Genomic DNA, 70,641 nt, shown 5'->3' on the forward strand with positions numbered 1-70,641 from the left:
GGCCAGAACTTGGTGGCTTTAAACAGTAACAACCACTGTATGCATTGCCTCTTAAGGGTCCTAGGCCTGAGGATTTCAGGAAGGGCTCTGCTGGGTGGTTTGGGATGCAGGAAATGGAGTGGGGCTGGAGCAGCTGGAGCCTAGCCACACCTCTCATCCCGTCTCCCTCTCCCAGGGCTTTTCTATGGGATCTCTCCAGGTAGGCTAATTTGAGCTTTTTCTCATTTGGCAGCTCAGGGTCCCAGAGGTGAATGTCCTAAGAGAACAGGATATCATCACATAGCATCTATGATAGTTCATTTTCTGTGTCAATTGACTGGACCTCGGAATGTCCAGCTATCTGGTTAAACAGTATTTGTGCATGCGTCCATTTGAGGTTTCTGGAAGAGATTAGTGTTCGATTCAGTAGACTGAGTAAAGTGGATCTCCCTTCCCCATTTTGGGGGGGGGCATCATCTAATTCTTTGGGGGCCTGAATATGACAAAAAGACTGAGGAAGGATGGAGTCGCTCTCTGACAGACCACTTGAGTTGAAACGTCTGTCTTCTGTCCTCGGAGCTCCTGACTCTTGGGTCTTTGAACTACAACTACACACCTTGGGCCTTCTCCAGCTCGTGGAGGACAGACGTGGGATTGCTCAGCCTCCCTAACTGGGGGAGCCAATACCTGATCGTAAATCAATGTGTCTCTCTGTCTCTCTGTCTGTCTGTCTCTCTCTCTCTATATATATATCCTACTGATCTGTTTCTCTGGGGAACCCCGACCAATACATAATACTCTGCCAGTCAAAGCAGTTACAAGGGTTTTCCCTGGTTAGAGGGGAGAAAACACAGACCCTTCCATTTCCAGGGAGGGGAGTCAAGGTCTCAGTAGAAGAGCATTGTGGGATGGGAGATATCATTGTGGCCCTCTTCGTAAGAATTGCTGTTTTCTGTGCCAAGCCTTGTAGTATTATTTGACCATTTAACAACGTGTGTGTTATTTTTACAAAAATGCAAATTAAATGTTAAGGATAGTCCTCTCATTTTTTTAGCAAGTGAGGGAAAGGTCTCAGAGAGGAGAAAGTAATGCTCCAGAGGGGGCTGGGGTTTGAACCAGATCCTTCGCTCTTAGTTCGATGCTCTTTCCTGCTGACCAGATGACTGAGGAGAGTCACTGTCATTTATATTAATGACCACAACCCTACCTCAATTATAGTAGTTAACAAGGGGGCTGGCTAGCCAACCTCAGCATTTTCAGGCTTGCTTGTTCGTTAGCCTGAATATTAATGCAAACCCTGAATGCAAATAATCAGATCCCAGCTAAGCAAGATCAAAGCAAAGACACGGATGCTAACACGATGCTCCAGGCGCCTGAGAATCAAATTTGGTTTTTCAGATGTTAAACCCTGGGACCAGAGTTTCTCTTAGCGTCCCTCAGGGTGACAGTGCCTTAGGCTGGGACCCTTTAATGCCCACTTGACACACACATACAACTACCCAACCAAAACACAAAACAAAACAGAAGTCTTGTAAATAAGTCTCCATGTAGATTACTAATGCTACCCTCGTCGGTTCTCTGAATATCTACCTGTACTAATCACCAGATTTCCCAGGAGAGGCCACTGATCTTGGACTTGTGATTGCTCAAGGCATGAGCTATCTGTCCCCAAATCCATGGCCATTGCCAGCATGTTGCATCGCTGGACTCCTGACTCGCTTCTGAGGAGCTAACCCGCGGCTCCCAGACTGCAGCCAAGGACCAGGGTGTCACTCCCACGTGGCTAAGTATAGTGGTCATATTTGACCCTGGTCTATGAAGCAACAACGTCACGTTTAAAAAAAAAAAAGAGCTGTGATCTGAAGCAAAGAGGAAGGGATCCCAAATCATACAGCTGAAAAGTTTAAAGGAAGCTGGTGTTGCTGTCTCATTGAAAATGATCCTTAAGAATTTTTTTTTAAGATTTATTTATTTATTTGAGAAAGAGAGAGAGAAAGAGAGAGAAACAGGGAACGGAGGCAGGGGCAGAGGGAGAGAGAGGATCCTAGCAGGCTCCACACTCAGCACAGAGCCCAATGTGGGGCTCGATCTCATAGCCCTGAAATCATGACCTGAGCCAAAATCAAGAGTCGGACGCTCAACTGAATGAGCCATCCAGGCACTCCAGACTTTATGAATTTCTGATTGGAAAGACCATCTAGGGAATCTGGATTCAAGCTCTGTGGGGGGTGAGTGGGGCTTTAGGGACTGCATACAGCAAAGAGTATAGAGTAATACTGAAAGCTGCTTTTAAAGAAAACAGGGCATAAAGGGGGGGGGCAAAGCCAGGAAGAGTGGAGGATGATACCTCAGCATCTCCAATGCTAACATAAGGGCCAAGGATAGTCTTCAAAAGAGTCTCAGCAAAAAGCATCAGGAAAAAGGGAAGAGAAAATAGGGTTCTTATGGCACGGCTGGGCGAGCTGAGTTGCTGATAAACTGGCTGTGACGTGTGAAAATTATAACCAAAAAACATGGGGCAGGAGTATGAGGCCCTCCCCCACCCTGCAAAAAGTCATGATTCTTCTAGAGACGAAAGTAGGGCCACAGGGTAGACCCCAGCCTTGAAGATCCACAGCACCTGAACAGAAGGACCCTAACAGGGGTTTTGAGCAGCACCTAAGAGGAATTTGTTAGGAGAAAGGGTGTGTGCAAATCAGAGTTTCAGGAGGCAATGCCCTTACTCTTTGTTATGGGCTGAGTCTGTCCAGCCCACTCCCCAAATCCATGTTGAAATCCAAACCCCTAGAGGCGCCTGGCTGGCTCAGTTGCTCGGGTGTCTACCTTCAGATCAGGTCATGATCTTGGGATCCTGGGATCAAGCCCCAGCTTGGGATCCTGGAATTCAGCCCAAGTCGGGCCCCTTGCTCAGCAGGGAGCCCACGCCTCCCTCTCCCCCTCCCCCTGACTGTGCTTCACCCGTCCCCATCAAATAAATAAATAAATATTAAGGGGAAAACAAACAAACAAAAAAAGAAATCCAAACCCCCGGTAACTTGGAATGGAACTATATTGGGTTGCAGGGACTTTAAAGAGGTGATTAAGTTAAAATTAAAACCCATTAAGTTAAAATAAATCCATTAACGTGGACCCCATCCAATCTGACTGGTGTCCTCATAAGAAAAGGAAGTTTGCACACACGGACAGACTCCAGGAAGATGTGTGCGCAGAGAAAGACACATGAGGACACAGCGAGAAGGTGGCCATCTGCACGCCAGGGAGAGAGGTTTCAGAAGAAGCCAATCCTACAGACACCTTAATTTGGAACTTTTAGGCTCCAGAACTGTGAGAAAATAAATTCCTTTTGTTTAGGTCACTCAGTCTGTGCAATTTTGTCACAGCAGCTGGAGGAAACTAATACAATGGTTTTGGTGTTTTTTGTTTTTTGTTTTTAAGATTTATTATTTGACGGAGAGAAACACAGTGAGAGAGGGAACACAAGCAGGGGGAGTGGGAGATGGAGAAGCACACTCCCCATTGAGCAGAGAACCCAATGTGGGACTCGATCCCAGGACCCCGGAATCATGACCCGAGCCCAAGGCAAATGCCCAACGACTGAGCCACCCAGGCACACCATAAACTAATACAATGTTTTACAACTGCTTGCACTTTGTCATCTAAAATTTCCTCTGGGGGTGCCTGGGGTGGCTCAGTGGGTTAAAGCCTTGCCTTCGGCTCGGGTAGTGATCCCAGGGTTCTGGGATCGAGCCCCACATCGGGCTCTCCACTTGGCAGGGAGCCTGCTTCCTCCTCTCTCTCTGCCTGCTTCTCTGCCTACTTGTGATCTCTGTCAAATAAATTTAAAAAAAAAATCTTAAAAAAATAAATAAAATAAAATTTCCTCTGGCTGCAGCAAAACTTAATTGTGCCCTTGATCTGAGTGAGTTGGCTAAACCACAAGGGATATGTAGAACAAAACGCAATGCCAGAGAAACCTTAGGGTCAGGGTCAAGGCAAGGGGCCTTGGGTTGTTAGGGGATGGCTTTCCTTCTCACATATGGACTGTGAGAAAGTACGCTGGACTCCTGCCAGCAGGGCAGGGGGACAACATCACACATTCCTCCAGCACCACCTTTGGACGTTAGGTCCCGCAGGACCTTTCAAATACACAGATTGGTACACATTTTGAATGAGGCTCGTTAATACAAAAGATGCAAATAATGAGTATACTGCTTGGCAAATTTGTTTACTTTTCCCAAGCACGAAAAGAGAGTTCTCTATGCCACCAATGCCCTAATTAAAAAGTAAAACGTGGGGTCCCTGGGTGGCTCAGTGGGTTTCTGCCTTTGGCTCAGGTCATGATCCCAGGGTCCTGGGATCGAGCCCCGCATTGGGCGCTCTGCTCCGCAGGGAGCCTGTTTCCTCCTTTCTCTCTCTGCCTGCCTCTCTGCCTACTTGTGATCTCTGTCTGTCAAATAAATAAATAAAATCTTTAAAAAAAAAAAAAGTAAAACGTGTTGTGGTTGGAGGGCCATATTATAAATGAGACACTTGGAGGTCTTGGTTGGGGTACAAAATTTGTGGGCTGATTGGCAGGTGGGGATGCTTCTTTGGTTCCTAAGAAGCAATTTTTTAAGGCCAAAACAACAAAGAAAATTAAACCACTAAGTATAATAAAGTGAGATGGTGAAGTAACTTTATAAATTTGTTATTCTAAGGAGCGAGAATAGGGAAAATTGCAGTAGGGAAACATATCCTCAGGGATTTGAAGACAGGTCATCTGAAGCACTTTAAATATCCCCCAAAGACCTCAGATGTTATCCTGTGGGCATGACGAGGCATCAAAAGTCCTGAGAGGTCATCACATTGGTCGTTGAGAAAGTTGACTCTGAAAGCCAGAAGGAGGAGGGTGTGGAGCATGTGGGGGCCACAGAAGTAGGAAAAGCAGCTAGGAGGGTTCATCGTCCCAGAGAGAGATCCAGGGGCCCAGAATGAGGGCAGTGGCCATGAAAATTGGGCAGGCGTGTGGATTGGACCAGAGACACTCAAAGGTGAAGCAGAAGGCATTGGTGATTCATTGAAACGCATGGGGCTAGGAGAGAGAGTCATTAAAGGCGAAGTCAGGTTTTCAAGCTTAGGTAGTGTATCAGTTTCCTGTTGCTGCTATAACAGATGATCACACATCTGGTGTCTTAAGCAGCACAAATGTATTATTTTGGAGGGGAGAAGCCTGACACGGGTCTCATTGGAGACTGCATTCCATTCTGGAAGCTCTAAAGAAGAATCTGTTTCCTTGCCTTCTCCGGCTTCCGGAGGAAGCCAGCAGCCCTAGTTTGGCTCACAGCCAGCACCTTCACCAGGTTCACCACTGGTAACGGCAGACGGAGTCTTTCTTCCTTTGCATCTCTGACCCTTGCATTCTTACATCTCTCTCTGACCAAAGCCAGGGAAGTTTCTCTGCTTTTTAAGATCTCACATGAAGGATGCCTGGGTGGCTCAGTCAGTTAAGCATCTGACTCTGGCTCAGGTCATGATCTCGGGGTCCTGGGATCGAGCCCCTTGTCAGGCTCCCTACTCAGCCCCCTCCCCCTACTCTCTCTCTATCTCTGTCTCTCCCTTAAGTAAATAAATACAAATCTTCTAAAAAATCTCATGTGATTAGACTGAGCTCACCTGGACAATCGAGTTGAATTCTCTCCTCTCCAAGTCTGTAATCTTAATCAGATCTGCAAAGTTCCTGTAGCTGCTTAAAGTGGTAAAACATAGGGTCTAGGAATTAGGGCATGAATGTGTCAGAGAGACATTATTCTGCATATCATTGGTACCAAAGAGCAGGCGTTTTCAAATGGAGTCATTAGTGGATTGTGAAATCTATTTCATAGGGAACTATCAGTATTTTTCTTTAAAGGGGAACAGAATTAACAGAAATTAATGGAGTACAGTGCAGGTACACGAGTATTCATGTTTTGCAAAATTTCCATTTAGTTTTTTATGTGTGAATGTACTGGGTTGTGATATAACATGGATTTCTTACTGAAGGTCATGGGCAAGAGTGTTTGAAAGCCATTGACTTAGACAAGAGGCTCGTGAAAGTCCTGAGCAAAACAGAGCATAGAGCTAACAGCTAACATTCACCCCATGTTTGCCATGAGCCGAGCCTGTTCTAAATGCTTAACATTCATTAACTCATGTAATGTTTCCATTTCCCAGCACGGCAGATTCTGCCATTATCTCTATGCTGTGAATGAGAAAGTGGACAGAGATGGAGTATCTTGCCTAAAGTCACACAGGTAGTAAATGGCAAAGCTGGGGCTTAGTGCCCGATATACTAATATAGTGTGAATTATATATCGTATATATGGTATCATTAATATGAGCCCCCATCTTCAAAGCCTGTATACTTAACACCGCTCTGCAGGGTCTGGGGAGGAAGGCAGCCTTGCTTCTCTCATTCATCCTGCTACTTCAAGAACCATTGCCCATGCATACCATCCTATTTAAAATAGAAAAAGGCCAATGACTGTAGAACAGAGGACAAACTTCTCATGTAACTCTGAGTATGGGTGAAGAAAGAGAAGAAAGAGAAGCTTCTTTCAATCCAAAGTCCACAGTAAGCCACAGGCAGATAGCCTGAATTTCAACCCAGGTGTTGGAGTGTAAGAGTAACATACACCATTAAGACTAATATGCATGAAATTCATATTAATACTGGTCCCTGAGCAATAAGGAAAAATAGACCAATATTAATAATAAAGATCAACAGGTAAGTATTCTTAGAATGGACACATGCCATATGCCACACGTCGTATATACACCGATACAAACTATATTTTATTTTTTTTATTTTATTTTTTTTTATTTTTTTATTTTTTAAAGATTTTATTTATTTATTTGACAGACAGAGATCACAAGTAGGCAGAGAGGCAGGCAGAGAGAGAGGAAGGGAAGCAGGCTCCCTGTCGAGCAGAGAGCCCGATGCGGGACTCGATCCCAGGACCCTGAGATCATGACCCGAGCCGAAGGCAGCGGCTCAACCCACTGAGCCACCCAGGCGCCCTACTATATTTTATTTTAATGACAACTATTCTACTTATTATCCTAGTAATCAAATAAAAATTAAGTGATTAACTGCTTAACTGCTCTTTGCTGTGGAAATAGGAGAAAAAGAGAGCTGATCCTTTCCCTTAGAGAAAGGATAAGAAATAAAAGATATTGGGGCGCCTGGGTAGCTCAGTTGGTGCAGCGTCTGCCTTCGGCTCAGGTCGTGATCTCAGGGTCCTGGGATCAAGTCCTACGTCGGGCTCCCTGCTCAGCAGAGAGTCTGTTCTTCTGTCCTGCTTGTATGCACTCTCTCTTTCAAAAAAAATTAAAAAAAGAAATATAAGATATTAAATGCTCATTTTTCTTTTTAATCAGCTTTGACTCAAAATGCTTAGGAAACCTTATTTTCCCATCCATAAAAGGGATGTAATCCTAACTACCTGAGCTTCTTTTGTAAGCCAGAGGGTGCTAAGGTGTGCATTAACTATATTTATGATTTTATTTACTTATCAAACATTGATATAATACTCAATAGCCTGCCATTGTTCTAAGTGCTTTGCAAGTTAGTATTAGTGTATCTCATGCTCATGAAAACTCCCTGAGTAAGTATCTCATTATTGTCATTTTACAGATGAGAAAACTGAGGCACAGAAAGATCAGGGAACTTGCCTCAGTTCACAGAAGGTAGGAAGTAAGGGGGATGGATTCTACGTCTTGCAGCCTGGTTCGAGGCTGTTCTCAGAAGCCCTCTGCTATGTCACGCCTATCAGGAAGATGGTTCTAGAATGGGAAGTCCACCTCCATGTCCATGCATCTGATGCATGGAAGTCCAATGTGATCTCTGCACCTCTTGGCTTCATTCCATGGTGTCTACCTTAGAAAGCCAAGTCCTACAAAAGACCCCTCCCGCTGGTCAGGCTGTTTGACACAGACCTCGCAAACAGAATATTCTTTATCACTCTGATTAGCTTCGTGCTTTGATGTTCCCTTCTCTACGGTGCTGCCTAATATTTTATTACACCATATCATCTTATCTACTTCCGTCCATTATGAAACGACTGAAGTTAATTCAGTGGAAAGTGAAAGAAACCACCGGGCAACTGACAGTCACTTGCTGACAGCAAGTGGGCAAATGGTATGTGGTTGCTTACTGAGGCCCTGTGTGTCTTACTCACCCCTCGCCCCAAAGATTTGGGGGTTTGGGGACAGGCGGGGTTGGGGGGGTATGGGATTCCAGGGTGTGTTGCCCAACCCATCTGCTAAGCCTGTCTTATCCCTACTCATCTTTCTCCTCAGAGAAAGTGTAACTCAGAGACAAGTGTAACTCTTCTCCAGGACTCGGACTTTGCGGAAGGCACAGAAGGTATAAAATAGGGAGATTTGGGATGTGAGGGAGATCTGGCTGCGACATCTGTCACCCCACTGATTGCCAGGGTTGATTCGGCTGATCTGGCTGGCTAGGTGGGTGTCCCCTTCCTCCCTCACTGCTCCGTGTGCGTCCCTCCCGAAGCTGCGTGCTTGGTCGACAGTATGACCTTCTCCGATAGAGGAGAGGACCATTCTTCGGTCAAGGGTATGTGAGTAGCTGCGCTCCCCAGCTAGAACCTCCAAACAAGCTCTCAAGGTCCATTTGTAGGAGAACATAGGGTAGTCAAGCTTCCAAGACTCCAGACACAGCCAAAAGAGGCGCTGCATGTGGCAGTCTGCCTTTCTTTAAAAAAAAAAAAATAGTAAAATTTGCTTAGACATGTGTGAATGAGAGCAAGAGATGAACAGCTAAAAACAGCTGGCCAAACAAGGATAAGGAAATTGAGGAAACCGCCAAGTCAGGCAGGGATGGCTGTTAACGTGAAGGAAAGAGAAAGGAGAAGAAAGAAGGAAAGAGACCCCATATAAGATTTGGTGTGGGGAGCGTTTTGTAATGGGGAAAGACCTCCTTAAACACTGGGCTATTGTCAACGCCCTATTTTTGATTTAGCAAACATGAGTTGAGCACATATTATGTGCTTGAGACTTGGGGTATAAAGATAAATAAGATCTTTTCTGGGACACCTGTGCAGCTCAGTAGGTTAAGCGTCTGCCTTCAGCTCAGATCATGATCCCAGGCTCCTGGGATCAAGTCCCACATTAGGCTCCCTGCTCAGTGAGGCGTCTGCTTCTCCTTCCCCTTCTTCTTCTCCCTCTCCCTCTGCTGCTGCGCTCTCTCTCTGTCAAACCAATAAATAGAATCTTTAAAAAAAAAATAAGACCTGTCTGTCTAGATTAAAGGTGTTTACATAGAAAGGGTGATTGGGTGTGAAATTTGCTTGTATTTTACAGATTATCCCATCAGTCCAAGAGTGTACCTTTCTCTCTTATCCATAGTAGGCCTTTATTATCTATAGTAGGCATAGTAGGCACTCTATGAATATTGATTGAATTAAAATATTAACGCTGAATAGGACTAAGCTAAAAGAGTCAACCGTGCATTCATTCAACACAATTGTTTATCGTGGTAAAATACACATCACATAAAACTTACAACAGAAGCATTTTTATGTGCATTTCAGAGGCATTACGTAATCCATTTCATTGTACACCCATCCCCCATCCATCTCCAGACGTGTTTCATTATCCCAAACAGAAACCCTGTACCCATTAAACAGTAACCCCCACCCCACTTCCTCCATCCAACAAATCTGGGTCTATTCCTTCATTCCACCAATGTTTGTTGGGCACCTATGATTCAAATCGAGCCCGGTCCTCATTGTGGGAGGAACACGACAGACGTGTTGTGCCCTCCTGAGGATACAATGAAGGAAGGAGACAGCAAGGCAACTGACAATGGGTAGAAAGTTAACATTTGGTGGATGTCTTGACGTCACCGGGCACTTCGTCTTGACAACACTCCTTTGAGGCAGGTTTATAGTAGCACCAGGAAGTGTTCGGGGAGGGAGGTGTGGGCTGAGGGGGTGTGTAAGTCGGGAGGACAGAACTTGGTCAGGGCGTCAGAACTACGTTGAGACCTGGGGGTTAGCTGGACGGAGAATATCTCCAGCACCAGAAGGACACCGAGGCAGGTCCTGGGAACAGAACTGTCCCCCGGGGCCGAGGACGCTCTGAGAAGCCAGAGGAAAGGCTGGGGAGGCAGCAGAGCTCCCCCTGACTGCCCCCTCCCCAGGCAGGTGGGGGCAGGGCTTCATGCTCTATCCCCAGGGCAGTGGGAAGCCGCCAAGAGGCTTTAAGCAGGGCCTTAAAAAGATCAGTCACTCTGGCGAATTGTTAATGAGTGATTCCCTTTTCTACGAGCTCTGTATTATTATGCTGATGGCAAGTACAGCTGAATTCGAACCACCGGTGGCAGAAAAATCGCTACTATTTACAATGTAAAAACTTTGTTTGAAGTTCCCGTTCTGGGAATTCACATTTAAGTAAATGGTGTGACCCCACTCGCTGTCTGACGAAGGAAGAAACTGGAAATGTGTCCCAGCTTGCAGCCCACCAGACCTCTCGAACCGGGGGAAGAAATCAGAGCGCCGTTCAGAAAGATTCAAGTATGAGCCTAAATCCGGACTAGCCGTCCTCTCTCAACCTGTTGATTCATGTCTTCCCCGCTCTCCTCTCTGGGGGCCAGGAAAGTAAATTCCCTCAGTTCCCTCTGGACAGACGTAAATTAAGATTCTGTTGACAAAATGCTTCATTAGCATGCCTGGGCAATATTATCAGCCGTAACTCCAGAATGTGCTTCAAGCTCATCTGTTAGAGGACCGCCCAGCGGCTTGAGTATTTTTGTAATAAAGGCCCGTGACCTCTCTGGAGGGGAAAACACGGATACATAAGCACCTGCAAGCGAAACTGCCTTCTTTTCCCTCATTTGTGCTCCTCTCCTGCCTCGGCGTCCAACGGTGGATCACGGAGCCGTCCCAGGTGAGGGTGGATGGCCAATCACATTCATCCCTGTTCCCAAAAAGGTACCTGTCTCACTTGATGGGCCGCCAATATCTTTATCGTCATATTTTAAAGCACCGCACTTTTTTTTTAGGGCCTTATCTGTTTTAATTTTTTGAATTATTCACAGCAATAACAATGCTTCTGTAGGAGTAGTGTGACTAAGGCACCTGCTTCTTCTTTTTTTTCTTTAGCAAGAGTGGTTGTGGACCCTGCGTGCAGATAAGAACTCAAGAGTCAAGAATTTCTCCAGACCACTTGGTCAAATGTGACTTTGCTGTTCTAGAAGGAGGGCCAACCATGTCTGGTGTTGACGCCCAGTCAAAAGAGGCAGAGCTTACCAACCCAGACTGTCTTGGGTCTCTTACTCCCAGGGCTATCGAATTGAACTGTAAAGTCTTTTGATAAACACTATGTTACTACTACTCAATTTCAGATCGAGAAAGGCAAACAAAAATGTTCCCCCCAAGTCTGTTTGCTAAGTAATCATTATACAAATATCATGCGTTTGTATAGCATTTTAGGGTTTGGCATTTTCACGTATGGGATTCTTACCCTTCAGTGGACAATAGGACCCAGTCATTTTACAGGTTAAGAGACCCAAGTTGAGAGAGGGAGGAACTTTGCCTGAGGTTACCTGGCTGGTAAGGGACAGAGCGATTTGCTGAGCTATGTGGATCCACAAAGGCTCCCTTGCTCTGCACATCACCTGTCCTGAATGCTTACCTCTCAGGCTAGAAGAACATTAGATGAAAGGGACCTACAGCAGTGGCGCCTTGAGAAGTTTGGCCAGTGAGAGACAGACACACACACAAATCATTATAAGACTATTAGGCAAGAGATTCTGGAAGCTTGAGAGGAGGCATATGTAGTGCAGTGGGTTGAGGGCAATCAGGGAGGGCTTCTTGGAGGAGGTGACACCCGACTCGAATCTTAAAACTAAGTAGAATAAGCAAGGCTTAGAATCACTGTGAGGGTGACGCAATGACACCCTGATTAGGATGGGGAAGTTGCAGATCATCGTGAGTACATTCTGTCTGTCTGTCTGTCCCTCTCCCCATGCGGTCCTGTAACAGGGCTCACTCCTGACAGCGGAGGTCCACCCTTCCTTCCCTATGTCACCTCCGCTTGGGTTCTAGATCCCTCTTTGTGGCCCTGTCCACCTCCAAAGACTCCTTGGCATTGTTTCCGCCAGCCCAATGGGACAGAAGCAGGGAGGGAAATGGGAGCAAGCCCCAGGCCTTCCACGCGGCTAAGGGCCGCTTCGATTCTCTGATTGGATTCCTGCGTCTTGTAGTCTGTATGCAGCCACTTTGCTGAGGCGGAGGGAAGGACCTGGCTGAGGGTTGAGTGCCTTCATGTACAGGTGTCCAAAATGCCTAAAAAGCTGGGTCCTGCACAGCCGTTCTCCCTTAGTAAAGACTGTGCCCACTCCCGCAAATAGCTCCTCTCCATTCTAATGGCAGGGCTATTTAGAAAATTAACCCAAATGGTCATATTTGCCAAGCCTAGGTGCTGGTGTCAGAGTCCAGAGGAACATCCGCAGGGGTATCTCAAAAAGGAGGCATCTGACGTGGGTCCGGTCACCTTCATGGGTCCAAATGGCCTCCTAACTGGTCTTCCTGCCTGTGACCTCTCCACGACCCTCTAGCCCCGGGCTTACCCACAGTTGGCCAAAGACACGTTTTTGTGTCTGGTTTTTGGCCAGAGTAGTGTTGGCCGCCTCTAAAATTCAGGAGAGGCCACATAAAAGTGAAGGTTTCCCACTCTCCTTAAGAAAGACCTGGCAAGCATGGGTCCCATTCCCACAGGTCATAGGAGGGTATACCTTTATTTTTTTTTCTTATTTTTTATTTTTAAAAGATTTTATTTATTTATTTGATGGAGACAGACAGTGAGAGACGGAACACAAGCAGGGGGAGTGGGAGAGGGAGAAGGAGGCTTCCTGACAAGCAGGGAGCCTGATGCTCCATCCTAGGACCCTGGGATCATGACCTGAGCCAAAGGCAGAAGCTTAACGACTGAGCCACCCAGACACCCCATAGGTACACCTTTAAATAGGGGCCTTTGCTCCATTATACTAAACTGAATACATCCCTCCCTCATAGCAAAAATTACCCCTACAACGTAGTCATTGCTTTGTCTCTTTGTCCCGCACTATACACTGCCAAATCTTGCTGCCACAGAGCATGTCAGCTTTGACTTTGAAACCCTGATGCATCCAGCTGGTATAGGAGAAGGAACTTGGATAGGGGAGTCAGGAAGTCTTGGTTCAATATCTCAGACTTGCTGCTTATTAACTTTGGCCAAGTTCCTCAACCTCTCTGATGCTCAGTTTCCATATCCATAAACTGAAACCAGTAATTCCTACCTTGTGAGATGGCTGCAGGGATTAGAAATATTGGGTGTAAAATGCCTAGTGCAGGGGCCGGTACCTCGCAGGAACTCAGTCGCTGACAGTTCCTATCCCAAATAAACGAATCTGGACAAACACAGCAGACTTTTTTAAAAAATTATTTTTAAAAAGACTTTATGTATTTATTTTTGAGAGAAAGAGAGCAAGCACGAATACAAGCAGGGGGAAGGGTAGAGGAGCCTGCTGTGGCATTCCATCCCAGAACCCCAGGATCATGACCCAAGCTGAAGGCAGATGCTTAACAGACTGAGCCACCCAGGTGCCCTGAAACACAGCAGACTTAAGAAACAACGCATCTAAAGTGTGCCTGGGTAGAACAAAGCGAAAGGAGGGGAGGGAAGCAAAGAGTGTATATATACAGCGTCCGGGTAATTAGGACAGGGCTGGAGGCACTTTGAGTGATTTGACTTTTTTTGAGTTTGATTTTTCCCCTCTCAACCCCTGACAACTTTCGGCGGTGGACTAAGTATCGGCCCGCAAAAGTCTGCAAATGACAGGCAGCTCTGTATATAGGATAATGAATATGATATAAGATAATCGTAGCTAATTACTGTTTCCTGGCAGATGTCATACAACTGGCTTCTTAAGTGTGTCTGTGAGGCTTGGTTTGGTGTTGTTTTTGCATGTGTGAATGTCAGCGGGTGGGTAAGTGTGTATACAGACCCTCACCAGGGGAGCTCTGCGGACAGCGGCTCAGGAGTCGATCAGGGTGGCTGTTCCCCACGTAGCTGTACTAGTTAGGGGTTATCTCCAAAATGCAAGCTCCAGGAGGCCTGGGTCTGTGTCAGTCATGTCTGCTTTCCCTGCACAGGGCATATAGTACTGGTACACAGCAGGTGTTCAGTAAATATTTAAGTAGATCAATGGATATGTTGGGCGTTGACTCTCTCCGCTCTCTGATCTCACTTCCCGTCCTTTCCCTCCGTTTTCTATATTTGCTGTTCTTTCCCTCCACCTCTGCTAGATGCTTGCTGTTACCTTATTTCTTAGGCTTTCCTGACACCCCCCCATCCCCTTTTACAGCTAAATTCTCACCCACACATGAACATCCCCTGCTGTTCTCCTGACTTGCATTTCCCCATAGGACCTGTTACCACCTCGATTTTATTTACTGCCTAACTCTCCCTGAGAGACTGAAGGCAGAGTTACACAGTTCACTGCCGTATTCCTAGTAGACCTGCCTGCTTTAGAGAACGTGCTCAAACATATTTGCTGAGTGAACTGTGTGTCTAACTACAGGGTGTAGGTATGCCTTCGCATCAACCCGAAACTGTCAGCTGTATATTCTGAGCGCCCTAACTGTGCCATCCATCCAAGACCCACACATCATCGGCTAATCCCTCTTTGCAGTTGAGACTTCCTTCGTCCCCTCTTCCACTCTGTAGTCTCTGTATTCTTCGTAGTCTCTAGGATTGCACAAAGGGGGAATTTCAGGACTCTTCTAGGTCCCTCAGTGATTTAGGGGAAGTGGTTCGTACTTTTACTGGCCTCTGGAGAACAGGACAAGCGTGACATTAGAAGTGCAAGTGGCTATTTGGACTTGCAAGTGGTAAAATGTTGAATGGCAAATTTCATCTGTTTGTAAAAAGGACAAACAGTAATATGAGGGCTCTGGTCATTTGCAAAAGCTGTCTTTCTTTCAAATGTCCTCTAAGAAGTCCCAGTGTAGTGAAGGAGTGCTGGGCTGGGAAGGCCCTCAGCCTCCCAGACTGTAAAATGGGCAGCCTGAAAACCATCTCTCAGCTCCATCGAGCTCTAAAAGTCGATGAAGCTCTTGAAGATAAAGCCACGGAACTTTTCATGTCCATCTAGTCTTATTTTTCGTGCTTGTTACCACTGACTTTAACTTGCCAAGAACGATGGTCATAAATGGATATTTAGACATATAAACTTTCATAGTTTACTTATTTCCAATCAAATGGAAATATTTTTAATAACACTAATATTTAAAATTGTGAACCTATCTAAGGACGCTTACAACCTTAAAGGGCCATCATGTTAACTACATGTAACTCTGATTCATGAAGGAGCTGATAATGCGGTTTGCGAACATGTAAGCCCCCCCCTTCCCATTCTTCCCAAAGAATTTATAACTCCAGTTTGTAAGTTGTTTATAAGCTCCAAGGACATTGTAGCCAAAGGCTAAGTGAGTTTTTGGCAGTACTTGGAAGTTCCTATTTCGGGTGCCTTCCACCTCCTCTAACTTAAAGTGAGAATTACCAGTACTGTATATAATCCATTAATTTCAACTCTAATCATTTCACAAATGTTAATATTTCATCTTTTTATTTATTTATTTAAAGATTTTATTTATGTATTTGACAGACAGAGATCACAAGTAGGCAGAGAAGCAGGCAGAGAGAGAGGAGGACGCAGGCTTCCCGCTGAGCAGAAAGCCGGATGCCGGGCTCGATCCCAGGACCCTGGGATCATGACCTGAGCCGAAGGCAGAGGCTTTAACCCACTGAGCCACCCGGGTGCCCCTATTTCATCTTTTTAAAAAAAGATTTTATTTATTTATTTGAGAGAGAGAGAGAGCAAGTATGAGAAGAGGGAGCGTCAGAGGGAGAAGCAGACTCCCTGCTCAGCAGAGAGCCCAATGCCAGACTCCATCCTGGGACTCCAGGATGATGACCAGAGCCGTAGGCAGTCACTTAACCGAGATACCCAGGCGCCCCTAATATTTCATTTTTATAATGACTGCGTGGTAAAATACATTCTTCTTAAAAAGTTATGGAGAAGAAACTTTAAAACCAAAATCTATTAATCTGTTAAATCACACTGGCCTATGAGACAGTGTTCATTCATATTGTTCCAATTTCAAATTAACATTGGGGCAGCATTACTGTACCAGCTATAAAGCAGCAATCGGTGGGTAGAACTGACCTTAGTCGGAGATACTGGACCACGAGCTAGTCACTGTGCAGAATTTCTGGGGTTTAAGATGTTCCCCTCTATCACAAATCTAAATTCTGTCACCCCTGTGCAAAAAACCTCAAGAACACGCCTTTTATTTAGTAAAGAGAAAAATTAAACTTCTGAAATACACCAAGATAACAGATTTCTTTCCGAGAGTGATCGTTGCTTTTTCTTTTTCACAAAATCCCGGCTCTTTGTCATGAGCTTTTACTAGTTTCAGCATTATTTACTCAGGAGTATTTCTACGGGATTAGGAGCAGAAACAGAATGTATGATCTGACTGGGTCTCTGCTGGTGTGGACGTCCATGTCCTAAGTTGGACGGAATTAATCTTGCAGAGGTCTGTCTGTCTGGGTAGGTAGGGAAAACTCAGAAATGCCATTCTGAGGCTTCTTTTAACTTTTTGGCTCTCAGCAGCATGAGAGCAGCGGCCCCGAGGAGGCTCGTCCAGCACGCCTTTGCAGCAGGGAGTAGAGAGGATCACGCTCCCCAACCCAGCCCTGCATCAGGGGTGGGGGAAGAGACAAAAGAGATGCTCTGCCCTCGCCCTTCCTGAACTTAAAAAATCCAGGACGCGAGGCAGGACTTCGGAAAATTAAACCAAATATGAAGCGGAAGAACAACCCCCCCCCGCGTACAGTAACTGCCAATTTGCGCTACACAAATCAACACGGAAGTAAGATTTCAAGGAGTTTTTAAGCAAATAGCTGGAGAGAGAGATAAGAAGGCAAATCTAAGATGGAAGAAAAGGTGGAAGGCTCGCGTGGAACATGCCGAGTCGAGGCCTGCACGCCTCGGGGGTGAACCCGGCCTCCGGGTGGAGAGGCAAAGAGCAAGCCGAGGGCTGCCCAGACTACTAGGGAAGCCAACAGAGGCTGCAGTGCATCGGTTTAACTGAAAGGCGGTTTCCTTCTCCTCCATTTGCTCGGTCCCAATCGGAAGCGCACTGCGCGGCCTGCGCCGCGCTCTCGGCGGGTTCGGCGTGGGGGCGGGGAGGGAAGTACGGTAATGGGCGGGGCGGGGCGCGGGCGCGCTCCGGCTTTCCTCCTGCGCAGCGCTCCCGTCAGCGCAGGGGGCGGGGCGGCTATATTACGTGCGCGGCGCCGCCCCGGCGAGAGGACGTTGCGTGCTCGCTCGCGCCAGGCGAGTCTCCGCGTCTCCCTCGCGAACTCGGTGAAAGGAATTGGCGCCGTTCGACACCAGGCGGGTCCGCTCTGCAGCACGAACCCACCTCCAGCCGCAGCCGCAGCCGCCGCCCGGGCCGAGGAGCAGCCGCAGCAGCCGCCACCGGTGGCCGAGTGAGCGGAGCCGAGTTTGAACCAGCGCCCAGCGGTGAATCGGGGCCCTCACCATGAGTTCCTCGCCTGTTAATGTAAAAAAGCTGAAGGTCTCGGAGCTGAAAGAGGAGCTCAAGAAGCGGCGCCTTTCCGACAAGGGCCTCAAGGCCGAGCTCATGGAGCGACTCCAGGCCGCGCTGGACGACGAGGAGGCCGGGGGCCGCCCCGCCATGGAGCCCGGGAACGGCAGCCTAGACCTGGGCGGGGATTCCGCCGGGCGCTCGGGAGCAGGCCTCGAGCAGGAGGCCGCGGCCGGCGGCGACGAGGAGGAGGAGGAGGAGGAAGAGGAGGAGGAAGGGATCGCCGCCCTGGATGGCGACCAGATGGAGCTAGGGGAGGAGAACGGGGCCGCGGGGGCGGCCGACGCGGGCCCGATGGAGGAGGAGGAGGCCGCCTCGGAGGACGAGAACGGCGACGATCAGGGCTTCCAGGAAGGGGAGGATGAGCTCGGCGACGAGGAGGAAGGCGCGGGCGACGAGAACGGGCACGGGGAGCAGCAGCCTCAACCGCCGGCGACGCCGCAGCAACAGCCCCCACAGCAGCGCGGGGCCGCCAAGGAGGCCGCGGGGAAGAGCAGCGGCCCCACCTCGCTATTCGCGGTGACGGTGGCGCCGCCCGGGGCGAGGCAGGGCCAGCAGCAGGCGGGAGGTAAGAAGAAGGCGGAAGGCGGCGGAGGCGGCGGTCGCCCCGGGGCTCCGGCGGCGGGTGAGTGCTGCGTTGTACGTTGCGCGCGGCGGGAGGCCCGCGCGGGGTGGGGACCGTGCCCCAGGCCTGCCGGAGCCCCGCCGGGGGGAGGGAGCCCCGGGCGGGGGCCGCCGCGGGGGAGACGTGGGGGGGGGGAGGGGGCGCGGGGAATCCCGCCGGGCCTCGAGGCCTGCGCGGCCTCGGGCTCGGCGTGTGCGGCGGCGGCGGCGGCGGCGCCTCCATTATGTGGCTGGAGAGCCGGCGGTGTGGGGGGGGGGGGGGGCGGCAGCTGCCGCGGGGGGGGGAGGAGCCGCGGGCGGCGGGCGGGAGCCCCGTCGGCTCGCGGTGGCGCCGCCGCGCTGCGTGCGCGCGGTGCGGGCACATGTCTCGCGGGGGGAGGGGAGAGGCCCGAGGGCCCGGGGCGGGCGCGCTTTAGCGGTGCTGGGCCGCGGTATTGTGCAAGGAGCGCAGGGGCTCGGCGTGACGTCACTTCCGGCGGGAGGGGCCGGGCGGGGAGAGCGGGGCGGAAGATCAGTACAATGCGGCCGCGGGGAACGCGGGCCCGGGTGGGGGAGGGGCGGGGAGGGCGCGCGGGCCGGGCCGGCCCCTCCCCCCTTCCTGAACTCTCTTCGGGATACACGTGGGCTCGGGGCCTGGGCCGCGCTAGTCTCCAGGAGCTTTCTCGAACCTTCGAGTAGGCTGGCAAAATTAGGATTGTCTTTGGACTGCGTCACTAACTGCAGGCCGGTTCCAAGCTGATTGTTCTTTGAATTCGCGTTGGATTCGTCGATTGTAAACGCTTAAAAAAAGAACGAGAGTCGGGCTTTTTGCGTCCGCAGGCAGGAGGGGCATCCCCCCCCCCCCCCGCCGTGGTGTCGCGGCTTGGCCCCTTACGGTAGGGGTGTTGTGTGTTATAGGAGACGGCAAAACAGAGCAGAAAGGCGGAGATAAAAAAAGAGGGGTGAAAAGACCTCGAGAAGATCATGGCCGTGGATATTTTGAGTACATTGAAGAGAACAAGTATAGCAGGTAGAGAATGCCGATCTAGTTTGACCCGCCCCAGTTCTTTCTTGGGTAGGAAAAGCTGAATCAGGAGACAATTCTGTCTTTCAGAGCCAAATCTCCTCAGCCACCTGTTGAAGAAGAAGATGAGCACTTCGATGACACAGTGGTTTGTCTTGATACTTGTAAGTGAAGCTGTTTCTTCCCTTTCCTCCCCTAGTTACTAAATGTGGCGATTTTGGGTCCAAAATGTCGGAGTACTTCACGCAGGGCGCTGAACTTAAATGCAGAAAACTTAGCGTAAACCTAAAAGCAGGGAGATGATGATGGGTTGTATTCAGATTCTGGTAGTTTAAATACTTAGTACAGCATCAGTTGTGTCGTATTGATAATTTTACAGGCTTCAGCAATTTGGTGGTATATTTTATATGAGTAGAACGTTCTCGTTTGTAGGAATGTAAAATTAATGCCAGTTTTTGGTTTTAGTTAATTAATGGAAACCTGTAAGACTACCTGTAACTTGTCGTTAGAGGCTCCTACAATAAAGTAATTTCATTTTTTTGGTAGAATTAAGTGAGCTATTCGGGCTAGTTAAGTATGTATTAATGACTTTTCCCATTAGCACACAAGTATATTCCCTATTCTAAAAGATTGTAATATTACTTTTTCAATAACTGCTCTTTTGTTCTCAATTCCAGTTCAGTAGCTGCTGCTTTAACATAAGTTGATTTCTTCCAAAGACCTGGGGCAGCAGCAGTGGGCTATCACTGGGCTACTAGCTTTCTTCAGCAGCGAATGGTATCAATGGCAGCGCTGTAAACACTGCTACTTTACCCAATTGGGTTGCAATTGAGTATGAGGAAGTATTGCAAACCTCTAAATGGGCCTTGGCTGTCAGAAATGTGATTTTGAATAAAAACATTTTGTTGGTTTAGTATTTGATCAGAATTCACAGTTTTTCACTCTGATAAATAGAACAAAGTGTAGAAATAATCACTGGAGGAGTAGGTGGTAAGGTGTAAACGTGCCCCATAGATGTAGGGAGTTAAAAGTTTAGATTCCTATGTTTTCAAATACAAATTACTTTTAATCAGATTTGTGAGGCTGTAAATGTTAACTTTTAATATATTAAATATGCTTTACAGGTAGTTGAGCTAAGGGAGTCTTTAAAGGAAGAAAACTGCACATGGAAAAATAGTTGATTTGAGTTTTAAGTAGTTCGGTTGCTTAAATACAAATTAAGTTGGAATTGGCAAGGTAGTGAAGCTGTGATTCCAGAAGTTAACACTACTCTCCAAGTAGATGGGCTTTTAGCTGATTACCTAGGAACATCATCTCATTTATTGCTATCTATATTGGGTTCAAACACAATTGTTTAATTGAAAATTCTACCAGTGATCAGGAATTTGAGAGCAAAGCTGATTTAAGGAGAATTCCAAACTATAGATCTAATTTCCTTTCATCAGTAAAAACTTAAAACAGCTTTTTAATTTGAGGTGAGAACTCCCAAGAAGGTGCATGCTAATGAGCCACTGACCCAAAGGTAGCTAGGTTAAAGACCTTTCTTGGGGATTTGGGTAATCCGGGGAGTGGATAATCCCCCATTGTTGTTGACCAACCAGCAAGCCTGGGGAAAAGGGACGTAGTAACAATGTTAGACAACCAGGTTTGCACTTGGCTAGGTTGAGGCTGCTGCCTTCACAAGTTGGAGGATTTAGGATCTAGAGCCCCTGTAAAATACAAAGTGCAGAATCAACAGCTCATACTCCTGTATTTTAAAGTATGTGGTCATGGACTCCCTTCAGTTTTTTTGTGGCACTGGTAAATTCTACCTGGTTCTGGCATGCTTCACTTTGATTTCCTGCTATCCTCTACTGCTTGCCTCTAAATCAAGGTAAAGAGCAGAGCAGGTATGTATCCCATGTCACATTGTCTTGATTATTTTATATCCTTAAAAAACACGTTAAACCTTGGTGTTTCTGGTTTTGTAGGTAGTTTACAATTTAGTTGATAATTTGGTGAGAGTGAGTTGGTGGGAGTGGGGCTTAAAGTGAAGATGAGAACAGCAGCATGATTTGTAGAAACTGTTCCATGCAGCTTTAGGAAATTATGCAAGAACGCGATAACCAGGTTTTGTCTATATAGCAGATGTGTTTACATTGGATGTCAAAAGAAATAATATGGTATTTGATATAATTGCAGATAATTGTGATCTACATTTTAAAATATCAAGAGACCGCCTCAGTGCTTCTTCCCTCACTATGGAGAGTTTTGCTTTTCTTTGGGCTGGAGGAAGGGCATCTTATGGTGTGTCAAAAGGCAAAGTCTGTTTTGAGATGAAGGTAAATGCAGTTTTGTGGGGGTTTTTTGTTTTTTTTTAAAAGAATCTTTGTGAGTTTCCATTTGCCTGAGAAGTTAGGTGTCAGTGGAACTTCTTTGAAGTTTCTGTGGATTAGAAGAGGGACTTGAAAAAGCCTGTTTTATAACAGTTAATCGTATCTGTTACATCAGAAATTCGTGTTGTAGAGTCAGCCTGTTTTTATTTAGGATGCTCCTTTTTTTATCAGGCACTTGAAAGGCCCACGAAGGGTTTAAAAATACTTTGGTTAGGCTTCAAGTTTTGTTCCAGAGCCAAACATGTTGAATGTATATTTTAATAGGTGTTGAGTCGAGAATCTGTAATTTCTAAACATAAACTGTTCTTTTAAATGTGAAGTCAACCAGGGACTTGACTTGAACCTTTATAGTTTCAAGTTTTAAGTTCTATCAATTTTTAAAGTTCTTGTAAATGTAGGTGAGAGATGGCGGGGTAGAATGGATGTCTTTGTATTAGTAGCCAGAGAAGAATTACCTATTGCCCAGATGAAACAAGCTAGGGTTCAAGGGTTTATCTTCCTTGTAATCATTTATGATTTGATTTTCAGGTTACAGAGAAGATCCCAGTAAGGCATTTATATACAAAAGATATTGACATACATGAAGTTCGGATTGGCTGGTCACTAACCACAAGTGGAATGTTGCTTGGTAAAGTTTCCATTTGAGTAGTATGTGCTCATGCGTGTTTAGGGGTCTGATTTCAGTAGTTAGATTCCCAGGCATTCTAAATCTTCTGCCTGTTTTTAATCTATTTTGTAGTATTTTAAGCGTTAACAATACCACTAGCTTATAGTGTAGGTATCCGCTGACTTTCAGGGTTGTTTTTTTTTTTATGATTACTTGTTTTATGACCAGTGGGTTAAAAATCACTATTGCATGGTATGCAGTTCTTCACATAGTTACATAACCCATCCAGCTTATTAGTTCTCTACATCTAAAGTGTAAGTGGAAGAATGTTGGTTATATACCCATTTTTCTTGATTCCCTCCATCTTGAATGTTAAAATATGTGGGTCACTGTTTTGAACAATCAATTTCATGAAAGTTAATTTATTTTCTTAGGTGAAGAAGAATTTTCTTATGGGTATTCTCTTAAAGGAATAAAAACATGCAACTGTGAGACTGAAGATTATGGAGAGAAATTTGATGAAAATGATGTGATTACATGTTTTGCTGTAAGTCAGCTAAATTTCTGTGTTTAATTGAGAAGTTATTTAGCTAGGAATTCTTTTAAAGGTATATCAACATTAGCCTTCACTACTATTCCGACTCAGAACTTCTTAACGAGAAGGTGACCTGAAAATCTACTCCGTTTGCTAAGGCAGCATTGCTTCTGCTTCTAGATACATGTATTTCATTCTTTATAACTTTTCTTTAAAGATTTTATTTATTTGACACAGATCACAAGTTGGCAGAGAGAGAAGGGGAAGCAGGCTCCCCACTGAGCAGAGAGCCTGATGTGGGGCTTGGGGGTCAATCCCAGGACCCTGAGACCATGACCTGAGCCAAAGGCAGAGGCTTAACCCACTGAGCACCCTGGGGCCCCATCGTTTATAACTGTTAAAAAGCTCCTAACATTTAGCCTAAATATATTTTCCATAGTATAAGCGTCATTCTTCAAATTTTGAAGAATTTTTTAGAAAAAGTTTTTAAAGAAGCAGATTAAAACCATTAATTTTTTCCGATTTAACAGAACTTTGAAAGTGATGAAGTAGAACTCTCCTATGCAAAGAATGGGCAAGATCTTGGCGTTGCCTTCAAAATCAGTAAGGAAATTCTTGCCGGAAGGCCACTTTTTCCACATGTTCTCTGCCACAACTGTGCAGTTGAATTTAATTTTGGTCAGAAGGAAAAGCCATATTTGCCGATACCGGAAGATTATACTTTTATCCAGAATGTCCCCTTGGAGGATCGAGTTAGAGGACCAAAGGGGCCTGAAGAGAAGAAAGATTGTGAGGTAAGTTGGATTTTTTTTTTCCTTAAGCATTTGAAGATTATTTTTGTTCAGCAAAAATGACATTTGGAAGATCTGAATGATTGCTGTTTCATTCTGGCATGCCAGTTGCCATCAGCCAGTGATTTGTCTCTTAGTATAGCTGTGTTCTTTTATGTAGAGCGTTGCGTTTCTAAAAATTGCCTTTGTTTTTAGGGCAATGAAAATTTATATATCTAAACTGGGTTCTTGTGCATTTAAAAAATATGTATAAGGGATTCTTAGATGGCTATAGTGATAAGTGAAATGCCATTTCTTTCTGCTGTAGGTTGTTATGATGATTGGCTTGCCAGGAGCTGGGAAAACCACCTGGGTTACTAAACATGCAGCAGAAAACCCTGGTAAATACAACATTCTTGGAACAAACACCATAATGGATAAAATGATGGTAAGTAAAAATATTTAGGGTGTGATCTCAGCATTTTAAAAAGACCAGAAGGTATTCTAACTTTTTTGTCTGATGTTTTTATGCATTTTGTTAGTGTTCTAGAGGTAGGAATTTGTCAAGAGTTAAGATTGATTGAAGTAGAAGACGTAAGTTACTTTTATGTGTAAGGTAAAATGCCTCCCAGTGGCTAGGTTTTACTGTTTTTTTTTCCTATAAAATTTCTTGAACTGTCAACATTTAGTAGCTAAAAAAGAAGTGAACAGCAGAGGATCTTGTTACATGGTAAAGTGACTCTTTTCATAATGATGAGGAAAGGCAGTATTTAAATTAGCAAATGTCTGGTTTCCACATAGATCTAAGCTGATACTAGAAAAAATAAGCTTCATTCACAAGTTCAAAGGAACTTTTTAACTTTCGAAACAGGTGGCGGGGTTTAAGAAGCAGATGGCGGATACAGGAAAACTGAACACTCTGTTACAGAGAGCTCCCCAGTGTCTTGGAAAGTTTATTGAGATTGCTGCCCGGAAGAAGCGAAATTTCATTCTGGATCAGGTGAGCAGTAGTTTTGAGGTTGAAAAAAGGAATGGATTGTTGGGTTTGGTGTGGAGCTAATCTCCGGCTTTATGAACTTTGCTTTCAAGACCAATGTGTCTGCTGCTGCCCAGAGGAGAAAAATGTGCCTGTTCGCAGGCTTCCAACGAAAAGCTGTTGTAGTTTGCCCGAAAGATGAAGACTATAAGCAGAGAACACAGAAGAAAGCAGAAGTCGAGGGAAAAGACCTACCAGAACACGCAGTCCTCAAAATGAAAGGTACGGAATTTGAATCTATTACCGTGTTAATCTTGCGTGATTTGTGTTTGTAAATTTGAGTGAGGTCTCCTGCCAGCAATACTGTTTTACGAGTCACATGTTCGTTCCATGTAAATGAACGTTTGGTTTATTTCTGTTTCTAGGAAAACAACGTTTATAAACCAGGAATAGACACGTAGTGTCTTGCAGAGAACAAAAGCCACTTGAATTTGGGCTTCAGGGTTGTGGAGGTTTTAAGCTCATCTGACCTTATTCCTTGTAGGAAACTTTACGCTGCCCGAGGTGGCTGAGTGCTTTGATGAAATAACCTATGTTGAACTGCAGAAGGAGGAAGCCCAGAAACTTCTGGAGCAGTATAAGGAAGAAAGCAAAAAGGCTCTTCCACCAGAAAAGAAACAAAACACTGGCTCGAAGAAGAGCAATAAAAATAAGAGCGGCAAGAACCAGTTCAACAGAGGCGGCGGCCACAGAGGCCGCGGCGGCTTCAACATGCGTGGTGGCAACTTCCGAGGAGGAGGCAAGTTCACTGGGAGCGCGGGCCTCGTTCGCTTCGAGGCGGAAACAAGGGATGAGAATCTCGCAGTTTGGGGGGGTGTGGTTTGGTGGAGTTTGACCTCTGACGTCGAACTCGGGTTGATCCGAGGAGCTGGTTTAAAATCTTGTGACTTGATCAACAGGTCGGTTACATGAGTGGTTAAATTAATACCTTCAAAAGTGACTTTTCTCCTACGATAAAGGACTGGTCTGGAGGTTCCTGTAGTTAGTTCTGTGTGCAAAGGAGGCAGAACGTGCTGTTAAACGAAGCATCTCTCGTTTGTAGCTCCTGGGAACCGCGGTGGCTATAACAGGAGGGGCAACATGCCGCAGAGAGGCGGCGGCGGCGGCGGCAGTGGCGGGATTGGCTATCCGTACCCGCGTGGCCCCGTGTTTCCCAGCCGAGGCGGTTATTCCAACAGAGGGAACTACAACAGAGGTGGAATGCCCAACAGAGGGAACTACAACCAGGTAACGGTTCCAAGCTTTCCAGGCACTGATGGGCGGCAGGATCTAGTCTGGAAGGCTGTAGGTTTGCGTCACAAGCCTCAGTCAGAGTCGGGAGCCGCACAGCTTGTGTGTCTGTCTGCAGTGGTGTTAGACTAGTGAAGGAAGATGAGGCCCGCTGAATTTTGATTTTCAGGTGAACTAGATTTGAGTCAGGTTGATGCCTTAGCTGAATAAATTCTACACCCGAGAGCAGCAGCAGAGGGTTCCCGGCGCTTCCTCATTGCTAGCAGCCGATCCTTTCTGTGCTGCTGCCTCCCCCAGGTACAGAACTAACAGGCTGTGCTCGGAGTTCTTAAAGTTGTCTTTTTCTCTCACCCCCCCCCCCCCCCCGCAGAACTTCAGAGGACGAGGAAACAATCGTGGCTACAAAAATCAATCTCAGGGCTACAACCAGTGGCAGCAGGGTGTAAGTAATCTCTTATGTGCTATGGACATTAATTGCACTTTAAGTTCATAAAGAGTCAGTCTTGATAAACTTGTCCAGGGATTGGAGTGTTGCAGGGCAAGGTGTGAATATAGGTGGAGTTTGCTGTAATTTAATGTTATAATAAAATATTCTTTAATACAGATGGTTCTTTTTATTGCTAGCTTTAATGGTATAAACTAACCAAGTCATGATGTGTTTCTTTTTGTAACGTGTTTATTGATAATAATGGGATATTAATACTAACTAAATCTGGTTTGGTAGAAGTCAGAGGTATATGACAGGTGTAAATTTGTTTCCAGCAGTTACTCTGAATTAGATTGTCATTTCCTAAAAGCAGTTTGAGTGGCTTATTGATGTTTTTTTCTTTAAAAAAAAAATTTTCTCTTACAGCAATTCTGGGGTCAGAAGCCATGGAGTCAGCATTATCACCAAGGATATTATTGAATACCCAAATAAAACGAACTGATACATATTTCTCCAAAACCTTCACAAGAAGTCGACTGTTTTCTTTAGTAGGCTAACTTTTTAAACATTCCACAAGAGGAAGTGCCTGCGGGTTCCTTTTTTAGAAGCTTTGTGGGTTGATTTTTTTTCTTTTCTTTTTTGTACATTTTTAATTGCAGTTTTAAAGTGAATCGTAAGAGAACCTCAGCATTGTGCACGATAAGAGAATGTGTCAGTATTTCAGGGTTCTACATTTTATCTGTAAAATGTGACTTTTTTTTTTATCACAACAAAAGTAAAATGTTGCTTTGTACCTGGTGTCTTTTATTAAGAATTTACTCCCCCCATTTCTCACAGAGATAACAGTCGGGAGTCATTGTCACAATATAATAGAAATGTTAGCAACCAGATTCATGTAAGGACTAAGGCGTCCTCATGAATTGCATAAGACTCTGTACTGCTCATAGTACACTCCATCCTCTCTGTAGTTCGCTGAGTAGTGGAGGGGGAAAGCTTCAATAGTAGTTTCTGACAATAACTGGGAAGGCTTTTTTTCTTTTTTTAAATAACAATGGAATTGGCATAATTGGGAATGAAGATAAAAATTGGAACCAAGATAGAGAAGATGGAGTGTATGTAGAAGGGCTGTTAAAAATGTAAAACTTGGTTGCATTATTTGTGGAGGCTCAAACTTGTGAAGGTTCAATACCATACTTTTTCCATTTGTTCTGCATTTTGATTCTGAAAAGAAAGCTGGCTTTGCCCATTTCTTATTAAAAAAACTTGTTGTAAATCCAGTTGTCTAATGGGATCTATATGAAGTTAGCTATGTCTGTATGCCCTTCTCCCACAAAATACTGTATAACTAGTGTGCTTGTAGTAGTTACTCCACCATCTTTGTAAGCTAATGACATTGTGAGTCACCCATTTATATCTTAATTTTTAATCATGTCAGTTCTTGAATGGGTATCTCCTTAGCCTGCTGATTTCTTTTTCTTTCTAAAGAAAGTGGGTGGAGAAATTAATTTAGACGTTTGTTTGCAATAAAAAGAATTCATTTTACTCTCGTTTTGGGATTCTCGCCATCAAGGTTCAAAATCCCTTTATAAAACTCCCAAGAGGAGAAAATTTAAGTGTGTGCTTTCTGGACAGCTTATTCTTTACTCTGTACTTGGAACATTTAGGTTTTAAAAACTTAAATGTATACTGATAATTGACTTTGAATTATGAAGTAAAGTTGAATTCTTCCTTCCCCTCCCCCCCAGATGACTTAACATTTTAATGAGGGGAAATGGTGTACTGGCTGGGAGAAGTTAACACTCCATTTACCATCTTTACCAAATGCTAATGGCTGTCCTCAACCGAATATCTTATACGCACGTATCTAATACATGAAACTCTGGGAACCGATGCTTTTAGAAGCCATCATGTGAGCCAGTCATTGATTTCACTACTACACAACACTGCTAACTTAACCGTAGCTATGTGACGACATTAGATCCCCTAATCGTAATTCTATTGGGTTTGCACAGAACACTTAATCTTCTTAAAGGACCCTCACTGATGTGAAGTGAGGAATCAATCAGGAGTCAAACTGTAGAACTAAAACTTGACTACAGTCTAGTGTTTTGTTGGTGTTTTAGGTTCTGGTAAGTTTAGGTTTGTCTTTTTGTTTGCTTAAGATTTTTGTTTTAGCCATTTTAAATCAGATCTTAAACTTATTCATAACTCCTAGGAATTTTGCTACAAGCCGAGCTGGAGTTGAGTTTTAGATGGTGCTGTAGGTTTAGTTGATAAATTTTGGAACAAAGGCTAATCCTGTAATTACCGCAAGGTACAAGGTAGTGTCTCGAGGGGTTTGTTTTCTTAGCAGTTAGCTTACTGGTAGCAACCACTGGCATGAACTGTTTTGCAGTATACATTATAATTGCTAGGATTGCATAGACCTACCCAGGGGAAAAAGTTCAACCTTTGTTGCTAATCAGTGTTTTAGGTACCTTTGAAGAATCGTGGATCTATCTTCTAGCTTGTAAGCAATTCATATTCTAATCATCTCAGTGGGAGAGTAATGGCCAAGTAACACTTTGGTAGACTGTCATGCCTTGTGTAGCCCAGAAAATTTTGGGAAGAAAGGTGCAATAGATAACAGGTACTGTCCAGGAGAATTAGTTTCCAGAAGCAGCCTCCAGTTCAGTATGTGTGCTGCCGAAGCGAGCGTGCAGCCTCAAGTTTACAATTAATATGTATGGAAAGAAAGAATCTTAGTGTTTAAGAAACTCAGAAGATCAGAGTGTAGCAGGTCGCAAGCAAGAGGGAGAAAATTGAAGACTGCCGTTTGGCCAACTGAACATCTGCCAGTGAGAAACTGGGTTTAGTCTTTGACCCTCCTCTTGCCTACCTCTCTGTGGCAAGCAAAACACCGAGTAAACTAAAGGCATAGTTCTGAACAGGGGTCCCAACTCTCCCGTGAGGTGGCTGTTGCTTTAAGTGGTGCTTTCCCTAGAAAGTTCTGCAGGGAGTTGGACAGATCATCCGGAGTTAGGTGTTGGATCAGATTGGTCACCTACAGTTGTGTCAAAACAGCACGAATAGGTAAGTCAGGAAAGAAGGCAGAAAGCACTGCAAGGTAGAAATGGGAGTAACTGATGCTGTCCCATAGAACGTTTCATTGGTTGCTGGTTGTTTACATCTTGCTCACTCCTGTCTGGCCTCTGACAGAGGGCTCTGGCTTGGACCTAGGAGGCCAGCACTAACCTCTGGCCCTGATACCGGATATCTATCACAGGAAGATGAAATCTTAGAATGAAGCCCGAGTCAAGTCAGTCTGACATTGAAATGACAAAAGGAAGTCCTATAAAATCCACGAAACAAGCAGCTCACATTGGCCTAGGATAGGTCCTGTCTGACAATAAGGACATTGAAACTAGAGGGTCCCGAGCACTAACGAGGTGTTGAAGCTTCTTAAAAGACCCATTTTATTCGAAAAAGTGCTTAAAATTTTTCTAGGAAAAGTATTTTTCACTTTCTGGAGAGAGGTTACATTCATGGACAGATTATGTTCTGTATTTGATGTTTACATCAGTTGTGTGAGTTGAACAACTTGTTTTTCTATAAGGTTGACATAAATTGGCTTTTTATCCTAGGATCATTTTATACGTCCCATTGCACAAATAAAAATGAAGTATTTTCATAGCTTTTTAGGCAGTGGTATAGACTTGTCACATACAAAGACCTGATGATACAGTTCAATGGGAGCATATCTGATACTTGAAAAAGCCGAAACCAGAAGCCGCTTCTGTTGAAGAAGGCATAATCCTATCTTTCATAGCCCAAGTCTTGGTTTCTGATATTTAGACATAAATGTGGATCTTAAAAAGTTTATTTCCGTAATTCCCGCCATACATGTAACTATAAGACATTTAAAAAAAAAAAAGAGGGTGGAACCTGTAGGAGAGAATGATTCTCTGCTCCCACACCCCAGAATAGTCCGTGAAATACTGTAGAAATATTTGTAGAATTGCTACAAAATACTGTAAAAATACTGTAGAACGGTATTTTTTTCTAAAGCCATTTTCTCCTAAGATTTTTTAAATGGTTTGAATCGAAACTTTGTCGTTCCCATTTCTGAGGCTCTGAGAGAAACTCGGTTTCAGTTTTAGCATTTTTAGTAAGGATATGTGGTGTTCCGACCTTGGCAATAGGTTGCAGTCGTTAATACAAGCGTTAAAGGATATTAAGTTAGTACTTTGAGTAAGAATCACCTGCATTAGCTCCCAAAACAGTATGAATTTATTAGTGGAAACCGGTCTCTTCATGCAGTTAGTGGCCTAAACTCACTTAAAACTAGAGTACCCTTCTGGTAACTTGGATAATATTTAGATTTGAATGTCCTCCTTGGCCCTATTATGTTCAGCTTCTCCGCTAAAACATGCAGGTGGTAGATCTCACCAGTTGAGTGGTTGAGTTTTTATTTTGGTTGCTCTAATGCTCATTTTTGTTTTGTTTTGTTTTGTTTTTAATACCTAGTTGCCAGTGCTTACAGGTACCGTGTTAAGACAAATACTAAACATCCTTTGTGTAGCTAACCTTTGTTTTACTAATCTTTACTAACCTTGATATTGAAATAAACCCTTCAGAATTATTTTGGAAGCGACCTAAAAGTGTGCTGATGGATACAGTATGTATCTCTTTTGAGTGTGTGGGGTAGGACAAAGAGAAAACCCAGGATCCGCAAGCATCTTAACATTCCAAAGTTTAAATTTATGTGTACGTGAAATCAAGTAGTTGAAATAACCTACCTTCATAGTTCATTTTTACTGTGTTTTGCTAAAAACATGGTACTTTATTTGATGGTCACACTTTGATTTGGGGGGTGGCTGGAGCCCCCAAAGTGAGAGGGCTTTAGGTTGGTGGGAAATGGCTAACAGTTTGCACTTAGAGTAAGGCTATACTGTCCGACCTACCCAATTGACTAAAAATCTAGGTGATTGGATATATTTAATTAGATTGCCTAAGGACCTAAATTTAGTCTGTAAGGCTGAGTAGATTGTAAGATACTATGTTTGTAACATTAACCTAGACTTATTTTTATTTTTATTTTTTATTTATTTATTTATTTATTTATTTTGCCTTTTGGTAACTATTAGCATCTGTGTTTTTTTTTTTAATTTTATTTTTTATAGACTTATTTTTAAAATGTGACACCTGCGTGAATTGTGAGGTTACATTGGGGATGTGCTGTCAGTATGGAAAGCGGAGTAAGGACAGGTATTTGGTAATGACGTAGGTAACTGGGGAATTTCGTTGTGATTGCAGATGAGTATTTGTAAGGGAACAGACAGACTGCTAAGCCAGCACATCAGGAACCACTGGTTAGGTAGGTTATTGGGACAAGAGCTTAACAATGTGCTTAAATTTGTATTTACTTGATTATTGCCAGGAAGATTACAGTTTTTTCCCTTCTCATGCCAGCATCCAACACATCCTTGCATCTTGACAAGAACAGGGTTTTGCTTTTAAACAAAGCTGGATCTGTGGGTATGAGAAACAATATGCTGTAGTCGAAAGTGTTTAGGTAATAACCGTCCAGGCAGATAGAGAAAGGTCTTCACAGGAAAGTTGACTTCCTCCTCTGCTGCACCGTTAGTGACCGCGGCGCGGCCTGTGGTGCTGTGGGGATTAGGGGCTGGAGAGCTCGCGCGGTCTGCCTCATGGACATGGAGCTTCCTGCCATTGCTCTTGAGTCCGTGATCTCAGAGGAAGTCAGGTCCGCTTGGGACGGTAAAGTATTGTGCACTTGGCAAGCGCTTGAGAAGCATATTCACTAATGAGCATCAGCGAAAAGATTAAGAAACAAAAGCCAAGAACAGTGAGATGGCCAGTATAGTCCGCTAACCTGTGATGTAAAAGCTGTGAAGAATTAGGGCATGCCAAGAGAAGGTGAGGTAAAAGCCATCCTTCCGAAGAATGGTTGGGGTTTACTTGAACAGCAGGTAACAGGTAGCTGTGACCAGAAGGTCTCCTTACGTTGCAGTTGTCTGTAGTGAACGGGAGTGGGAGCATCATGGTCAAGTACAATAAAAGGTTCCAACTTAACATATATTTTTTTAAGGTAATAAAGCAAAAAAAAAAAAAAAAAATGCTGATTTAAATTTCATCTCCTTTTCCTTAGTCTGTCCATGTGAATGTGCTGTGTGGAAGAGTAAAAGGGCCCAACTAAATGTGTTCCAGTGATTCTAATAGGTATTCCAAATTAATTGCTGCTTGTACATTTAACACTTGTTACATTGGGCTTCCAGGATCACCTTCATTAGAACTCCCTTATGTAAAAGGATGGGAAAAGGAAATAACTGTTAACCCAGATTGGGTAGATTGTATAAACGGGGGAAAAAAGGTTTTCTCACTTTACCCTTTGCATACCTGAGATGTGAGCTAGTCAGTGGTGGTAAGCAGTTGGCGGTCCTCTCACCTAGGTTTAAGACTGCAAATGGAGCCAAATCCTTGTAAGGTTCTAACCATTCAGATTCCTTCTGTTTTAATTTTTTGTAAGACATTCATTTTAATACTTCTCACTCGCAGAGCTTAAATACTTAAAATACTTTAATGCAGAAAAATGAGTCTAAGATGTCCTTTGCTTTTTCCCAACCTTCTGCATCTATGCAAAACGCACAAATACTCTTTACTAGCTTATAAACATTTAGAAACTAGAGCCTTTTGGAGAATGAGGACATAGTGCTCCATGTCAAAGTGGAAAAATCAACTATAGGAAGTAAATTTAAATTATAAAGACAGAAGGAATAAAAAAGCTCGGTGTCTCCAGAGCAAATAATTTCTCATTGCCCAAGAAGTCATTTAAGACTTGCTAAGAAGCTTAGAGGAAATCTATTGTTCTTCCACCACATACTCCAGAATAATGTATCTTGGTGAAATGAGAGGACCCGGCTGCTATACTGATTTGAAATGTAGCTGTCAGGAGTTGCTCACTGAAACTCAGTTCTACTGTGTCAACTAAAAATCTAATGGCTGAAAGAGCAGACAGCTCGGTTTCAGAGCCAAAAGGTAAAAATCCTAACATTTTGTTCATTTGAGGGGGGAGAAATTTTTTTTTAACTAGAACATTTGTTTCAGAAGCTTTGAATTCAGATGGCAAAGCATAGAGTTCATTGCGGATGACTTGTCCTCATGGTCTAAAGGGAAGAAACGTTTCTATGGAAACCGATCCATTAAGAAACCAGGGTTACAGATTATTTTGATTTCCTGAGGGGTAGACCATGTAAGGTGGTTGAACAGATTTTTGTTAACTTGATCTAAACTTAAAAAGGGAACAGTAGAAGCCTTTCTAAATTTTGTACCTGCTTATAATGTCACTGGTAGTTTTGTCAAGATAGAAGGACTTGGTGGGCGGGGGCTGGGGGGGATCATCTCTTATAGAAAATGAGTAAGGCAGATGGAGTTGTTGAAAACTACTTGTGACGCCTGTAGTGTTCGCGTTACAACAGCTTCAAAATGTAAAACTTTTAAGATCTTGGTAATAAGTTTTTGCCCCCAAAGCTTCCTATTTTAAGAGAAAAAGATGGAGCTTATTGCATAAAATCAGCTGCGTAAGATGCCAGGACTCGGGTGGTGGAGGATATTGGTATATTGTCCTGATTGAATGACCACTGGACCCTATTTTAAGATGCTTCCAAAAAATATTCCAGAGGACCATTAAAAGTCAGAATACGAGCAATTTTTAATTTTTCTACTTCAGATTTTCTGTTTACCCAAGTAAAGTACATATATTAACATGAATTTTAAAGGGGTGCCTTGACCCCCATCACTACAGATTTTTATCTAGGAATAGAAGGATTCAAACCCTATTTGATCCCTAGCTCTTTGCTGAAAAGTGCATAAACAGGAATCCTGAATTTATTATATAGACCTCCTCGCATTATATAATCGAAGCAAAGGGAAACCAGCGATGGAGTAGAGGTACGTAGACTAAAAAGATGCTTGCGAATCAAATAATGGTGTTAGGAATAGTTAAAATTTTTTGTTGCCGAACTCAGTCATTATAAATCACAAGTCCAGAGAAAAGCTTCTAGTTAATTTTAAATTCCCTGAGGTCCTTTTACTGTGATGGAAAAGCCAAATAGTCAAGGAAAAGAAGGGAGGGGTTGAGGGAAGGGGGAAATGCTTAGAGCACTAGAAAGATTTAACCAAGTATGATAGATAATAGATAAAGCTGGGAGAAGTTTCTAAAACTACTAATGACCACAATTCTATTTTAATCAGCTATTTAGCTGGTATCTACTGCTATATCACCTAGTGTGAAGTTCTGGAGTTAACGGAACAATGAAAGAAGCCGTGCAGCCGGAGGCTTCCGAGTGGGCACGAGAGGTAGGTCGCTTGTCAGTCTGGGGCATGGAAGGCGCGTCTGGATGAGAGCGGAGCCTGGACTCTGTCTCTGGGCGAGTGAACGTTTAGTGATATGATCCCGCAGACGCGTGGATGGTTTCACGCCAGACACAAAGGAGGGTTCTCCATGAGACACTGAAGCTTTGCTTGGAGCCCAAGTGACCAGTGAAAGTGGTAGCTAGTAGTAGGAGAGCCTAAATGTGATTCTCCTTCCCAGAGGTTAGTGAGAAGAAGGGACTGGGAGAAGCTGCTGTAAGAAGGCGTTAAGTGGAATGGAAAAGTTGGAGCAGAGGCTGGGGGGTGCCCAGCAGAGGGGATGGGCACAGAGTTCACATAGTTTGAGCTTGGAGTTGGGTGGCAGAGGGCAGGTAGATAGGGCTTGGAGACCAGAAGTGGGAGTGTGAGGGCTGTCTGGAGGCCTTGTCCGCGGTATCCAGTAGCGACGGCATAGGGACCTGGAGTGCGTTGTGTAGCCCAGTAATCTGTTAGCGTATTTTGTAATCTCTTAATAGTTGGGGAACGAAATAGGTATTAATAACCATGTGTACTTACTAAGTGATATTTTATGAGTTACCCAAGTAAGTGTGTCACCACTTTGTTTTATCCAGGTCTCCAGTTGACGCAGTCCTTCTGCTGTCAAAGTGAACTAACCTTGTTACTGGTGAAGGCCTTGGAAATTTTGCCGGCCGAGAGAGGTTTCTCTTACTCAGGGTAAGCTGTAACCCTCGTATGGGAGAGCTAGGTGGGGATTTAGTTAAGAATCCATCTGGTCGCCCAGTTCTATACTCTGCATGCGTTTGTAAGCGGAAGTGGAGATTGTAAGTGTCCTGCACAAACGTTAAAGATCGGGGCTGAGGAGTACTTGTCAGGGGTCCCTGTACTCCCATACGGCGGCGCTGCCTCCTAAAATGGGAGTGACTGGTCAGTTGGAGTAACGCAGATTGGATTCAACTCTGACTTGTGCCCGTAGAGTGGACAGGTGGTACGATCTTGGAAACTGCCTTTTCCTTTCTAACAACAGCCTTCCCTAATTAGTGTCCAAGTCCTACCTTTGGTGGCTGCTAGAGGATTAGGATCAGTACAAGTATCTGCGGGCTTGTGCTTGACAGTGGCATTTGGTAAACCGCATAGCCTGCGTGCGCTGCCCCTCGGAAGGACCCCAGGAAAAGTGGGCGCAGGAGGGACGATGCCCCTTCCTGTGACCCGGACCGAGCACGCACTCCCCACTTCCCCCTTGAAAAGCGGTGAGAGAACAAGGTAAAATCTCAGGATAGCTTCACCTTCTCTGGCTTACTGGGATAACCAAGTAATAGGATCATTAATGATGCCAGAGTCCTTGTCTGCTGGTCTTTTTCATTATCATTTCTTAACCAGGAACACCTCTAGCTTGTGTTTTGTGTTCTATTTAAAAGATTCTCTTAAAGTAACGTTGACATTAAAACAAATTGCATTGCTTTGGAGAGGGAGTTTTTTTCCTGAATGAATAAATGCTGTGGACCTGGTTGGGTGCCTTGTTTTTTGCCCTTTTTTAATAGCGGATTGAATTCTAAATGACCTATTAGTGTAATGATGTGTGTGTGATCCTGTGGTGGTTTTGCATCAGACTAGTTCTGAAAATACTGTGCGTGCCATGTGTCTATTTAAATTCCAAAACACTGCATACATCCAGAAACATTTAGAGCGTTTAAAAACTACCTTTATCTTTACTTTTGGGGAGATGACCTACCTGTTCTAAGAAATGGAAGAATAGGGTCAAGCAGTGAGTGTTCATTTTTAAAAATAGCAATTTGCAAAGTCAAAAAAAACCCAGAAGTGTTCTTACAGAGGTATTGACTTTAGAAACCGGGAAGTACTGCCTCATTTTTAACAAGGTGCAGTAGTACAGTGATTTGTTTCTAAGAGGAGTTTGGAAATCCAGCAGGAGAGTCTTGTTTATACTCTGGTCTCTGCACCAAGTTCAGCAAGTCCAAAAGATGCTTTCCTGGCAGTAGAGCGAGGGCCAGAGCAAGTGTGTGGGCCTTCCTACAAGCGTTTTTTTTAAAAAAAAAAAAAAAAAAAAAAGAAAACTACAACACACACATCTTTTATTTTATGTGACTGAAAGTCTGGTGGGACACGCACACAAGAGGGTGATTGGCTGCCCTCCATGTGATTTGCACCGACCCCTGCAGCCACCGTTGGGTTTTCAATGCTTGAGACCCTGCTCAGCTGCCGCTCTTGCTTTGTTTTCTTTGAGGATCAAGGTGGGTACTTTCGTAGAGAATCTGATTTTTAATTCCATCTCTGGCAATTCTTTCCTGGATTCTTAGCTTTGCGTAATTATACCTACAATGGAACCTTACAAGAAAACACAACTGAGTCATTTTTAACAGAAAAGTTACTCTAGAAACCATTTTGAGATTTGTAGTAACAAAATCTAAGATTACAGATGGTTACCCCAAGACTGTATTAATACAGTCGTTCTAATTTGGAGGGCTGTTCTGGAGTGGTTCACTGTCATTAACAAATCATTAAGATAAGTTTTACCTAAAGCGAGGCTTCTGACCCCATCCAGCTTAGTTTTTCTGGTAGAATCTCCTCCAGTTGGAACCATATATGTACTACGTACTCTTGGCTCTGGCTTTTTTTGCTCAGAACACAGGAAATTCATGCACGTGTTCATCAGTTGTGAGCACATTCTTAAAGGAGGCTTTACAGATGTAATGTCATGAGCAGGAAATGAGAGCATCGGGGTGACCTGAAAGGTTGAGGCCTTCCCAGATTAGAAATTGTAACTTGGTATTGGTGGAATGTCACGCATTCATCTGCTCATTTGACAAATGGTATGTACAATGTGTCTGCATATACATACTTAAAAGAGGCATCCCAGCAGTACCATTTTGTAAGGCAAGTTTCCATTAAATTAAAAAAAAAAAAAACATTCCTCGCTGAGGGGGTGGGAGTCTTCCAGTGACAGATTGCTTGGAAAGAGCATGTGCTTGAAATAGATCAATCATGATCCTGGATCTTCTTGAATTACTTGGTACACATACCAGCATCCTAAAGTCACCAAGATAAATCCTCCTACTCCAACATCACATGATCTTCTAATCCTACCTGTCAAAAACCATAACCACCATAATTAAATTTGACATTAGTCCATTTAGAAAATGTTCATCATACATTAAGAAAAAGATACTCACTAGTTAATAAAAAATGTCCAAGGCCAGCCACAACAGATCCTAATGAACCATACAATACCGAGTCCCGAGCACAGGGAATGTTCTCAACATCTAAAATTCCTAGGAGCTTAAAGGGCTAGGATAAAACAGAAGAGAACCTGGATTGAACAAGTAAATATTTCACTGGTTTGGCAAAGATCAGAGTATGTGCTAGGTGATAACCATGAATCTTGGTTTACCATCATTGGTCATCAGGCTTTTGGCCTACAATCTGAATTTTAAGTGGGAAACCTTGAGAATCTGACCAGAAAACCCCATAACAGCAGGGCAGCGTAAACCTAAACCAATTAAATTTGGTGTTAATATTACAAAATTTACTAATTGACTGGTCTGGGGGTAACAGCATATGCTATTTTATGAGGTCTTTAAACATCCATGAAACGATCTGGGAATCTGGCCATCCCTGGAAGGAGCACCACAGTTCTTCCAGTTTGGGGGACACAAAATGGGATAAGTAGGAATATTCTAACCAGGTTTGCTGATAATAGTAAAGTTAGTAAAGTTTTAAATTCAAGAACTTCACATTTTATTGGTATTAAAAATGTGTGTGCAGTAGCTCTCCTCTTGTTTCCTTAACTGTGGTAAGAAACCGCACTTGACTGTATTTGAGTCTTTGTTGGTAGACATGGCAACTACAGTTAGGGGACGGTAGGTGTGATAGGAAAAGCTGGAAATCCACAGTTGGGTTTTGGCTCGGCCACTAACTGGATCACCTGTAGGCTACATGTATTTTTTTAATCTCCGTGGCACACCCTTCTGTAATGAAAGGCATTGGGCTACATGATAAATTCCTTCAAGTGCTAAAATGAATGATTCTAACATTGTTTCTCCGCAGTTTTCATGGGATTTATGGACTTGATTTTCCTGATTAAAAAAAGAAGATAACTGCCAGCTTAACCTTCACATGTTTTAATGTGAATGTCAAATGGTACTCTATTTTGAGGGCTCTGGGAGGGAAGGACACACTTTTTAAGTCACATTTGTTTCATTGTGGCATTCCCATTAGTAAGGACTTAGAAGACTTAATGAGACTTCCCTAAAACTTGATTTCGTATGAAGCAGGATTTTATGCTAAAACGGGAGGATTGTGTAGGGTGAGGGGATGCCTAGAAAGTAACGTAAAGGGAAAGGAGCCAGAAAAGGCAAGTCGGTTACAGGCTGAATTATGAAGGATGTTCGACTGTATATTCTCTGTTGGCTGCTTTGACTCAATCCACTGCCAGAAAAGACCAAGTGTGATTGGCTCATAATAAAGCAAAAACTACATATTTTCTTGATTATTCCATTTTTTAAAAAAACTTTTGTCTGTCTCTGTCCCTTCCTCTCCAAACCCCACCCTGACACACAGCCTTAACGTCATTTGGTGGACACAGCAGGTGCTCAGTGTTGCAGGCTTCAACTGTAAAAAGCTCTTCAATGTAAACCTTAGAGGCTGGGGGATTTAATTCTGCTGCTAGGGTATTTTGCTTTATTTAGGAAAAAAAAACTCAGGACAAAAAAAAACCAAGTTCGAAAGCCAAGTGGAATATAGTCCTGGCAGGCGGGAGGGTCGTGAGCTACTCTGCAGACAGTCGGGCCCCACATTCCAGGCCAGGGCTAACGCCCGCACCTTCAGAGGAGCTTGCTTTCCTAGAGGGCCAAGGTGGTGATTAGTGCCTGTTTTAGGTCTTAGAAGCTAGTAGACCACCACCACCTTCCACCACAGGGGTTGGGGGGGTGGTCCTGAGAAGAAGAACTATCGGGCAGGCCGCTGCACACACCACACCAGACTGTTTTGTGTGGCTTCCCTTCCATGGCAGAACCCTAGCGTGACCCCAGGGTACCCCTGAATCTGCAAACAAAACATTTGTGGGGCACTTGGACAACATGCTCTTAACCCCAGTTCTTCACAAAGTATAAGTATGCTTGCCAAATACTGGGAGTGCTGCTCGAGTCAGCTAGGACGGCATCTTTCTCAGTCTCGAGGTTTTCATTATCCCTGCCCCCCCTCAGATGCTGACTCCGGTCTGGGATGGGCCACGGTGATCTGAGTTTGGAAAACGTAAGGATTTTTGTTTTTTCTTTCTCCCCTGTGAACCTATCAGATTGAGGAAACCGCTTTTAGATACTGCTTAGAAAAATAGTTTTGGGTGCCTGGGTGGCTCAGTCGGCTAAGGCTCGCTATTTTCTGGCTTGGGTCATCCTCACAGGGTTGTGCGATGGAGCCCTGCATCACATCACGGTCTGTGCTCAGTGTGGAATCTGCTTGCCCCCCCCCCCCCCAGCTCTCTTAAAATCTTTAAAGTGCTTTTAAAAGGTGTTCAAAAATAATCCTATTCCAGTGTCTGGGTGGCACAATGTGAAAAGCGTCTCTTTTTGAGTTCAGGTCATGATCTCAGGGTTCCCAGCTGGAGCCCCGCGTCTGGCTCTTTGCTCAAGGCCAACTGCTAGAGATTCTCCCTCTGCCCCCTTCCCCCTGTGCGCGCTCTAAAATGAATACATCTTTTTAAAAAAATCTGCTTATTTAAAAAGATGCCTTAACAGAAATTACCCATCTGCTTTTTAAAATGGAACCTTTTAAAGCCCAACACGTGGCTCTAGGCCAAGGGTGCTGCCGCCAGACCCTCTCAGCATTGATCAGCCCCGCGCCCAGCAAAACTGGGGTTGCGTCTGCAAGGCCGAAGCTGGGCAACCAGCGCTGGTCTGATAAATGCCCTGATTTGGAGGGGGCGTGGGGCGGGGGGTGCTCCTGCCAGGCCCGTTACATTCCTTGTTCTCAACCTCATGTGGCCAGATCTCCAAAACCTGTTCTTTAATTGTCACTTAACCATTTGGTCACAAATGAAAAAAGGCTCAGGGAGACGTTTTCCAAAGGTTACATGTCTTGTGGGGGGAGGGGGTGGACAGGACTAAGTACATAACCGTTTCTCTGCAATTTGTATCAAAACTGGGTAGGAACACAGGCTGACTTAAGAGCATAATCTTCTCTTCACTAGTAGAGAATTCTCGGCCTCCTGGTAATGTGGGAGTTTAGACTACAGATTACTTTAAAGCAAATACAGGAAAACGAAGAACCAGTCTTAAGCACATACAATGTTTTTAGAAAGTACACTGAACTAGAAGTCTCAAATTAATAGAGGGGTCAAGCCATAAGTCCCTTTTAAGTGGTTCTATTTATGATGTATACAAGTGTTTCATATTTTTATTCCCTGCGTAGTCTGCAGTCTTAAGGTTTAACTTCTGTTAACAAACTTAAGCCTTCAACTAATGAAAGTTTAAACTCGTAGGCTAAAATTTTTTCTTTTTTTCGGTAAACGACACCCAGCATGGGGCTCAAACTCACGACCCCAAAATCAAGAGTCCAGCCCTCTGCCAACTGAGTCAGCCAGGCATCCCGTGAAGTTATTAAGCTTAGATTTAGAAAGGCAGATCTTCCAGCTCACCTTGATGGAACTAAAAGATGCTTAAAAGATTTCTAAGCTGGAATATCAATTTAATAATTTAAGGAAATATACTAAATTAGAGCCAGCCCATTTCCTACTGCCAAACATCTCTGCATCAGTGTACAGAGTCCTTCCTCTTGCTGCATAGGGTGAACTGGATCTCTCTTTTTTTAAAGATTTTACTTGAAATGGAGGGCGAGTGGGGGTGGGGGGGAGGGATAAGCAGACACACTTCTGAGCAGAGAGCCGGAGGCAGGGTTCCATCCCAGGACCCTGGGATCATGACCTGAGTCGAATGCAGACGCTTAACGACTGAGCCCCCCAGGCGCCCCACTCTTCTATTTAAACCTGGTCCTAACTGCAGTTGATTCCACTGCAGAAGTTGCTTCTAGTCACCCTGTCCTCATCTGCACCATTATTTTTCCTCTCCAGTATAAACAACTCTCTTGACACTCCTTCCCTCCATAAGCCTCCTAAGCTACTATCCCATTTCTCTGCTCCCTTTCACTGCAAAACTTGTTAACCTACGTGTTAGAAACCTCTGTTGAAGTCCCTTCAAAGAGCATTTATCCCTCCACTGCACCGCAGCAGCTTGGTCCAGATCAACACATGGCACAGATAATCATTTGTTTTTGAAACATTTTCTTTACTTGGCTTCAAAGAGGACAAGGCTTCCTGGGTTTCCACCTCACTAGCCATTCCTAGCAGTTTGGCTTCTCTTCCCTCCTCTGACGACCTCTCAGTCTGAAGAGCTGCCCTGGCCCGCTCAGAAATGCAGGTTTTCAGTTAACATGCCATTTACACGACGATGCCTGCCAATTTGGTAAATCACATCTAACCTCTCCCAAGTGTTTTGTCTTCTAATTCATTGGTCTAGCGACACCTTTTGTATGTCAAAGAAGCGCCTTGAACTTAGGATTTCCAATTAGAATTATTTTTCAGGCATCACTACTCACCGAATTTGCATACCAAAACCCTAGGAGTCATCCTTGATTTCTTCCATCAAACCCATGTTCCGTGCTCCAGCAAGTCTGGGATATACCAGAACCGAATACAGCTGGAACTGAACCACTTCTCACCTCTGCTGCCTCTACTCCCAGACTACCATGGTCTCTCACAGTATCTTAAAAGCTCTCGATTCCACTCAGATGGCTGGATCATGGTCCTTTGAAAACCCTCCATGCCTTACAACTGCTGGGAAGGCCCTGCCGGACCTGACACCCACCCTTCTTGACCTAGCACCCATCCTCCTTTCTCCTATCCCTCTCTATCTTGTCTTCTAGTCCTCGTGCACTGGTGCTCCTCTGACCAAACGAGACCTAGCACGTGTTGCCTTTCTCCAGGATCTCAGCATGGTTGGCTCAGTAAATGAAATTGTGATTTCCTGTTTGATTCCTGCAGTAGAATGTGAGTTCCACAGGAACATTTTGCCTGTTTTAATCAAGGCTTGTATCTTTAGCTCCTAGTTTAGTGCCTAATACTCAGTAGATACATAAACCACTTTTTTCAATGGGTTTATTAATAAATTTAAAATTTACCTACAGCACCTTCCTGGTAGGCATGTACCAAGTTTCGTATTTTAAAGTTTCCTGGAGAGTAAAGAATGGGAGCAGAGTTTTTGAGGGTTAGTTCTGTCAGTTTGATAACTGCAGGCTTCCTTCTCTGACATTACCCTGGGCTACTAATTCAGTCCTAGCTTATGATACATAAATTTTATAATCTCCTTAGTGAGCTTTGATACTAGTATTTCATGAGCAATTTATAAGTCTTTGGTTGTTTTTTTCTTTAACCTCACCAGACAAATCTGGTCAGTTTTCAGTTTTAGGGCTTGTACCTATCCATTTCACCAACCACAGTATTTTGTTTTACTAATGATGAACCAATTAGGTCATTATTATTATACTTTCCGTTTTTTTGACTTTTAATGGCTAAACCATACTTCTGATCCTTAAATGATGGCAGTTATCTCCTATCAAAGGCGATAACCAGACACAAGAGGGATAAAAGCCCCGTTTATATAGTTATGGTGCCTCTTGAAATAAACCACTTTTAAATAAGGGCACACTTGGTTACATTAAGCATATTCCAAGTAATATTTGAGGCATGAAGAACAAAAGACACCAATAGCGTCAAAACTGACACACTGTGTTTTGATTTTGAATCTGGAAATTATCCAGTATTTGTTCATATTAACCATTTGATCTTGGCGAAATTTAAATGTTGAAGTCCCCAGAAAAGCAGTAACTTTGAATAAATAGCAAAATTTTCCAAGCTGGAGAGAGCATATCCTGTAATTGTAGATTAGGAGCATTCTGGCACATAGCGGGTCTTGAGTCAATACCTGTGCATCCCTGATCCACTGTTAACATCTTTATAAGCTTACCACTGGAAAACGGCTTTTTTCCTATTTTCTGAACATCTATTATCTGTTCAGCACTGAGGTGGTAAATTGGGTTCCCTTAAGGAGCCCAAGGAGCAGACGACAGAAATCGGGGACTTGCTGGAATGATGCAGCCAAGTAAGGCGCCAGGGAGCTGGGTGGGGGGGTGGAACAGTCCCATTTCAGTCTGCGCTGGGGAGTCAGGAGCGCCCCCCCCCCCGGAGAACGCGCCCTCCCTTCGCGGCCCACCGTCTCCAAAGCCTCTGGAAAGTAGACGAGCCGGACACAGGCTGACAAGGGCTTGGTCAAAGGCTTTACGGTCCAGGCCAAGGAACTCGGGTTTTATCCCGGGAGCCACGGGCTGTGGCGACTGGATCTTACGCAGAGAGGTGGAATGGTGCGGTTTACAAGTCAGCGCACTGAAAGGGAAACCCCTCCGCTTGACATCCGCTCCTCCCGCTCAGGATCTGACCCAGGTTTTCACTGCTCGACAGCACTTCTGGGTCCCTCCGTGTTAAGTACACCGCATCAGCCTGTCCTCCGGGAGCTCGGAAACCACGCTCCCCCGGCACCAGCCCCTTCCAGCGCACAGCTCTCCCGCCCGGCGCTTCATTCCCCCCCCTCCCCCAGGCCCGGCGAGGGAGCGAAAGCGTGCCGGGGTGGGGACGGAAACTGTCTGGAGCCCGCGGCGCAGGAGAAGCCAGGGACGGGGCCCGGCTCGGGGTCTGCAGCCCGCCCCCCGCCCGAGCGCCCCGCGCGCCCCACCGCCCCGCGCGCCCCACCGCCCCGCGCGCCCCACCGCCCCGTTACCTTCCCTTTGGCGGGCTCGCCGGGGTCTGATGTGGCGGCCATGGCTCGGGTGGGTGCCTGCGGCCCCGCCCCGTCCCGCCCGCGCCGCGAGCGGAAGCCCCGCCAGCCCCGCCCCCGCGCGCCGGCCGCCATTTTAGGGAACGTTTCTGCGTCTCTGCAGTGGCCGCGCCGGGCAGGCTCCTGGCCTGTGCGGCCATGTCCTTTGTTCAAACTAACGGGTGACGGCTTCTCCCTAGCGGGCCCTCCGTAGCCCGGGAGGCCGGGGCCGAGAGAGGAGAACAGCGCGTGAAACACCCCTGCACCAGGATCCTCGGCGGGGCGGGGCGGGGGCGGAACAGCGCCCTGGAACCTCGAGCCTGTGCTGCTTCCCGCCCCAGCCCCCTCCTTCCGCCCCAACCGCCATTTCTACCCGTCGGCCGCGGGCTCGGGCCGCGTGCCTGGACGCCGGGCGCGCGCGCGGGGCGGGGCCGGGCCGGGGCCGCGGCAGAGGGGAGCGGGCGCGCCGCCGCCGCTTTGTCCTGTGCGCGGGCCCTGCGGCCGGGTCGGCGGCCTAGTCCGGCCCCAGCCCTGGCCCACCGGCCCGGAAGTTGCCCTGAGCTCGCTCGCGGCCCGCGTCCCCTGCATGTCCTTTGTCCTTCCGGCCCCAGGCCGAGCCGTGGGTGACCCCGGCGGCTCCCCAGCGCCGGCAGTTGTGTAGCCCCGAGCGCCTGTCCCTTGCACTTCAAGGTCCCGCGCCCGCCCCGCCACCTCCCCTTTTCGCTCCATGACTTAGCGGCTTTAAAATAGCGCCGCCCCGCTCGCCCGAAGGAGACTGGGGACAAAATGGAGGGCGCGCTCGGGGGCGGACGTGCGTCAAGGCGTCCGGGCCCCAGCGCGGGGCTAGAAGGCTCTTGCGGACGGGGGCTCCGGGGCGGAAGAGGCCGGGCGGCGGCTCTGTCCGCGCCCTGGTGAGGGCCCGGCGGCGGGCGCACGCCTCCCTTCCTCTGCACCTTGTGTTCGCGCGGCCCGCCTTTGTGCCCTTCCCGGGGCGCGTCCGGGCACGCGTCTACGCGGTAAGCGTGCCAGCCATGTGGCTTTGCGGGTCGCCCCGTTCCGGCTCGCCACCTCGCCTTCGCCTAACACTCTTCTGCGGTCCGGGAGCGCTACGCGGTGGAGGGCTCGTCCGCGCGAGTGGCTGACGGTCCGCGGAGGGCGGGAGGAGCTCCGGGGAGCTCGGACAGTTGTGCAGAGTGTTGCGCACCCCTGCGCTCCTGCTCTGGGGGTTCTCCCCGGGGCTGCCGGGCTAAGGTGCTTTGAGCTCTTGGTCTGGAAGGTTCCACTCCGTAGAGGAGAGAGGAGTTCGTGTGAAGCAATTCCTAATTACCTCGTAAAGGAAGGAGAACTGGAAAAGTACCAGGTGAAACACCTAGAGCATCCTGTTGTATTTCTTACGGTGGCTTCGAAGATTGTAAACCTCTGTTTGTGAGAACTGTAAACTCCTTCTTCAAAAAGTATTTTTATATATATTTTTTATATTAAAAGTTTTATTTTCACAGAAATTGCTTGCATGTTTGTTTTTCACAGTTTACAGAGAGTGGGGAAGTAAGAAACGTCTTCCACTCCCACCCTACCCTCCTCCCCTAAGGTTAACTCACCAGTTTTGATGTGTCTGTTTCCAAAATGTTCCTTTTTCTCCTTTTTTTTTTTTCTTTACTAAAACAACGCTGGGATTTAGGATACAAAGCGGAAGTCTCTCCATGCCGCACGTGCCCCTCTTCATGCGGCTCCCTGTGTATGTATCTTTGCATTCAATACTTTTTACCATTGAACACTCTGTTGGCATTTTTTTTTTCATGCAAGTAGGTATAGATTTTCTCATTCATTGTAAAGGCCGTTCATCAGTTCTTTATCAAGCCTCATCTTCCTTCTGATTGACATATAGAAAACACTAATCCCCCCCCCAAAAAAAATAGAAAAAAGAAAAACTTCAGGAGCCTTTTTATGCTTGTATCTTTGTGCACCTGTTCGAATATTTCTGTAGGATGGATTTCTAGAAGTGGCCTGATCGGAAGAGGGATGCACATTAAAAAATTGAATACGTACTGCTATATGGTCCTCCAAAAATACTACCAATTTACATTCCCAGTGACAATGTATGAGAGTGCCTGTTTCCTCAAACTTTTTAACACCGCATGTCAGGTTTTAAAATTTCTGCAGATCTGATGGGTGAAAAGTCGGGTCTTACTGCCTTAAACTTTCCTGATTACTACTGTGGGTGAGCACTCTTTCAAATGTTGATTGGTAATTATTTTTCCAAGAATTTGTGTAACAGTTTTGTGCGTTAAAATTTTTGGTTGTGTATGTGATTTCCTTATTAGTTGATAGCAGCTCTTTATGGTTTTGGCTTTTAACTCATGAGTTATTTCTAGTTCACTTATTGTTAATTTAGTTTATGGAGACTTAAACTTTTTTTTAATAATGGAGTCTAGGGGTGCCTGGGTGGCTCAGTGGGTTAAAGCCTCTGCCTTTGGCTCAGGTCATGATTGGGATCTAGCCCCGCATAGGAGCCTGCTTCCTCCTCTCTCTGCCTGCCTCTCTGCATACTTGTGATCTCTGTCAAATAAATAAATGAAAAAAAATCTTAAAAAATAATAAAAAATGGAGTCTAATCAATTTTTTATGACTTTAAATCTTGTGTCTTGCTTTGTAAGCCTTGACGCCCATAATTTATTTACTTATTTAAATATTATTATTATTTAAGTGTTTTATTTATTTGACAGACACAGCGAGAGAGTGAACGCAAGCAGGGGAGTGAGAGAGAGAAGCAGGCTTTCTGCTGAGCAGGGAGCCCAATGCAGGGCTTGATCCCAGGACCCTGGGATCATGACCCCAGCCGAAGGCAAATGCCCAGTGATTAAGCCACACAGGCATGCCCTGACTCCCATAATTTAAAAAAGCTCTCATAATTTTGAAAATGATCCTCATATGCTCCCTTTCTCATTAATAATTTTAATCGCTTATGTCTTATTTCTTAAAAGATCAACTTTTGGCATTATTGACCAAGGTTTTTATTTTATCTTTTTTCTAGCTTTTAGAATTGACTCCTTAGTTCATTTATTCTCCATCTCCTTAACCAAGAAAGATGTTATAAAATTTCCCCTGAGAATCATTTTATCCCATGTTAACTCATAGATTTTGACAGGCAATGTTCCTATTAACCTTTTTTTCTTAAATTTTTAATAGTTTCAGCTTTTCTTCCTGAGTAAGTGTGGATATGGTTTTGGAATTAATTTTTAGTTTTTTGGTTTTGTTATACACTGTGGCATTTTTACTTCTACTTTTTGCAATTTACTGATTTGTGTATGTTACCTAGCAGATCATTTTGTACATGTTCCATAGGTAAATTTGAAAACAGTGTGCCCGCATCGGGCTCTCTGCTCAGTGGGGAGCCTGCTTCCCCCTCTCTCTGCCTGCCTCTGTCTACTTATGATCTCTGTCAAATAAATAAATAAAATCTTAAACAAACAAAACAAAACTGTGTGTTCTCGTATTAGCATTAAGTTAAGGTTATTATAATAGCATAATGGATGTAAATATATGTATATAGAAACTATTAATAGTATAAAATTAAGCTTATTATCATTCAACCATCTTTTTATATGGTAAGGGTTTTTGCATTGCCAGCAACAGACTCGGACTCTAATCAGCTTAAACAAGAAACGTACTGGGAAGATGTCAAGAAGTTTACCGAACTGGTAAAAAGTTGAAAAGCCACCTCTAGCAAAGGACAGCATCCGGGACAGCTAGGGGGGTCCCAGAAGCAAGAAGTAAAGAGTGAAGTGATTCTTCAGGGTGAGAGTGACAGCAAGGAATCATCGTGATACAAGGAACCAAGATGCTGGACGTGTTCAGCCGTCCTCCCGCTATGGGGCTTCCTTCATCAACCGTGCTGTTGTGAGACTTCCGGTTTGTTTGGCCATGGCCATGGCCATGGTAGTGTCAGGCGTCAGGTAGGACCCTGAATGAGGTGGTGCTTCAGCATAGTGGGTGGAAAAACTTCTCTTCCTGTTCCTTCCCTCATGGTGGCTATAAACCCTTTGGCTCACTGCCCAGAGTCTGTGCTTTCATTTTCTCAGCTGGGAGAGAACGTCGGCTCTCAGTAACCCCATCCTGGAGAGCTACGGGCGATGGTCTGCAGCACGATGGTGGGAGGGAAAGGGGAATATCATTTCAGGGGTTTGGCAGGGCTGTACAGGCAAAACTCACCTTTCGAGGTTCTCTCTCAGGCTGCTGGGGGGTTATTTTTAAACCGGGTGTGTTGGGTTTAATAATCAATCTGATCGCAGTTCCTCTGTGTCATCAGGAAATTCCTACAGTCCTGGTCTGCTGCTTGTGCATTCTCCTATCTTTCCAGAAAAGGTACCCCGTTATCTTTCTATTCCTTTCATCATTTCAAAAGGTTTCGGAGAAAGGAGTGGTAAAAAGTTGTTCTGTCAGACCTCTATAATGTTCATAGCAGAGCCATGTAGAGTACTAGGATTCTATTTCTTTTCTTGTAAAACTTTTTTTTTAGAGTTAATAATTGCTTTATTTGTTTAATTTTGTTGGAGCTAGGTCTTACTGGCTCTTTTCTGCATAAGAAATCTGAATATCATCATATAATACTTGGTTCTTGGAACAGATGAATATTAGATGCTCATTTCGTTTTCGTAATGACTCTTGAGAGCTGGTGGTGAGCATCTCTTGTCAACTGTTCAATGACTTTATGTTGGTAGCTTAAAATCAGCTATAATGGAAGTATTTATGCCATGGAAATCAACAAACGCTACAAATCAGGGCCTTTTTCTTTCTTTTTTTCTCTTCAGAGAGGTGGTTTACTGATACACCACTGCATACACCCATCACTAACTTTTCTCTCAGGCTTCTGCAGAGTGATAAAATTCCTACAGTGTATCAAACGCAGTGTGTCAGTATTTTGTTTGGTTTGGTTTGGTTTGTTTTTGGAAGACATCTGTCCTGGAGCTTTCCTCTTTGTGACCCAGTTCAGAATGGTTTCATTCTCTGACGGATTCCCAGCCATGATCCTGGAGACTCTTATCACCTCTTCCCTATGATCTCCTGCCTCCTCAGTTCCTCATCTTCCTTTGTTGGCTTACTCATTTTGGAGGGCTGCATCCTCTAGTGGCTTCCTGGAAAAAAGTTGCTTAGAATATAAACATTTGGGGGTCATCTTGCCCCAAATATTTTTTCTCCTGTCAACTTTGATATTTAGATAAAATTGCATTTCTTGAATTAGTCTCCCCCTAGAATCATTATCTTTCCTACAGATAAAGTAATCTACATAATCATAATGCCATTATCCCACCCAAGGAAAGTTAGCAAAAATTCTGTAATTCATCTAGAATATTGCACATATTAAGTGTTCCCCGGTTGCTTAGAGAAGTTTTTCCCAATTCTCAATGCTTTTGTTTTTGTTTTCTTTTCCTTTTCTTTTTTAAAATTTTTTCTCTTAAGATTTTATTTATTTATTTGACAGAGAGATCACAAGTAGGCAGAGAGGCAAGCAGAGAGAGGGGGAAGCAGACTGCCCTCAGAGCAGGGAGCCCGATGCAGGGCTCAATCCCAGGACCCTGAGATCATGACCTGAGCCGAAGGCAGAGGCTTTAACTCACTGAGCCACCCAGGCGCCCCTTGTTTTGGTTTTCAAACAAGCATCCCAAACAAGCATTTGATTGTTATGTCTCTTTAGTCTTTGTCTAGGACAATCTCCCCATCTTATTTTATTTTATGATACTGAATTTTTGGAAACTAAGAATTGTTTTGCAGAATGTCCCACATTCTGGATTAACTCTTAGTATCATTTAAATTGTGTGTTTGCTATCCCCTTTATTTTCTGTAAAGTGGAAGTGAAGTCTAGGGTTGCACTGTCCAGCATGGTGGGCGCCTGCTTCATGTTGTTGTTTTACACTGGAAATATGTGTGGCCAGTGTAACTGAGAAGCTAAATTTTAAATTAATTTCACTTGAAATGATTTGGACTTAAATTTAAAACTCATGCTCAATCTCATTATTAGAAAAATTTTAAGTTTTTTATTTTGAAAAACAGGTATGCAAATCTACCTTTTCAATGGTAAATTTTATGAAATCTAAATACAGATCAAATATTTCCAATGAAAACTTAGCATCTGAATTGAAATGTGCTTTAAGTGTAAAAATAACACAATGGATTTTGAAGATTCACTACAAAAAAAAAGTAAAATACAAAGTTTTTCTATTGATTATATGTTGAAATACTAATATTTTCAATATTGGGGCGAATTTAAGTATATTAAATCAACTTTACCTGTGAGTTTTTTGGTTTCATTTTTACTTTGTGTGGCTTCTAGAAAATTTAATATTACACACGTGGCTCACATTATATTCCTATTGACATGCATCGCCTAGCAGCCTGATTGAATTCAAGTTAAACTTTTTTTAAAAAGATTTTATTTATTTATTTGTCAGAGGGAGAGAGATCACAAACAGAGGGATCAGCAGGCAGAGGGAGAAGCAGGTTCCCCACTGAGCAAGGAGCCTGATGTGGGGACTCAATCCCAGGACCCTGGGATCATGACCTGAGCCAAAAGCAGACATTTAACTGACACTTAACCCAGGCATCCCATGGTGATTTTCTTATTTTGTCAATCCATCTCTGTTTATTAGCTGGCTTTGGTCTGTAAAGAGCTTGCTCCTCCCCTTTAATAGATCTATACTGATATGATTTCATGTATATATGTATCTAATATGTTACAATTAATTATAGTCATTCTTTTCATGCTCCATGTACATTCCCTGCCCCAGACCTGTAATCAACTGTTTCTTCAAAGAACTCTTGTTCTTTTAGTGGGGATTACATTGCTTCTTAAAGCCACTTGAGATGAATATTTTTTAAGCATAGGAAAAACATTGATGGAATTTTATCCAAGATCCTTACCTAATGCTTTGTGCACACATGTTATTCCGTCTGTGTAGCTGATCACAGAATTGAAGTGTTATATTGCAAACCATTATTTTTCCCACTGCATGGCAAAACTGAATCTTGGATAGCCTTAGCTTTCATATTTGCCAAGTGAGGCTAAAACACTGTCTGGTGTCCATTCTCATCAGTGTGTATGGCCTGTCCCAGGATGGAGATGTCAGCCTCTGCTCCTCCCAGCATTATCCTCTCCCCCGGATAACCCCTGCCCTGTTTTTTAAAATTTCAGTCTTCTAACTCCCCAATTTATTTTGAAAACACTCTTTTCTGAAATATATTCACATGAATTTGAGATTAGTTATCTCAAAGGGCATAGAAGTTGTGCATATTTTCCTATAAATTTATGAAATACTGATGAAAGAATATTCTTTTTATTTATTATATATTAATATTATATTAATTATACATTATATTATATATTAATATATAATATATTAATATATATTATAATGTATATTAATTATATATTACTAACATATTAAATTCAAGCATTCAACATAATACAATTCCTTTTTCAACCTTTCCAATGATTTTTCCCACCTAAGCCAACATGCATTTATAGTTGGTGTCCGTGTGTTTATGAAAACAGACCCACTCCTCAAACTGCGCAGAAGCCAGGCCAGCAAGCAGTGGCCTTCTTTCAGGATATATTAAAATTTCAGAGGTACGGTGGTTCAAATGGGAACAAATAAGCCAATTTCCTTAGGAAATAAAATAAGCATACGAAATTTAAGAAGTATTAAAGGTGCTAATGATTAATCCACTAAGTCTTCCTCTTTTTCCTGTCCTTTGATTATTTATTTATTTTCTCTCTCTTTTTTTTTTTTTCCTGTCCTTTTAATAGACAAGTGTGTATTATGGGTGTATGAATTAAAATACTTCTAATCCAGAGTGGGAGCTCCTGTGCTTGGGGCTGTTCATGTATCTAATCTTATTCAGTAAAAGGCCCTACTGTGAAAAGATGAGAAATATCAAGGAGGATAGAAGGCACCGGTTCTTCACCAGATTGTCTGCCTAAACCTCCCCGAGAGGTAGCATACGTCATTTGTGTCAGTGAGCTCCGAGGTTGACCTGAGCCTTGACAAGCTTTTATTTATTCATTATGTTCTACGGTGCTGGTCTACTATTTTATTCAGTCCGCTATTGTAATTGAGGCAAAGTGGGAGGTTCAGCTGGTCTGAGCATACTTAATGTACTCCATAAACTGTCTGCATCAAAAATTTTTATTTATTTTTCTGCCAAACATGACAACTGACTTCCATCTACACCTCTCTTTTATTTTTTAGGAGTATTTTTTTTTTTTTTTAAAGATTTTATTTATTTGACAGAGAGGGACACAGTGAGAGACGGAACACAAGCAGGGGGAGAGGGAGAAGCAGGCTTCCTGCAGAGCAGGGAGCCCAATGCGGGGCTCGAACCCAGGACCGCGGGACCACAGCCTGAGCCGAAGGCAGATGCTTAACGACTGAGCCACCCAGGCGCCCCTACAACTATCTTTTTAGGATAAAAAACAGTGAGTCCATGGGAGAAACACCTGTGGCCTTGAGCTATGGGACATGAGCCTCCCTGTGGGGTCGTCGAAGCAGTGCTGGTGTTCAGCAGTGAACGGACGCAGCAGTGTCGAACTGCCGGGTACACGGTCTCAGAATCCGAGTCGTTCCCACGGTTGGGATCTTCCATAACATGCTGTTTTTGTGGATCAGAGCTCCCAAGTCGTTCAGATTTAGCTTGGCGGTCTTGGATGTGATGCCATTTTCTATCGGTCTTGCAGATCGCTCCCGACATGCGTACTGAGTACACATCGAAGGAGGCAAAGTCTTCACTGGCAACTTCCCTATTTCTTTTTTTTTTTTTTTTAAGATTTTATTTATTTATTAGACAGAGATCACAAGTAGGCAGAGAGGCAGAGAGAGAGGGGGAAGCACGCTCCCCGCTGAGCAGAGAGCCCGATGCGGGGCTCGATCCCACGACCCTGGGATCATGACCTGAGCCGAAGGCAGAGGCTTAACCCACGGAGCCCCCCGGCGCCCCACAACTTCCCTATTTCGTGCGGACTTCGCTGCATCCTCCAGCTGCCCGTTATCGGCCCCAATACTCCGTCTCTTTCTGGTTGCCAGCCCCGGGCTCGCTCTCAGTCCTGCCCAATGGCAAGCTCAACACCCTGTGTGAGCCTTTCCCTTTCTGAGCAGTGGTATCAAATTTTGATACTTTACAAAACATCCATGTGTAACAAGTTGAAAACGTAAAATCCAAAACAGAACTGATTCCTCATAAATAATAGGCCAATTCTTCTTGTATTTGTTTTGTGCCCATAAATTCTCTGGGATTATCGTTAAAATGCAGATTTAATTCAGTAAGGTCTGTTGTGGGGCTCAAGAGTCTGCATTTCTAGCAAGATCCCAACCAGTGCTGGTCTGGCTGGTCCTGGGACCTCACTTTGAGTGGTAAGACCACAGATTTCAGCTTTGACTCACATATAAAAGTGCGAATTCTCACCTGTGAAAGTGAGAATATGCAATAGCAATATGTCTGTTAAAGCGCAAATACCAAAAATATTCTAAATATTCTGGAATGGTTGGATGGGAGAATGGATCAAGTAATCGCAGTGACATCATCCATAACATACATCCGTGAACGAACTAGATTAAGGTCAATGTGGACGATTTATACGAACATATTTTAAACAAAATGTATATCACACAAAAATGTGGAAAGCAGGGGTGCCTGGGTGGCTCAGTGGGTTAAGCCTCTGCCTTCAGCTCAGGTCATGATCCCAGGGTCCTGGGATCGAGCCCCATCGGGCTCTCTGCTCAGCAGGGAGCCTGCTTCCTCCTCTCTCTGCCTGCCTCTCTGCCTACTTGGGATCTCTGACTGTCAAATAAATAAATAAAAATCTTTTTAAAAATATGGAAAGCATTTCCATAAAGCTTAAAATTATGCAGACTAATACCATATATGTAGGGATGTATATACATGTAGTAAAAACATAAAGATACACCTAGAAATGATAATACCAAATTCAAGCAAGTATTTCCTTTTGTATGGGAAGGGGTATGTAAGGGGGTATGTCACTAAGGACAGGCAACCAAGAAGATTCTATTCTATTTTATAGTTACTCCCTGAACTGGGTGATAAAGGTAAATGCTGTATTTTACACCTTTGAATGGCTTTAAATATTTCATAATTACATTTACAAAGCATTCTAAATTCATCCAATGTAAGTTTACCCAATTTACAAACATTCACGAAGGAAATCTCTAGTATATGCTGCACTTCTCCAAGGTCTTGCGAGGAAAGGGCATAGAGGAGAAGTAGAAGAGCCTTAAATTGGGAAAAGAGATCTGAAAGAGGAAAGAGGGTGGTTTTGAGAATTTTGGCTTCCCTCCCCTCTCCCTCAGATTTGTTCACATCCGGTTGCAGTCAAGCTTGGATACAGAGTTCGTAATTAATCGTCACACCCGCTGCTGGTAAAGAATTCCCACACCCCGCCTGTCCTGAGTGTGGTTAATCCAGTGCTGACCTATTGCACAGGTGCTGACCGGCCTCCTTCAAGCACCACCAGCTCCTGCCTAGATTACTGGCAACCTCCTGGTTGGCCTTTCTGATGGTCTTTGCCTCATGAGGGTCAAGGTTGTTCTTTCAAGACAAATCAGAAAAGTCATTTATGTACTCCCAACCATCCCTGGCTGGCTCATCGTAATATCTAGAATGAGGTCCCCAGTCCTTAACATGGCCTCTGTGAGCTGGCCTCTCCCACCGCTCTGACCTCGTGTCCTGCTCTCCCCTCTTGACCCTACACTCAGGGGCCCCGGCCTCCACGTACATATCCAATGCGCAGACTCATTCTTATTTCAAGGCCCGGAGTGCCCGTTCCCTGCCTGGATTTTCTCTTGGGTCTTTCCTCCCCATCATCCAGGTCTCTGCTCAAATACACCTCCCAAAAGAGGCCCTCCCGACCATCTCATCTAAGGGGGCACTCCTCCCAACACTGCTCTCGCTCCCTTGGACCACTCCATTGTCCTTCCTTGCCCCAACTGTCATAGACCATTGCCCCTGGTCTCAGTTTACCGTCTGCCTCTGCTAAGGCTTGACCATAAGCCTTTGGAGAGCAGGGACTTAACTATTTCTTTTTTTCTTTTTTAAGATTTTATTTGTTTGTTTGACAAAGTGAGACAGAGAGCACAAGCAGGGGGGAGCGGGAGGCAGAGGGAGAAGCAGGCTCCCCAGCGAGCAAGGAGCTGATGTGGGGCTCAGTCCCAGGACCCTGGGATCATGACCTGAGGAGAAGGCAGGCGCTTAACCGACTGAGCCACCCAGGCGCACAGGACTTAAGTATTCCATTCTGTGCTTTATCTCCAGGGCTTGGGATGGTGCCTGGCACACAACAGCTAGTCCATAAATCTTTGTGGAACAAACAGATGAATGAATCAATGAATGAGTGGAATGAGTGAGCCAGGGGCCTTTGATTACCTCCGGGGCTGAGCTGGCCACATTTGATCTACTAATGGACAAAACTCAGGGACAATCTTGATAAAACATATTGGTCATTGATTGTTCTTAGACCTTAGGAAGTTATTAAGTAGCCGCCTTTCCCAGCATACAGCTGAACAAGTTTGTATTAATAAGCAGGATTTATACATTCTCAGGGAAGAATTACCATTTTAGTGCTCACCATGGTCTAGGTACTTTGCATATGTTATGATTTCACTTATTATTCCGTGTCATTTTCCCCCTGGGAACTCTATGAGGCAAATGTCATCACTTTGTATGGAAGAAATCTGATGTTCAGAGAGGTGAGCTGTTTGCCTAGAATTGCAAAGTTGGGTCCACAATCCACATAGCCTTACACTTTACAGAAAGTTGCCTATTTTTTTTAAAGATTTATTTATCTATTTAAGAGAGAGAGCAGGGGGAGGGGCAGAGGGAGAGGGGGAGAGAGAATCTCAAGCAGACTCCCCGCTGAGCACGGAGCCCAATGTGGGGCTCGATCGTGCGACCCTGAGATCATGACCTGAGCCTAAATCGAGAGTCAGATGCTTAACCAACAGAGCCACCCAGACGCCCTCACATAAAGCTGTCTACTGCATGATCACGTGAGGGATATTAACTGCATCACTGAGTGTTAGTGCCGGGAGGAAACTGAATCCAGACTTTTCCCTGGGCAGCCAGGAGACTGACGTGGATACCTGTCCACTCACCTCCCTGGCAGGAGAGCCCGTCTCAAGGCTCACAGCCCTCTAACGCGGGGCCTCTCGGGTCCAAGCGCGCACAGCCCTTCCTACAGTTATGTGCAGACTCCGTGTTTGTGATTTCATCTCCTCGCTGACATCGGTGGGGAACCCTCACGTGAGGCCGTGTGTCGGTCACAGCCACAGAGAGTGGTGAAAATTCCGAGTTGCCCAGCGGGCACGCTCCCAACCGAGTGCACCAGCGGCACTCTGCTTTCTTCCCTTAGCTTGGATGCTCTCGGCCACCCCTTCGTAGTCTCTCGAATGCCTTGCTTTTTTGCATGGCTCTGCCTTTCGTGAGTGCCTTTTTGCTGTTGAAAGTGGCCTCCGAGTGCCGTGCGTGGCGCTGTCTGGCCTTCCTGAGCTCAAGAAGGCCGTGAGGTGCCTTTCAGAGGAGAAACATGTTAGATGCACTTTACTCAGGCCTGAGTTACAGTGCTGGGGCCCATGAGTTCAACATTAATGGATCAACGGTGTGTGTTAAATAAGGTGTCTTTAAACAAAAACTACATAAAATACGGTTATGTATTGATTGGTTGATGAAAGTGTCTCCAGAGGTTCACAGGAACCTAACCCTGTATTTCCCCTAGGAATTCGCTAACCCTATTGGCAGTGACTTTCCAGAAAGTATTTTTGTAATACACTGTGGAGTTGCGTCTGGGCACAGAGGCCAGTGAGAGGGAGTGATGTTAAAAACAAAGGAAAGCAAACAAACCCCAACCCCGAAGAGCACCCCTTAGCTGTAATTTAAAAGTATTTATGATACTTTGTTGCTGGGAAACCTTAAAACCTTAGTCAAATCTCTGTGCTTTCGTGATTGATCTGTCTAGAATGGGGACACTGTGAGAACGTAGGAACAGTGCTGCTTTTTTTTTTTTAAAGGGAGTGAATTCTTTCTTCTTTTTTTTAAGAGACAGCTGGGACAAGGGGGATGGCGGGTGGTGAGAGGGACAGAGGGAGAATCCTAAGCAAGCTCTCCCGGGGAGCTAGACTTGGGGCTCGATCTCACCACACTGAGATCATGAGCTGAGCCAGAATCGAGAATCCGATGCTTAACCCACTGAGCCACCCAGGTGCCGCTAAGAACGTCAGTTTCTGATCGCATGCTCTAATTTCAGTGCTCTTATTTTTGACCTTTTCTGAGCGCAGCCGTACATTCTCGTTGTTAAAACAGGAGACGTAGTTCAGTGGAGAGAGCACTCAATCTGGAATCAGAAATTCTGGGGATGAGTCAAAGTACAGATGCCTGCCTGGCCGTGTGATCTTAAGCAAATCTCTGATGTTTTCTGGCTCTCAGTTTTCTAATCTGTAAAAAAAAAAAAAAAAGACTATAAACAGCCCGTATTAGGTAACTCACAATTCTCAGGTGTTCCAAGGGCTTTTCACTGAACCTTCATGACCCCATGAGGGAGGCATTAATACTTCATTTTACAGGGGAGGAAAGTGAAGCCCAGAGAGGTCAAGTGACTGGCTCAGGATCACACAGCTAGAGAGAGCAGAGCTGGGTCTGTGAGCCCAAGACACCGGCCTTCACCACAGCCCCTGCCTCCGTAGCCCTCACCACCTGCCGTCTCAAACAATGCTGGGGGCTGGGTGGCGTACTTTTATGTATATAATACATAATCCAGGTAAGATATTACTGTTTTTTTTCACCAGGATTAGCATTTTGAATGTTAGTATTTCAAAACGCAGTTTCTCCTTAAGATACATGGTTTTCAAAAAGTTTGTTGGAGGGGCACCTGGGTGGCTCAGTGGGTTAAACCTCTGCCTTCGGCTCAGGTCATGATCTCAGGATCCTGGGATCGAGCCCCGCCTAGGGTTCTCTGCTCATCGGGGAGCCTGCTTCTCCCCGACCCCCTCTCTGCCTGCCTCTCTGCCTGTTTGTGATCTCTCTCTCTCTCTGTCAAATAAATAAATAAAATCTTAAAAAAAAAAAAAAGTTTGTTGGAATCCTTCAGGATGATTTTTTTCTTCCAGGGACCAACTTTTGGGAGGGTTGGGGGGATCAATTTCTGATTTTAAATTGAAAGTGAATTGAAAAAGAGGATTTTAAGTGGACATTTTCTTTACAGTGACCCTTGGGTGAAGTTATCTTTTGCCTTTAGAGATTTTACTTATTTTTGATTTTAGAGAGACAGCGAGAGTGCAGTTGGGGAGGGGGGTGGAGGGAGAAGGACGAGCAGACGCCAAGCTGAGCGTGGAGCCTGACGGAAGCAGCCTGCTGGAGAAGCCCAGGGGGCAGAAATGGTAGCCTCTGGCCGGGTCCGCAGCCGACTGAAGTCTGTCCGTCCAGGCCCTCATCCAGAAGATGACTATAACCCTTGAGAGGGACCCGCCATCAGAGCTGCTCCGGGATTCCTCCCCTCACAGGCCACGTGAGATGGTAAATACTTGGGGTTTGAAGCTGCTGAGTTTGGGGGTGATTTGTTCCACAACAGCAGATAAAAACTCCGGTGTCCTTGGCCAACCTCCAATGACTGACGGACCTGAACATCCTTCCTTTGTGAGCTCAGAACTGGGCTGCCAGGTGCTGCTAAGAAACCCCACAGAAGTTTCGAGCTACCCAGTGTCTTTTGGACTGTTGGCAGGACCCTACAGCGTTCTCCTAGGGAGCACTCTCCTCTTCAGACATTCTTCCCTGTTGTGAAGCCTCAGCCCCCTTCCCCTCACTCATCCCCAGTGAGTGCCCTCCCCGTCCAGCCGAGGGGGGGCATGCACCGTCCCCCACCTCTCTTTTCCCTCTGTACCGTGGGGAGAGCTGCTCCCTCTTCATCTAAGACCCGATTCTTTGTCAGGCAACCCTCCTTCCGTCCCCTGGCTTCTCAGGCTCCTTCCTCATTCAGCTTCTCCTTACCCACTGGCTCAGCCCCATCAGGAGAAAAGCAAGCTCCAGTCTACCTCCTCCAAAAAAGAAAAGTCCTCTTCCAGCCCCACACCCTTCTCTGGCCCACTCCCGGTCTCCGCCGCCAGGCAGCGAGATTCCTGCAAGTTGTCCGTTATCCACGCAGAGCAGCCTCATGGCCAAACCTTCAGTTCCTGCTCCCGCCACTCAGCCTGGCTTCCTGCCTCAAGTGGATGCTATTCACGGGCTCCATAAAGACAAATCCAGAGGCTCCTTTTAATTTATTTTAATTTAATGTATGTATTTATTTTGAAGACTTATTTATTTATTTTAATGATTTATTGATTTATTTGAGAGAGAAAGACAGCACGAGCAGGAGGGCAGAGGGAGAGAGAACCTCCAGCAGACTCCGCGCTGAGCCTGGAGCCCAACACGGGGCTTGATCTCACGACCCTGAGATTATGACCTCAGCCGAAACCGAGAGTCGGACGCTTGACTGACTGTGCTGCCCAGGTGTCCCGGAGGCTCCTTCTTATTACGGGAAAGTAAAAACTTTGTGATGGGACGTTTCAAATGCATGCCCGAGTAGAGAGAACAGTGCTGTGAGCCTCCACATGCCCAGGGCCCAGCTCCCACAGTTAGCAGCCCACGCTCGGGTCCCGGCTGCCTCCCACCCCACCCCAGGATGATGGTAAAGGAAATACCAGATAGCGTGTCATTTATCCCCAAATATTCAGTATATGTTTCAAAAACACAAGAATGCTCAAAGACCATGTTCACGTCTTCCCCTTGACCATCCAATGACATCTAATGTGGTTTATTCCTCCTTAAACTCTTTTTATTTTTTTAACTGAGGTACAGTTGACATACAATTATGTTCATTTCAGGTGTACAACATAGTGATTTGGCAGGTCTGTACATTGTGCTGTGCTCACTGTGGGTGTAGCTCCCATATGTCCCCGGACGCTGCTATTACAACACTATTAAGGGTCCTCCCTAAATTCTTCTTTTCTTCAAATTTTTATTTAAATTCTAGGTCATTAACATATAATGTAATACTGGTTTGAGGAGTAGAATTTAGTGACTCATCGCTCTCATCTAACACCCAGTGTCTGTCACAAGTGCCCTCCTTAATCCTCACCCCCATCTAGCCCATCCCCCACCCACACACCTCCATCAACCCTCAGTTTGTTCTCTATAGTTATTGGTCCTATGGTTGGCTTTCCTCTCTTTTTTCTCCTTTCCCTGTGTTCATCTGTTTTGTTTCTTAAGTTTCACATATGAGTGAAATCATATGATGTTGGTCTTTCTCTGATTGACTTATTTCACTTATCATAATACCCTCTTAGTTCCATCCACATTGCTGCAAATGGCAAGATTTCATTTCCCAATGGCTGAGAGACATTCCAATGTCCAGACACACCACCTCTTCTTTATCCATTCATCAGTCAACAGACGCTTGGGCTGCTTACATAGTTTGGCTATTGTGGACATTGCTGCTATCAACAGTGGGGCGCAGGTGTCCCTTCAAATCAGCATGTTTGTATCCTTTGGGGAAATATGTAGTAGTGCAATTACTGGGTGTTTTGTCCTCCCTAAATCTTGATGACACGATTCTTTCTTACTCTTCTTGGTTGCTCTCTGGCCTCCACTTTGAGATTGTCTTTGTTGGCCCTCCCCCCCCAACTCCTCCCTCCCCCGACCATCCTCTCCCTCTCCTTGGGGCTTCTCCCTGGTGATGCTGCCACGTCTCAGACTGCCCAGCAAGTCAGGCCCTCGCCAGGCCACACATAGCATGTGCTCCCCATGGTGGACCCTCCTTTCCTCTGAGCTCCAGGCTGTTTCCAGTTCCCTGACCCAAAACTCCCCAGGATCTCTCCTGCGGACTTCAACTTGATGACTTTGGAACCAAGCTCATCATCTTTCCCTCCTCTCTGTGTTGTTCTCCCTCATTAAAAGACACCACACCCACGCAGGTGCTCAGTCCAGAAACCCAGGAACCTCCTTCCCGCCCCCCCTTATTTCCTCCCACCTTTGCCCCGTAGCTCATCATCCCATAAATCTAATATCTACTTGCTCCTTCCCCCACCTTCCTGATCACCACAGAGTTACTATCATCTTCTGGCTGGATTCCCAGATTCCTGTAGTTTCCTAACTGGTTCTCCGGCTTCCACTTCAGCCCCTGCCCACACACAGCCACGAAATTGAAAATCCTACCTTGTAAGCCACCATCTACAGCCTTTCAGTGACTCTTAATTGTTTTTAGGTTAAAAACCAAAATCCTTGGCGAGGTTCAGGACGGAGCCCCTCACCCCGTGGCTCCTGGCTCTCTAGTTTCAGCATGGACTCCCAGCTCTCTAGTTACTGCCAAGTTTTACAATTATTTTCTGTGGTTTATTGAAAAAAGCTGGATTAGGGGGGCACCTCGGTGGCTCAGTTAGTTAAGCCTCCAACTCTTGGTTTCGGTTCAGGCCATGATCTCAGGGTCAGGAAATCAAGTGCTGAGGTGGGTTCTGCACTGGGTGTGGATCCTGCTGAAGATTCTTTCTCTCTCTCCCCCTCCCTCTGCCTCTCCCCAGCCCCACTGCTCACACGTGCATGCTCTCTTTCTCACAAAGAAAGAAAAGAGCAAGCTGGATTTAATTGCTACATATAAAAGAAAATTTAATTGTTAAGCTTACTCTGTGGACCCATTCTGCCTCCGTCTTAGATGAAATTAATGAATATGTCCCATAGCTTTTTTGGGTTTCTGTATCTGTCACCTGAATAACACATTTCAGAAAATTTAAAGTCCCATTAAGAGTTATACCGAAACCCCAAACTTATTTAAATTCAAAACCTCCCCCCTTCCCAAGCTTGGGTCTACTTCAGACTTGGAAATTAGCAGCGAATTCTCACCCCTCCCCCTGGGGGTAGGGTTGAGCAGCATTTCCCATGGTGCTCAGGGCTGGAATCTGCCATGTGGGCCCTCTGACCCCGCCTGTAGGTGATCCTGCTTCTAAGTGGTGCTCTTAGTTGAAGTCCTTAGATGACAGCAGGCAGCACGCCACCATGGGTCCACATGACTCATTTTCACATGCCATGGGTCCATACGACCCACCATGGGTCCATATGACCCACATGCCACATTTTCAGGCATCCCTGAAAACAACTCCCTCTGCTTGGCCATCAGTGGAAACATAACTCATTCCCAAGTGATTCTGCTCCGCCCACAGATGGGCAGTTCTGCTATGGCCTCTCACCTTTCAAATGCCTGCTGCCATGACCCCAACTCCCAAGTTCTCTTGGGCCTTTTGGAGTCCCTCAGAGTGAGGAGGAAGGAATCTCATCCCTTCCCCTAGGGCGGAGAGGGGACATAGCCCAACTCCAGTCTCCTGACTTCTTACAGGTTAGAACCCAGTGCTGGTAGAAGTGGCCTGGATCTCCCCCTCTACAAGCCCAGGAAAGCTGGTCTAGTCCAGTTGATCCATCAACCGACAAAACAGGCGACTTGGCACCTGTTGTTCACCATTTGGTCTTTGGGGCCCTTCCTGAGCCTCTGGCATTGAGAAGGGTTACTTACCTAATCATCTGGACACCACGACTGATACTTTATTTGGGAACTCTTTAAAGAACCTTTACAGGGCACCTGGGTGTCTCGTCCGTAAGCCTCTGCCTTCAGCCCAGGACATGGTCCCAGGGTCCTGGGATCAAGCCCCGCATGGAGCAAACAGAGTGAATAACAAAATGAACTCTTGAGTGTCCTTCATCAACTTCAACCATCAACCTCTGACCCTTCCGATTTCATATGTATCGCTCTAACCCCCCTTTCTGGCTAGAATGCTTTAAAGCAAGTCCCAGACATTGTGTTATTTTACCATAAAGACTTCAGTAGCTACCTCTGAGCCATAAGGGCATTTAAACATTTTGACGTGTCTTTTGATGGTGTTACTACACCTAACGAAATTACCGGTACTGTCAGCTGGAACCCAGTCGATATTCACATTCCCCTGGATGCCTCAAAAATGTCTTTTTGCCCTTGGCCCTTCAGCTCGGGACCCAAACAAGGTTCCTGAACTGCCTTGGTTCCATCTCTTCGAGTTTCTTTTCACCATCCCTCTCACCTGCCATTTTTTTCTCATGACGTTTATTAGTTGAAGAAGCCAGGTCATTTGGCTGTAGAATGCTTGCCCTACATTGGATTTGGCTGGTTGATTTCCACTGTGTCATTCAGCTCGATCTGCCACCCTCCTGTTTCCTGTAACCTCGTAGGTACACCCAGGGGCTTGCTCAGGGGCAGGTTTGCAGCTGGAAATACTTGATAGTTTGCCCCATGCTCCCCATTTCTCACTCTCCAAGATTTTAGTCGAGCAGTTTGTGTGGTAGCCTGATCCCCCCATTTTAAAGTTCTTTTCAGGGGTGCCTGAACCAGGTGGCTCAGTCGGTTGGGCATCCGAATCTTGATTACCGCTCAAGTTGTGATCTCAGGGTCACGGGATCGAGCCCCGAGTCGGGCTCTGTGCTGGGTGTGGAGCCTGCTCAAGATTCTCTCTCTCCCTCTGCCCCTCCCCCCATCTCTCTCTCTTGAAAAAAAAAATTATAGTTTCCTTCAGCTGATGGTTTTAGTAGCTGTTGATGATTGTGGCCTTGACCCATTATTCAATCAGTGGCTGTCATTGTTTCTGGATTTATTAGCTGGATTTCTTCTCAAAGAAGACCTTCCCTTCATCAGCTATTTGGTTACCTGGAAATACAAGCTGAATGGGAAGACAGGGTAAGTGCTTGACTCTGCCTTCATTTGCCAACTTTCAGGAAAATGTGTTGATACATTAATAACCTCCAAAGACAAGCAATGCGGACTTTTTCTGGTGGTGATGGGAGTTGGGCAGGGGGAGGGTGATCAGTGCTGTGAATGCTTGGATTTTTATAATTTCATTGTTTTTAATCCACTGCAGTCATTAGTCCTTTTGATGTTCAAATTGTCCCATTTTTGGCCTCATCAAGTGGGATCCTGTATCTTTTTTTTTTTTTAATTTTAAAGATTTTATTTATTTATTTTTCAGAGAGAGGGAGAGAGAGCACAAGCAGGGGGAGGGGCAGGGAAAGAGAGAAGCAGACTCCCCACCAAGCAGGGAGCCCGATGTGGGGCTTGATCCCAAGATCCTGGGATCGTGACCGGAGCTGAAGGCAGACACTTAATTGACTGAGCCACCCAGGCGCCCTGATAGAGATATTTTTATTACTACTTTTCAGATGAAGAAACCAATTCTCCGAGAGGTCAAGTAACTGTTCAAAGTCACATTGTGAGTAAGTGAAAAGTCCAGAATTCAGTCACGAGTGTGTCTTGTCTAAAACCTTGTATTTTTTTTTTCTATTCTGCCATGTTACCTGGTCAGTAATAATCCCAAAATGTGGGGCGCCTGGGTGGCTCAGTGGGTTAAGCCTCTGCCTTCGGCTCAGGTCATGATCCCAGGGTCCTGGGATCGAGCCCCACATCAGGCTCTCTGCTCAGCAGGGAGTCTGCTTCCTCCTCTCTCTCTCTGCCTGCCTCTCTGCCTACTTGTGATCTCTGTCAAATAAATAAATAAAATCTTTAAAAAAAAATCCCAAAATGTGTGTGATCCTTCAGTCTGGAATTCGTTCTGTCCCATTTCAGGAAAGGGTTAGCGTGTTTATTTTCTACGGCTTAAGACTACATCCGGCGAGTTCTAGCAGCTTTCTTGGTAACGGCCCAAACTGGAACCAGCCCAAGAGCTCATCGGCAGGAGAATGAGAAGGAAAGAGTACAACATGGTGAATCTCAGAAATAGAAGGTTAAGCGGAAAAAGCCAAACATAAAAGTATGTACGCTGTAGGTGACTGTCTGTGTCAAGTTCAAAAGTAGACAAAAGAGATCTGTGGTCTGCAGGTCAGGGGTCAGGTCAGTGAGTGGGAGCGGGCTGCTCTATTTCTTGATTTGGGTGTTGATTCCAGGAGAGCGTTTGCTTTGCAAAAGGAAATCCATATGACATCGGTATCGTTATCCTTGCCATCCTTGTTTGATGGAAAAGGAAAACCGAGCCTTGGAGAGGTTAGATGATTTGCCCAAGGTCACACAGAAGTGGCTCGGCTGGGACTCCAACTTGGTTCTCTGGGAGGCCGGCGTCTGTTTCTTAACCACAGCAAGTGCATCAGAGGAGGGGCCCCCGAGGAGGCATTCCGGGTGCAGGAGGGGGCATCTGGGGCGTGAGCTGGGAGGGCCGGGAGGGAGCCGAGGGGGTTGGGACACCGTGGGGTACCCAAAGCAGGGGCAAGCCCAGAGCAAATTGTATGCCTGAGGCTCCCGGGAATGTCGTTGAGTGAGAGAGGCTGGATTTTGGCTCTGGGTTGAAGCATGGGGGTCCCTAAATGGCACCAGGGAGTAGGGACAAGCCTCGGTGTCGACCAAGCAGGAATTCTTCAGCAGTGACCCTCCAAACGTGGCCCTGCAGCTGTCAATCCGCGTCCCATCTCTCCACCGCCGAGGGGAGGGAGTGTCCTCACGGCAGGAAGGATGTGTCTCTGATGAACTAAGCTGTCAAATCTCAAAAACTCACCGGAACGAGGGGCGCCCAGGTGGCGCAGTTGGTTAAAGAGTTAAAGAGTTGGTTAAAACCGACTCTTGGTTTTGGCTCAGGTTGTGACCTTAGGGTCGTGAGATCGAGCCCCATGTCGGGCTCCAAAGTCAACATGGAGTCTGCTTGAGAGTCTCTCTCCCTCTCCCTACCCGCCACCCCCCAGCAGGTGCTCTCCCTCTCTCTCTCAAGTGAGTAAATAAATCTTTAAAGTAAAAAACTAATAAGGATGAGTTTTCTAATGCATTCTAACCAGTGTATACACATACACACCCACGTACCCTGTATCATACCTACCGCTGGAGACGTATGGCAAAATGACAGAGTAACAATTAGGTTTCTGAAGACCAAGATTAACTGCTGAATTATCTCCTGCAGCCTTGCAGCAAAACTGGAAAACCCGAAGCATCTTTTTGTCTTGGTCTACGAACATAAGCTTTCTATCTCCTTAGCAATACAAAGCACCTGAGACCCACGATTTATTGTGAGAAAGGGCTTATATCACCCCTCACCCCGTTTGAGAAATGATAAGCGGCCACTACAGGGGAGCCCCTCTTCCTCACCCCAGGTGCAGGCCCGTGGAGCCCAGCCTGAACTGCGAGCAATACAGCTCACCCAGCAGCTGCCCTTCCCACACTGTGCGGCAGGAGGAACAGGTCTTGGATCCGCCGTCCCAACGGCCCCATCTTTGCTCTCTCTAAAGCTGTGGCCCTTCAGAGACCATCGCTCATTCCTCATTGGCCCTCAAAGGCTGCTGTGTTATTCGCTGTCCTCCCAGAGCTGGGCGACAAGTTCGATGGAGCATCTGACTAGCCCTCGGGAATTTCTGATCCAGGGGCGCCTGGGCGGCTCAGCCAGTTAAGCGTCTGCCTTCAGCTCAGGTCATGATCTCAGGGTCCTGGGACTGAGTCATGCGTCGTCGTGCTCCCTGCCCAGCGGGGAGTCTGCTTCTCCCTCTCCCTCTGCCCCGCCCCCGCCCCTCATGCTCTGTCTCTGTCTCAAAAAGATAAATACGATCTTAAAAAAAAAAAAAAAAAGTTCTGGTCCTGCCCCTGGGGTGCTCTCATCTCTGATTCAACAGGGCTCTGAACACCACTCACCTTTCCTGCTCCACATGGTAGGTCCTAATGTTTTGTTATGATGGCTCATGAGGTTTTATTATAATAATTGATTAAAGAAGTTAAAACTTACTCTAAAGGAAAAGACAGCTACACTATTTTCAGTATCTACACTGTATTTACATCATGAATCTAATTTTCCAAATAAAATTTGCCAGTAGTGACCCTCACTTATGTAGATGGTGATCAAAGGACAATGAATAATGGCTTGTTTTATCCCAATCCTCACGTGGCATTACAGAAACGTGGGGGGGGACCCCCAGAAAACCCTCTTTCCCAGTGTAAGCGCAGACAGCACACCCTAGTGGCCAACCCTAGTAATTGTTACTACCTTATCAACTACGAAACAAAGTTCCAGAAACCCTCTGTGTGCTTGTGTTGCTGTGAGGAGATACCACAGACTTCTGCCATCCAATTTCTTTACGTTATTTTAGGGATTTTTGTTGGAAAACAAAACACAGATACAGAAACAAAATAAATGTATTGCTTAATCAATCGTAAGGTGTATGTTAGTTTTTAATTTAATACTTAATATTTAAAATTGAGTTGCTAAATTAACATTGAATCTGACATCCTATTATATTAGCACTTAATGTAATATTATTTAATTATAAGGCAGATATTCCTATAATGAACATTCACAGAATGAATTATTATAACATCCTCGTAACGACTATCCTGGTCAAGAAAATGGGGAAGACCTTCCACGTGTCCCAATCTCCATCATACCCTTTTCTCCAACTGACCAGTAAGATAATCACTTGCTCGTGTTACCTTGTCCTTCCTTCACCCAGGTGAATACGCTAGGGCTTTACAGTTGCCCATTTAAGATTTTTGATATGATTTTAAGTATCTGAATTTCCAGGTTTGCCCTCGATCCGTTTCTCAGCCTTACGGTTTATCTGCTGAAAAACCCGAGTCCTTTGGCTGTGGAGATGCCCTACGGTCTGGATGTTGCCGACCACATGCTCTGGGTGTATTTCAGCATGTTCTTGATATCCTAGCACCTGGCGGCTGGCTCAAGCTGAGGCTCGACGAGACTTAGGTTCATCCCTTTGGCAAAATCTTAAGTGGTGACCTTGAATCAGGAGGCACAGGACTGTTACATTAGCAACCCTTGATGCTTAATGCCTAAATCCACTGATTCACCAGGACTGCAAAGTAGTAATATTCCATTTCCATCGCTTCTTTTTTCATTTATTAGTTGTAATATTTTCATAAAGAAACGCTACCTTTCATCCGCCATGTGGTTTCCCAGTGGTTCGATTCACGTAGGGAAGGTAGGAAAAGTGCTTCATTCTTTCTGATTACATATCAGTTTTTCAAATTAAAATATTGGTTCCGTAGCATCCTCCAAACGTGATGATTTAAGGTTTTTGTTTGTTTGCTTGTTTTTTAAACTAAGCTCTGTGCTGTGGGTCTTGAACTCACAACCTCAACATCGAGAGTCACATGCTCTATTTTTTTTTAAAGATTTTATTTATTTATTTGACAGAGAGAGAGATCACAAGTAGGCAGAGACGCAGGCAGAGAGAGAGAGGAGGGAGCAGGCTCCCCGCTGAGCAGAGAGCCCAGTGAGGGACTCGATCCCAGGACCCTGAGATCATGACCTGAGCCGAAGGCAGAGGCTTAACCCACTGAGCCACCCAGGCGCCCCTGAGTCACATGCTCTATTGACTGAACCAGCCGAATGCCCCAAGTTTAAAAAAAAATAAAAAATAACTAGGAAACTATAGATTTAAACAATTTCAATGCCTTGGAATTAGTGAAGCAGAAATTGCCCCATCTTCGGCAAGTGGATGTCTCTTAAAATTGGCTCCCAAATCCTTTTTACAAGATCTAGTGGTCTACCATAGCTGTGTTGCAATCTGAGGGGATTAGGTGACATCATGGGGCCAGCGTATACAATTCCCGGCCCAAATCAGGTATCAGCCATTTCTTCAAGAAGCCTTGGTTTCTGTTAGTGGGAAATGCCATTTCAAAGTAATAATCAGTACTAAAGATGCTCATTGCTACTGTGTTGGTTATTGTTTTCTTTCTGAGCCTTTTCAGTGGAGGTTATATAAAAAAATATAATGTAATAAACATAAATCCCATCTGTTCATGCCGATACTTCAAATTCAGAACTACAAGGTTTTGCTTAACCTTTTCTGTCTTGTAGCTGTATCGCCTTTCTTTCAAAATTGTGCAGATGATTCTCAAAAACGTAAATGGATGAGAGAATATCCCAGACTTACCCATTTTGCTTTATCCTTCATACAGGACGGTCCTAAAGCAACAAGAGTAATATCACCACTGAGGGCTCGGTCAGCTAAGCGTCTGCCTTTGGCTCAGGCTCAGCATCCTGGGATCAAGTCCTGTGTCAGGCTGCCTGTGCAGCGGGGACTTTGCTTCTCCCTCTGCCCGCCCCCTCATTCTCTCTCTCTCCTCTCTCTCAAATAAATAAAATCTTTGAAAAAATATGATTACTCAAAACAGTTAAAAAAACAAACAAACACACAACACCTTTTTTGAATGCTCCCTCACCTTGTTCTTGTCCTATTTAAAAAAAAAAATTGTCAGTTACAAATTATACTCACTCTCTTTTAACTCTCATTTATTCTTTTTTTTTTTTTTTAAGATTTTATTTATTGAGACCGAAAACACAGAGAGGTAGAGATCCTGCTCTCATTTTTGTCGGTGGTGTCCTGGGTCGTTTCCATCCTCCAAACACAAGAAGATATACACATGTGTGCATGTGCACACACACGCCTCTTCTCCTTGTCGCTAACTCTATGAAGCGGTTCTTAAATTTTCCTTTTTAGTTAATTTTCTTCTGGGATACACCAGGAATCCTCCATTACAGGCGGCTCATGACGTTATTGCAAATCTTACCACCAGGTGTCGCCAGAGTACACCTACGCGGGTTTCTTCCGTGGGTGAATTCCGAGGATTGGTATTTCAGCGGATTTTAAGTAAATACCTCATGCAACTTAAAACAGCCCAAAGACTGTAATGGGGGTTAAAAGGGGTGAAGAGACTGATGCTGTACAAGAATGAATGAAATAGAAACCATGGTAAAAGGGGATATTTTTTCCACCCTGCATCTGGCTTTACATGTAACAGGAAGGTAGATGCTTGACCTTCATTGTGATACATACACTTTTCAGAAAAAGAGTTGTGAACTGAATGTTTATGTCTCCCCCCCAGAAGTCATATGTCGAAGCCCTAATCCCCAGTGATGGCACCTTGGGGAGGTAATTTTAGAGAATGGGACCCTTATGATGAGACGAATGTCCTTGTAAAAAGAGAGACCTCTCCCACCAGGACCTGGTTCAGCCCGCACCTGATCTTGACTTCTCAGCCTGTCAGGGATAAATTTCTGTTGTTCAAGCCACCCAGTCTCTGTGGTATT

General features: G+C 45.1%; 2 protein-coding genes across 4 annotated transcripts; one reads left to right on the plus strand and one right to left on the minus strand.

Annotated features, from left to right (window-relative positions):
* Positions 1–17,588: 17,588 nt before the first annotated feature.
* Positions 17,589–27,827, plus strand: HNRNPU (heterogeneous nuclear ribonucleoprotein U). Of its 2 annotated transcripts, none has more exons than XM_032862879.1 (14): positions 17,589–18,303; positions 19,200–19,311; positions 19,396–19,469; positions 21,487–21,626; positions 22,209–22,308; positions 22,722–22,834; positions 23,353–23,616; positions 23,921–24,040; positions 24,464–24,592; positions 24,682–24,850; positions 25,113–25,367; positions 25,671–25,855; positions 26,229–26,300; positions 26,712–27,827. In XM_032862879.1, the coding sequence occupies exons 1-14, from the start codon at positions 17,613–17,615 to the stop codon at positions 26,763–26,765; spliced, it is 2,478 nt and encodes an 825-aa protein (XP_032718770.1). In that variant the 5' UTR covers positions 17,589–17,612; the 3' UTR covers positions 26,766–27,827. The 2 variants fall into 2 exon arrangements, with proteins under 2 accessions (XP_032718770.1, XP_032718771.1); XM_032862880.1 differs by having other exon boundaries at positions 17,589–18,246.
* An 8,978-nt stretch (positions 27,828–36,805) lies between these two features.
* Positions 36,806–44,536, minus strand: LOC116870779 (cytochrome c oxidase assembly protein COX20, mitochondrial). Of its 2 annotated transcripts, none has more exons than XM_032862882.1 (4): positions 44,495–44,536; positions 37,844–37,958; positions 37,694–37,757; positions 36,806–36,998 (listed from the first exon to the last, which is right to left on the minus strand). In XM_032862882.1, exons 1-4 carry the CDS (start codon positions 44,534–44,536, stop codon positions 36,866–36,868), a joined length of 354 nt encoding a protein of 117 aa, XP_032718773.1. In that variant the 3' UTR covers positions 36,806–36,865. The 2 variants fall into 2 exon arrangements, with proteins under 2 accessions (XP_032718773.1, XP_032718772.1); XM_032862881.1 differs by lacking the exon at positions 44,495–44,536 and adding an exon at positions 38,459–38,519.
* Between the last annotated feature and the right edge of the window lie 26,105 nt (positions 44,537–70,641).

This window comes from Lontra canadensis, unplaced genomic scaffold (assembly GCF_010015895.1).
Source record: "Lontra canadensis isolate GAN:19392208 unplaced genomic scaffold, GSC_riverotter_1.0 scaffold24, whole genome shotgun sequence".
NCBI classification, from domain to species: domain Eukaryota; kingdom Metazoa; phylum Chordata; class Mammalia; order Carnivora; family Mustelidae; genus Lontra; species Lontra canadensis.

Bases quoted from the DNA above. Each gene is read 5' to 3' on its own strand.
- HNRNPU (XM_032862879.1), top strand. From the start codon at position 17,613: ATGAGTTCCTCGCCTGTTAATGTAAAAAAGCTGAAGGTCTCGGAGCTG. The intron at 19,312-19,395 runs GTAGAGAATGCC...TCTGTCTTTCAG, and splicing joins GAAGAGAACAAGTATAGCAG to AGCCAAATCTCCTCAGCCAC. The intron at 24,041-24,463 runs GTAAGTAAAAAT...CTTTCGAAACAG, and splicing joins CCATAATGGATAAAATGATG to GTGGCGGGGTTTAAGAAGCA.
- LOC116870779 (XM_032862881.1), bottom strand. From the start codon at position 38,509: ATGTCTACCAACAAAGACTCAAATACAGTCAAGTGCGGTTTCTTACCA. The intron at 37,959-38,458 runs TTAAGGAAACAA...GTTTTATCCTAG, and splicing joins AGTGCGGTTTCTTACCACAG to CCCTTTAAGCTCCTAGGAAT. The intron at 36,999-37,693 runs GTATGTGTACCA...TTTTCTTGTAAG, and splicing joins TTGGTGACTTTAGGATGCTG to GTTCCATTGTAGGTATAATT.